General features: G+C 33.6%; 2 protein-coding genes across 4 annotated transcripts; one reads left to right on the top strand and one right to left on the bottom strand.

Moving 5' to 3' along the window:
- Positions 1-29757: 29757 nt before the first annotated feature.
- On the bottom strand, positions 29758-30809 carry LOC105778454 (hypothetical protein). Its single transcript, XM_012602162.2, has one exon. The coding sequence runs from the start codon at positions 30657-30659 to the stop codon at positions 29871-29873; it is 789 nt and encodes a 262-aa protein (XP_012457616.1). The 5' UTR covers positions 30660-30809; the 3' UTR covers positions 29758-29870.
- Positions 30810-53933: 23124 nt separating this feature from the next.
- LOC105775253 (zinc finger BED domain-containing protein RICESLEEPER 2-like) lies at positions 53934-59394 on the top strand. Of its 3 annotated transcripts, XM_052621902.1 has the most exons (4): positions 53934-54074; positions 56199-56330; positions 58613-58751; positions 59056-59394. In XM_052621902.1, exons 2-4 carry the CDS (start codon positions 56200-56202, stop codon positions 59152-59154), a joined length of 369 nt encoding a protein of 122 aa, XP_052477862.1. In that variant the 5' UTR covers positions 53934-54074; position 56199; the 3' UTR covers positions 59155-59394. The 3 variants fall into 3 exon arrangements, with proteins under 3 accessions (XP_052477862.1, XP_012453237.2, XP_052477861.1); XM_012597783.2 differs by lacking the exons at positions 58613-58751; positions 59056-59394 and having other exon boundaries at positions 56199-57579; XM_052621901.1 differs by lacking the exons at positions 58613-58751; positions 59056-59394 and having other exon boundaries at positions 56196-57579.
- The last annotated feature ends 12695 nt before the right edge of the window (positions 59395-72089 follow it).

Below are 72089 nucleotides of genomic sequence, written 5' to 3'. Positions count from 1 at the left end.
GAAAACAAAATTATAAACAAACAGTCCAGAGAGTTCCAAAAATTACAGACTCTCAAAATAATCTAGAATTTAAATAAAACTATTAATTAAACCAGTTCGCGAACTAGTGGTCACCGCTAAGATTTCGTCGTACCGACCCCCCTATGACTGAGGATTACCTGAACATAACAGACAAACAGATTTGAATTTTCATATACACTGTGTGTGACTAAACATAGTCTTACATGCACATACACTCAGATTTTCGAAATACAGAACATATACATATATGGACATAAGTTCTCAACAAAATCTAATCAATAGAATCATACAGATATGCAAAGTCCTACCCCCATCCTCTCCACACCATCTCCCTACCATCCCAACACACCATGTGAGATTTAAAACACCCACCCAACCCTACACGCCACATAGTATCCACACGATACTTATTTGAATAATTTGCAGCTATGCTGCCAGAATATTAGCGAATTATCGCCTCACAGAATACTTCCTCCAATAAACAGATCCCACCCTATATACAGATACAGAATACAAATATAACAGAATTAACAAGACCCACATACTCGTATACAAATATCATACATGCTTATACAAGACAATCGAACATACATATCGATTTTCCTAAACTCAAATAAGTCTATCAGAATAATAGATCTTATACATTAGGGTTTGTTTTACCTTACTGACCCTATAGAAGGTCCACGGTCGATCGGAACATGTGTGAACCTAGGGAAAATTTCAAAATTTTGGGCCCAAATGCCCATGTAGGACCACACTGTAAATTAACCTTACCCGTATGGCCTACGTGGCCTAGCCCACAGCCCACACGGGCGTGTGGCCCAAATTTGGCCTAGCCCGTGTGATCCACAAGGTCACACATACTCCTACGAAATGGCCGTGTGTCGCACACGGCCGGGCACACGCTCGTGTGGCATTGACAGGCCACTTACCCAACTTCCCGAATGATCGAATTACAGGAATTGACTACAGTGAAAATCAAGCATTCATCACTTACCTAACTTCTCGAATGATCCCGTTTCTACGTTTCCACAAGAGGAGAGCTTCGTTCCTCACGATTCGCTGTTGCCAACAACCTAAAAATCAATACAAATGAAAAAGACAACATCGATAAAAAGAATAACCGCTTTAAAAGAATTCTCCCCTAACTCGAGCAAATCCTTTCAGCTACTACTTACCAAGCCATACGAAAAACAGGAAAAATCGAAGCACCGCGATTTGAAAGGGAGATTATGACAGAATCAAGAAGAAAAAAAAAGGAAAATTTTGATAGAGGAGAATAGAATAACGTCAGAAGGGGAGAAGTTTTTTGGGAAAGAGAAAAAATAAATTTAAATTAAATTAGAATTTTAGCACATAATCCCAACATCCTCCACTACTCCACTAACAACTCAACTATCTCAGAATTTCACTACCCTCCAACTTCTATACGACAACCGAATAAAAAATTAACATTCATGATCACACAGTGACTCAAACACGGGACTTCAAAGCAAGCTAAGACCTAACCACCTGAACCAATAGGCTCATTATGATATGAGTTTACCGAAATTATAACATAAACCCACCTAAAAGGGATAAGAATAGGACCAAAATAACAGAATTTTCTAAAAATGAGACTTGAACCCAAAACCTCATACACACCTTCAAATAATGTAACCATTAAAACAGATACATATTTGTAGTAAAATTCACAGAAACAAAGATAATAATTCAGGGCGTTACACCTAGACTATCAACCCTTTAGGGAATGAAGTGTATCGGGTTTGGGTTATTTTCCCTTTTGGTCCCTAAACTTTATTGCACTTTTATCTGACCCTTTGTTTACTGTTTTATTTATTTATGCCCTAAAATTTTGTTATGGTTTCGATTTAATCCCCTATTTATCTAATCCCACCCTTTTACTTTCTGTTATTTAATATTCTAGCATTTTTAATTTCCTTGTTTATATTTTTCCCTTTAATTTGTGTAACTTGCATTTTTATCCTCATGTTTCTTGATCATTTCATTTTAGTTTATTTTTATTTTTAAATGTTGATGTTATTGTTAAATGATTATTAGTGCTTATTATACTCTTTTATTATTTTACTTATTATTTTACTACTATTACCATTATTAAATAGTATTATTAATCGACTAAAAATTATTCCCACTTCTACTTTTTAATTATTTTATTATCTTTATTTTTTACCCACGTAAACTATTTTATTCCATTTTGCCACTACCATACTATACAACACATTTAAATATTTGTTCATTTTATACCAATACTCGAATAAATTAATCGCATATTTCATTAAATGTTATGCTCATTTTCATACGACATATATTTGGTAATTTGAATCGAGGCAATGTTCTTTATTTTGAGGATTTGAGAAATTGTACTCCTAACTTACGGGGTATGATATTCTCCTTTAACCGAAATAATCGAACTTCCCTCCTCTTTTTTAAAATAAATTAATTAAAAACATATAAGATTTTGACAATAATTAAACGGTGAGCGTTCTTATTCGAGATTTTGTGCCCCAACTTACGGGACATGACTTTTCCTCTTGTTCGACCTAAAATGAGAAAACCTCATAAAAAATTCAATTTAGATAGAGACATTTTCAATGCCATCAAATAACATCATATGAAAGGGATCGTATTTTAAATCTTCTTCAAATTCTTAATTTTTGACGCTAAGACACTAAGTAATCAGCTAGGTACCAATTTTGGGTATTATAAAGGTGTTGATCATTCCTCATACGTAACCGACTCCCGAACCTATTTCTCGAATTTTGTAGACCGAAAATCATCGTTTTAGTAAAAGTAATCTTTTATTAAAATAAGTAAATCTCGAGGTGACCCAATCACACTTAATAAAAAAGATTAATGAAGACTCTATTTTTATTTTAAAATAAAAAAATTTAAATTTAGAAAAAAAAAGTTTCGATAGTAACAATTTCAAAAAATTTGAAACAAAATCGATATGCGCATTGAAAAAATAATGAAATGGACAAAGTAAAACAGTAATACTTAATTAACATTAAAATATAGCATAAGTGAGTGGGTGAAAAGACGTTACATAATAAATAAGATGACCCACAACACCATGAAGTCGGAAAATAACAAATGTCACCTTAAAAGGGGATGAAGGCCTAAAGTCGTGATATTTATATCTTTAGGTACTATTGGCACTCTCAAACCAATTTTATAATATAAAAATAAAACGTCATAAATACAAATAGGAAAATCAAATCAAAATTGTAAAATTATGTTGATATTAATAGTATCAGGTATTTATTTAATACGGATTTGAACCGTGTTATCCATCTTCTATTTTAATATTGTATAAAAACTAATTGTTTATCTTTAATTTTTTAGTAAAAATAGCTTGAAATAGGATAAAAAAGTATTAGTCGATTTTTCAATTAAGAAGAGTACAAGTGTAACACCCTAAAATATATAGGGTTAGATAAAATAAATACCCAAAATAACACTCCTAGAAATCCTAAGTTTTATATAAATATTATTTAGAGTAGAAACTTAACAAGAATGGGTAGAAACCCAAATGATTAAGCATTACTTCCTTTCTCCCTTGAATCCCAAATTCAAGTCATGTCATTCACCCCATTTCCCTTCTTATTTTCGGCAAGTTAGGTTAATTATCCAAACAACCCCTAAAATTTTATTTTCTAATTAAAACTGAATTTTTTTCTCTTATTCCCTATTTCTCTTTCCTTTCTTGTTTATCATCTCTTTTACACAATATTTGCTCTCCATTACTGAAATTATTTTCATCCTCTCAAATCAAAATCGATTTCTGTTAGCTCGTTTTTCTATTGATTTAGCGTGTCATCGTCAATTGTATCTCTAAACCTTGCCAAGAATCAGTAAGTGTCTCCGTTTCATCAATTGAATTTCGTAATTTGTAATATCATGGCCTCGACACAAGTCTTTCATCTGATTAATCAAATATTTTATGATTTCTTGCTAAATTCTTGAAAATCTTGACAAATCTTAATTCAATTGTTAATTTGAGTGAACTTTTCTATTGAAGGACCCGATTTAGGTACCCGAAATAGACTTAAACGTGAGGAATGTTGCTCGAGACCTCGTCTGCGTTCTTTTACAAATGAATCGAGACAAATCGTGCCTTGAAATAGGGCTACAAGGCTAGTCACACGGGTGTGTAGACCAACCGTGTGAACCACACGACCCCCTCACACGGTCATGTTCCCCTGAAACTAGAGGTGCTCATGGGCTGGGCGGCCCGGCCCGGCCCGACGGCCCGCCCGAAATATGGGAGGGTTTGGGTAAAAATATAGGCCCGAAATATGGGCTTGGGCAAAAAAACGAGGCCCGTTTAGAAAACGGGCCAGGCCTCGGGCACCACTTTTTCGGCCCGGGCCCGGCCCGATATAATAAATATATTTATTTTTTAAAATTTTAAAATATTTTTTACATACTTTTTTAATTTTTTTTTAATTTTAAAATATTTTTAAAATATATTTTTTACTTTTTTTAATTTTAAAATATTTTTAAAATACTTTTTTTAATTTTTTTAATTTTAAAATATTTTTAAAATACTTTTTTTAATTTTTTAAAATTTTTAAAATAAAAATGGGCTGGGCCGGGCCCGGACTTATGATTTTTTTCCCGGGCCGGGCCTAGGCAAAATCTTAGGCCCATATTTCGGGCCGGGCCCGGGCCGAAATTTTTTTATGGGCCCGGCCCGGCCCATGAGCACCTCTACCTGAAACCATAGGTTTTTTTATTCTCACACGGCCTGCGACACAATCGTGTCTTTCGTGTAGGTTGATTTTATAAATTCCATATGGCCACAGCCTGTCACACGACCTAGCCACATGATCGTGTAACCTTTCCACACGTTCCAGGGCTTCCTACACAGTCCGGTCACACGGTCGTATGTCCCCTACTTCTCTGATTAATTCCCGAACAATTATTAGTATACTATCTTTTTCAATTAAATACTTGATATTATGAATAATGTGGAATCCATGATTTTATTTATTAGATTTGCATGATATGTGTTGAATACGTTCCTTCTATAACTAAATTATTGATAAATTGTTACTGTTACTCGTATCACCGAATTACCGATTGCATAAACAACATGCTTATTGTATTGATAAACCAAATGCATGGCAAACATGTCTACTACTACTGTTGATATAAACACATGTTAAACATGTTATCTGTTTCTATACTGTATTGATGCTCGCATGTCACACTGCATTGCATGGGATGGGACACTTTGAAAGGAGGAAGTACTAGCAGTTTTAACTACAAACACTGGTGGTTTATCCACAAATTACTGGCTACTTTTATCTGCAAACTCGTTGTGAATTCACAACCACTGGTAGTATATTAACCTGCAAACATCAGTGGTTTGTCCACGATTTTTACTGATAGTTATTATCTGCAAACAAGCTGTATATTCACAACCACTAACAACATATTAACCTACAACACTTGTGGTTCAACCACAAATTGGAGTGTCCAGGATATAAGAGTTCTAGGGAACTCTTATTGTGGAGTGTAGTGGTGGGGGAGGGCCTATCTTTACTATTAAACTGAACTTGTATTGTATTGCATCGACACGCATAAGCATGGCTGTTAAACTTTTGAAAATATTGTTATACTAAATGATTGTTACCATACTGGATATTGTTATTATTTTTTGGTTTAATAATTTGCACTGGTTTTCTTGAGGGAACTTACACTAAGTGTCATAGCTCACTCCCCCTTAAATTTTTATCCTTACAGATAAACCACCAGGTTAAGACACGAATGCGACATTTAGAGGGCCTCGTCTCGATTTTTAATTGCAATTTTTTTAGGTTCATTACATGATTTATTTTATTATTCGAGGATTGTAATATTTTATTTTGAATTGTGGCATAAAACTTAAGATTTGGATATTTCCTTATATATATAGCTCACATGACATTAAGTTTTTTTAGGATATTGAAATATGATTATTAATTTCCTATACGCGAACCCTGATTTTTATTTTAAACGCATATAAAATTTCACTTTTTTTCTGCTAAATTATAATTAAAATTTTGGGAATAATAAATTGTTATTTAACTAAGTTTTCTACTTAAATTAAACAAATGTTTTAAAATAATTGTTTTCAAAACTCTGATAGCTTACTAAGCTATTTCGGTGGCTAATGTAATCTTCCAAATTCGGGTCTAACGTCTAGGCTGGATTGGAGAGATTACAACAAAAATAGTAAATATTTTGTAGAAATTAGACCTTTTCTTGGGTTAAGCTATCCGCCCAAGTCCAAAGGACTGTTCGAAATTTGAAAGGGTTTGGGCAAAAATGTTAGAGTAGAAAAGCGGGTTTTGGCAAAAAAAAAAAGCCCTTTTAAAACAATTAGACTTTAAATGTTGAAGCTCAAGTCCAGTTCAATCCAACCTGTTTTCTATGTTTATTACATAATATATTATATAATTTATAAAACATAAAAATTAAATTTATAATAATATATAATACTATAATGTAAACATTAAAAAGAAGTTAAGTTGCCTATATACAAATAAATAAATAAATAATTATAAATTTTAAATATTAAATTAAATTAATATAAATATTTTTCAAAAGAATTTTAAAAATAATATGGACGGATTTAGACAAGGTTAATTTTAAGCTCATATTTCAAATCAAGTTGAGCTTGGACAAACATAATGTGTGTTAATATTGTATTTAAGTCGGACCCAAACCATCAACATCTTTGAATGAATTAATAGAAAAAGCTAATATTTTGAAAAAATGAATGTAATTTAATATGTTCCCAACTTACTTTTATGAGAAACCAATTAAATAATATATAAGGATAAAAAAATTATAAAGTAATTTAGTGTGTGTTTGATAAATCATATAAAAGTTTGAACGTTTAAATAGTATAGAATAAGCTACTTATCAGTAGAGGTGCTCATGGGCTCATGGCGGCTCACCCGACCCGACCCCTCGAAATATGGGAGGGTTTGGGTAAAAATATAGGCCTGAAATATGGGCTTGGGCAAAAAAAGAGGCCCGTTTAGAAAACGGGTCGGGCCTCGGGCACCACTTTTTTGGCCCGGCCTGGCCCAATATAATAAATATATATATTTTTAATTTTTTTTAATTTTAAAATATTTTTAAAATATTTTTTTATTATTTTTTAATTTTAAAATACTTTTAAAATACTTTTTTAATTTTTAAAATAAATTTTTGGTATTTATTAAAAAATTTTGGCCGGGCCGGGCCGGGCCCGGGCTTATGATTTTTTTCCTGGGCCGGGCCTGGGCAAAATTTCAGGCCCATATTTCGGGCTGGGCCAAAATTTTTTTATGGGCCGGGAGTTAACCTAGAAAATATTAAATTTATTTTATTTTAATAAAAATTAAAATAAATTATCTTTTAAAAAAAATGAGATATTCAAATTACCATATGTATCTTTATCCAAACATATCAAACATAATATAAAATATTACATTAATAAGATTAAAATTTAAAAATAATTTTAAAATTAATATTTACTTTTATCAAACAACATAATTATATTGAATTTTATTTATTAGTTTAGCAAACAATTTTAATACAAATTTAGTACTTATAAAATTTAATAATAAAATTTCCGGTTCTTAAATTTTCAATTACCAAACATACCTTTAGTTTTATTTAATATACAAATGATTTCGAAACAGTGAAAGGTGAATTTAATTTATTTAACATTTAAATATATAAAACATCTGTGCCAAAGGAGAATTTCCAATATTATTGGGCCCAAGGTCACTAGCTTTCCTATATAGTTCTCCCTCTTATTGGCTCAACCTAAATTTCATTATAATAATGAAAAATTTCCATTTTATTGAAATTAAATTATAGGGAATAATTCTGTCCCATCTGAAAAGAAAAAGAAAAGTTAAATCATGGGATATAATTGAAATTACAAAAGAAAGCACGAAACATTACCCACCAACCCTCTCTTGTGAGGCTTAGAGCATGAAAAAATTGACAATCACTACATTCCAAGATAACCCAAGATGTAGGTAATGATTGTTATGGTGGAAATTAGTGTGAAAATTGGGAGCTGATTTTGATCTTTAGAAGTGGCCAAAACAATAAAGTATGTCTTCCTTTTCTAGTTGATTAATAATAATGACTTTGTGAAACAAAGCTAGAAAAGGCTTTCACAAATGATGATTTTTCTTTATAACTTTTTAATTAGTCGAACTTGCATGGAAAATGAAGAAAAGTTTTCCGGTTAAATTAAAGCTAATATTCTTCGAATTTTAAAAGTAGAAGTAGGAATGCTTTATTTATCACCATATACATCGAGCACCATTATATGGTAAACACATTAAATAAAAAAGTTTAGAAGCCCTCCTCCTCAAAAATTGGGCTCTCGCCCTACACAGTGGGTGACTCTACGGGTGTAGCCGTACGCAACCTACTTCTATCACGTCTATTTTGGATATTCATTCTATTTTCGAAAGCTTAGAAGTTAAAGTATATCTACAGTGTAACACAAAAGTTCAAGCATTAATCATCCTCCTAGATATTTCACAATCTAAAGTTTACAATTTATCTAAAGTTTTAATAACTGAAGTAGGACCGGCATTAGAGTCTCGGATTTAATTTCCTATAAAAAATTAATTTTTCAAAAACTTGTGGCATGATTTTTCCCAAAATACCCATTTTTAATGCATGCATACAGACTCAAAAATTTCCTCAGTCCGAGTTTAGAAAATCTAGGTTTTGATACCACCAAATGTAACCTCCTCAACCCAGCCTAGACGTTAGATCCAAATTCGGAATATTACATTAGCCACCGAAATGGCTTAGCAAGTTATTGGAGTTTTGAAAATGGTCATTTTAAAATTCGTTAGTTAATTTTAGAAGTAAAACTTGGTCTATTTTAAAAAAAAACTTACCTAAATTGAAAGAAAACAATTTAAATTTACTATCCTAGGTACAAAGTTTACTTTTGAAAACATCGTTTATTACCGGATTCTTATACTTAATCTTTAATTATAATTTAGTAGGAAAAGTGATATATGTTTATGATTTTATTAAAAATCGGGGTTAATGTATAACTATTTAATAATTATAATTAAATAAACTAAAATTGAATTAAATGTCATGCAAGCTGTAAATAAACTAAAACATCAAACTTGAAGTCTCATGCCATAATTAAAAATAAAATAATACAATCTTTAAATTAAAATAAAATATCAAATACTACATCTAAAATATTAAACAAAATCGAGTCGAGAACCTTCGAATGTCGTGTTCGTGTCGTACCTTCGAATGCCGACACCTTTCTGAGGCATTTCATCACGTTTGGAAATGTTTCCAGTTCTCTAACACCAATCACATCTTTTGAAAAATTCGAAAGCACCGTAGATCATTGTTGGCCAATAAAAACCAGATTGCAATATTTTCTAAGTTCTCCTTGTCGAAACCGATTTTTTGAAAAAAAACAAATTTTAAGGTTGTCGACTTTAAAAAATGAAAAATGGGAGTCGCCACCAATCTTTTATTAAGGAGTGATTGAGTCACCTAAAAACGACTTTGGTCTACGAATTTTAGAAGAACGGGTCCGGGAGTCGGTTACGCATGAGGAAGGATTAGCACCCTCATTATGCCCAAAAATTGGTACCTAGTTAATTAATTAATGTCTTAAGGTCGAAAATTTTAAAAATATAATCTTTAAAAACTTAAAACGTTGCATATTAAGACCCTTTTCAATTTAGAGAAGCAAAAATGCCACACCCAATACGTTAGGGCACAACATTCTAATTTCCCCCAAAATGAATTAGGTCAGAATACTTATACAATAAAACTTTAAAAGAACATCCACTCATCCAAGATTTAAGAAATCACACCCAATACGTTAGGGCACGATCCCTTTAGAATCCCAAACTCGGAATATTTCATTTACTTTAAAAGAACATCCACTTATCCAAGATTTAAGAAATCACACCCAATATGTTAGGGCACAATTCCTTTAGAATCTCAAACTCGGAATATTTCCTTCATGATTTTTTTTAAAAAATTTCATTTCGAGAAATCAATGCGTCACATCCAATACGTTAGGACACAACGTGTTGAATTCCCAATAATGAGTTTTTATTTTAATTAAAAGAATATCCATTTTGAAAAAGTTTGATTTTAAAAATCGAGTAAGAAATGTAATGTTATGCTACATTAAATATATAATGCAATAATAAATACTACGATAGCATAGAAATAATACAAATATATGAACAAATAAGTAAAATAATGGCTGCAAAATATCAAATAAATAGACAAGATAATAAAAATATATGTAAACATAAATTAATAGACAAATAACTGAAATAAATAAAAAATATACATACATCCATGAAAATATATAAGTTTAAAATAATTAAGATAATATCAAAATTAATAAAACATGTGTCTAAAATATACGAAAAATATTAGTTTTTTTAAGGTGTAAATACATGCAAAAGAAACATATTTATATATATACATATAATAATAATAATTTCATAAAAAAATTAGAAATCTGATTTTAAGAAAAATATGAGAAAGGACTAAATTGGGTGGAAGTAAAAAATAGGGTAAATCCATAAATAAATAAAAGTAAAGGATTAATTTGAACGCATTTAATTACATAGAGGGGCTGGAAGGAAATTTTCCTTCTCCTCTAAAACGACGCTGCTCAACTTAGACCCAATTGAAATAAAAATAAATAAAAGGGTAAATTAAGAAAAAAACTTAATTACAAAAACATTAAAAGGCGGAGGGGCTAAATAAAATAAATAAATAAAATTCGTAGTGGTATCACCTTCTCCCCCTTTTTAAAATCGTAAATAAGTAAAAAAAAATAATCGAAAGAAAAAAATAGTAAGCCACCTTTAAAAAACTGCCAATCGTTCTCTTTTTTATTCCTCTTCCTCCTTTTTTCTCTCCTCTTCCATTTACAATGAAGGGAGAGGCCTCTATTTATAGTTGAGCCTCCCCAAATCCAACGGTACAGATCAATTACATCAACGGCTGAGATTAAAGGGTATCTCTAAGATTACAAAATCATATCTCCTAAGATTGCATATCATATCAAAGATTATACATCATATCTAAGATTGCATATCATATCTAAGATTGCATATCATATCTAGGATTGCATATCATATATAAGATTGCATATCCTTAAAGATTATGTTTCCATTTGTGAGCCCGGGCTAAAATTGGGTATTACAGCTGCCCCTCTTTGCTCGTTGTCGTGTAACAGGAACGAAGCAAAGACTTTAAAAATGCCCAATTTTGCCTGGTCGTGCTGAACCTTGGTACATCTTCAGAAGTATAGGAATTAGTGCCATCTTCAGTCCGCCTCACTGCAACTTCAGGAGGATAAGACTTGCTTGTTTAGTCTGCTTCACTGCAACTTCAGGGAGATAAGACTAGATGCGATCTGCTCTCTGCAAGTTCAGAGAGATAAGATCTAAGGTTTTAATCCGCTCCACTGCAACTTCAGGGAGATAGGATTATCGGTTTTAATCTGCTCCACTGCAACTTCAGGGAGATAAGACTTGCCATCTTCAGCCTGCCCCACTGCAACTTCAGGAGGATAAGACTTGCTTACTTAGTCTGCTCTACTGCAACTTCAGGAAGATAAGACTACTGGCTTCAATGTACTCTACTGTAACCACAGGGAGGTAAAATCCATTTTCGATCTACTCCACTACTGCTTTGGGAGATAAGACCTGAAATATTCAATCTATTCCACTATTGCCCAAGGAAATAGAATTACTGGCTTCAATGTACTCCACTGTACCTACAGAGAGGTAAAATCTGCCATCTTCGATCTGCTCCACTACTGCTAAGGGAGATAAGATCTGAAATCTTCAATCTATTCATTGTTGTCCGGGAAGTAGAATTATCGGCTTCAATGTACTCCACTATAACTATAGGGAGGTAAATCCGCCATCTTCGATCTGCTCCACTCATCGCTAGGAGATAAGATCTGAAATCTTCAATCTATTCCATCGTTGTCCGAGAAGTAGAATTATCGGCTTCAATGTACTCCACTATAACCACGGGAGGTAAAATCCGCCATCTTGATCTACTCCACTCTCGCTAGGAGATAAGATCTGAAATCTTCAATCTATTCCATCGTTATACGTGGAAGTAGAATTACCGCTTCAATGTACTCCACTATAACCACGGGAGGTAAAATCGCCATCTTCGATCCGCTCCACTATCGCTAGGAGATAAGATCCAAATCTTCAACCTTCTCTCGCTACTACCGAGGGAGACAAGGCTTGGTGGCTTAAATCGCTTCCCACTATCTTGGAAAGATAAGATTCGCCGCTTCGATCCGCTCCACTACGCTTAGGGAGATAAGATTTGAAATCTTCAACCTTCTCCGCCTTTGAGGAGACAAGGCTTGGTGGCTTAAATCGCTTCCCACTATCTTGGAAAGATAAGATTCGCCGTCTTCGATCCGCTCCACTCTCGCTTAGGAGATAAGATCTACAATCTTCAACCTTCTCCACCGCTTTCAGGAGACAAGGCTTGGTGGCTTAAATCGCTTCCCACTATCTTGGAAAGATAAGATTCGCCGTCTTCGATCCGCTCCACTCATCGCTTAGGAGATAAGATCTACAATCTTCAACCTTCTCCACTTTGCTCGGGGAGACAAGGTTTGGTGGCTTAAATCTGCTTCCCACTATCTTGAAAGATAAGATTCGCCGCCTTCGATCCGCTCCATTATCGCTTAGGAGATAAGATCTACAATCTTCAACCTTCTCCGCCGCCGCTCGGGGAGACAAGGCTTGGTGGTTTAAATCGCTTCTCACTATCTTGGAAAGATAAGATTCGCCGTCTTCGATCCGCTCCACTCTCGCTTAGGAGATAAGATCTACAATCTTCAACCTTCTCCGCCGCTCGGGAGACAAGGCTTGGTGGCTTAAATCGCTTCCTACTATCTTGGAAAGATAAGATTCGCCGTCTTCGATCCGCTCCCTTGTCAATGCAGGAAGGCAAGATCTCGCTCTTTCACCGATCCGTTCTCGTGGAACATGACCTGTATAATGAACCTAACTATGCCTAATGATTAGGATGGCATGATCAAAATGCATCAAATGCTCCTAACTAGACATGTGTGAATTTTGCATGAATGTAAAATTTATTTTTCCGAGAATGATCCCGCTCAGGTTGTCATTACTCGAAGTTTATTAAGGCTTTGTGACTGACGTGCTACAATGCCTTCTTGCTTCACTGGCTTTTCTGAAGAAACATTTAGCCAGGCTGCCCCCCACTGTGAACCTGCAAGTTTAATCCATTGGGATGCAAAATTTGTACCCTCTTTCTTCTACTGTGACCCAAGGGTAAAAATATCTGGCCTTTTCTCAATCCTCTGCTATCACAATTCGTAGATACAGAATGTGAAACTCTTTGGTTTCCTACACCATTCCTAGGGTGTCATATCAAATGGTCACGCACAAATGAATGATTCTCTTCTCCAAGGAAACCCCTTCTTATTGTTTGGTGATTTAAACTTTGTCACCCATCTGACATCCTGTCATTTTGTTTGATCAATGTTTTTGACAACAAAATCCAAAGAGATAGTCTTCATTTAGACTCTTCCTTCTCAAATTTCCAACCTTTAAACTTGATGCGTTCTAAACAATAGTCCTGTTTCAGGCTCCTGTATTATTTAAAAACTTCTAGAGTAATATGCAAAACTTCCTTCGTGAAAGTTTTATTAGTCCATTAATCATTATTCTAATGCAACATGCTTGCAAAAAGGGTATAACAATGGATGAGAATACAATTGGTTCTGAGCATAGCTCGAAAGGAATAGATTATCAAAAATAATAAACAAGGATAGCAAAGAAATTAATTGGGAATGTGTATCTTGGAAAAGAATGAAGTATTCCAAGAATAACAAATTCAGTATGAATATTGGGTGCCCCAGATATCGCAGCTTGAACTTCTCTGTACAAACTTTTTAAAGATCCTTCTGAGTTTGACATGTGTTTGGAGATCCACAGCACTCTGCCAATGCCCCAAGATGTTGCCTACCTTTTCCTGATAATTCAGGTATAACAAGATCACCACATGCCTCAATCTGGTTAAACTTTGAGTTGCTCTAATCACCTCGTGCCCTATTCTGATCAATATTTGAGCCGCCCTTTTCGGGTTTTCAACTCAAATCCCCTTTGGTCTCAAAGTGCCCTTTGCGGGTTTTCACTTTGGCCTCTCCATTTTCTTTTCTTTTTTCTTTTAATTTCACTTTCATTTTTTGTTTTTTTTTTTTTGAATCTGAACTCATAGGATTAGACAAGTTCTCGTTATCCCTTTCGATCAGAACCAATGTAAGATCTTCTTTGTGATCAAATTTCTTTCATAGAGCCTTTTGGGGCAAAATTTAACTATGACGAAAACTTTGGATCTTCCTCTTCAATTAGGATGAAATCCAACAACGGAGAAATGGCAACTTGACTTCGATAGGCTAAACCATAATGAGCCAAAGGAGAAGGCATTGCCCCAACAAAGAATTCTAAATGCATCGTTCATGATGTTAATATTGAACATACTGTAAATTCTTGATATCGTATTGTTGTTCCAATTACAATGTCGGTGCTTACTCAAGCATATCCTGATATGACCATATGAAGACATCTTTGAACTCTTTGAAGTAACTCAACAAGGTTATGCTTCATTTCTTCGGTTATGCACGCTATCTTAAGGTCACAATCTCCATTGTCCCCTCATGAAGTAAGATTTCATTCCTGTTCTACCATCCTCAACAAGTTTGAAAATATGCTACAATCTATGTCATCTTTAAAGTCATGAGATCCCTCTAAACACAGATCCCACTCAAAAAGAACTTCTGAATCCGTAACAATATCACTCATGTCGTTGATATCTGGGGACCCATAGTAGGTACCAAAGAATATACAAAAGAATGTATGAATAATCATTTGTACAATTATGAATGAATAGGATAATATGAAAGAAGATCCAAAAGAATGAAAGTATAATTATTTGAAAAGAATGAAAGAATATTGGCTTAAAAAAATGAATGCAAAGATGTATTTTATTAGAATAACAACGTTCAGACATAAGCCTATTTCATAAAGAAATTCTTATTGCCTCTAGGCTGAAGGCAACAAGTGTGTTTTGAACATTACTCTGAGTAATCTTTAAATACTACAGGGGCTTCTTCTGCAGTCTAATTATTTAAAACACTCCCAAGTCTATAAGCGCAAAAATCTGACAAGGTCTCTTCTTCAATTGTTTCATCGTGAACACTTCTCGACACCCCTTCATATATTGCATTCAATCATGACTGGGTACTAGATGAGCCATCTATCTTGACAATACTCATGTTGATGAATTTTTCAACTAGCTTTTTGAAGGTAATGCAATTTTCTATAGAATGCCCCGTAATTCCTGCATGATAATCACATTGTGCACTTGCATCATACCATTTGGGATACGGGGGCTATGGAGGCTTCACATGTAAAGGAGAAACAACATGCGCATTGAATAAGCTTTGATACAGCTCTTTGTACGACATTAAAATTGGCGTGAACTGGGGCTTTTCAGTACCTGGCTTCTCACCTAATTCTTGTCTTGATGAACTCTGTTGATTAGCAATCGATTTGCCGTATGTATTCATGCTGTTCACCTCATTTCCCTTTTCTTTTGAGGCTTGCCTTCTGTTATTTCCTCCAGCATCAATCTTTCCGCTCCTTATGGCACTTTCAATCATTTCACCATTCATGATTATGTCAGAAAATTTTTTTGTCGCACTCCCTAACATATGTGTGATGAACGGAGCTTTCAATGTATTTATGAATAACATTGTCATTTCCCTTTCCAAGAGCGGTGGCTGAACTTGGACGGCGACCTCCCTCCACCTCTGTACATACTGTCTGAAGCTTTCATTTGATTTTTTTTCCAAATTCTGTAAGGTGATTCTATCAGGAACCATATCTGTCACATGACTGTAGTGCTTTATGAATGCCTGTGCCAAATCTCTCCATGAATTAATCTGGGTACGGTTCAATCGATTGTACCACTTGGATGCTGCCCCTGTGAGGCTATCCTGGAAGCAATGAATCAAGAGTTGGTCATTATTGACATAACCGGTCATTCGTCTGCAGAACATGGTAATATGAGCTTCGGGGCTACTGGTTCCATTATATTTCTCAAACTCTGGCATTTTGAATTTGTAAGGGAGCACTAAATCCAGAACCAGACTCAATTCTTTAGCATCCATCCCATAGTAGCCTTCTGCACATTCCATCGCTCTAAATTTCTCTTCCAACCATTTGTACTTTTCCTCTGGCTGTTTTGGCAATTCATCATTCATTTTCTCCTTTCTAACTGCCTCATCGAAATCGTGGATAGCAGGATTAACAAAGTTGGCTCCGGGTTAGAGCCCGATCCTCGCTGGAGATTCAATAGCGTTACGGCGTCACCCGGAGGATTAATGGTAATGTAAACCTCGCGGTATATCTCAACTTGTTGGGGGGTAAAGTCTGGAGGATAAACAGGTCCCTCATTGTCTCCTTCTTCAATATTGAGCACAGAGGCTTTTCCTTTATCAGTTCCTTTGTTGAACCATTGAGTTAACTGAGCCATCATACTCCCTTGAGATTCTATCATTTTGTCTATCATTTTTTGCAGCTTATTCATTTGCTGTTGAAGTTGCTCCTGCATTTCCTTTTGAGTTTGTTCTAATCTTTCCATTCTTTAATCCATATCCTTGGTTTTTGATCGAGTACCGTAGTGGTGCTTGGTAGGTTGATTGGTTTCCAGATTAACTAAGGAGTGATTAGAATCTTTTAGTGGACTTTAATGCATATGATATCATGTAATGTGAATACATGCAATGAATGCATAAAGAGACGAAATGCCATGACATGTAAATAAAACACGAAAAGTCAGTATCATATAAACATATAATATAATAGTAAAATTCCTATTCGGATATCTACTAGGGTTTAGTATAGTTCTACTTAGGGTGGATTCCTAAGGTTCATTATATGAGGTTTGGCTTCTAGAGTAAAGGTACCCGAACCAATAGATTCCTCAATCCTCACCCATTATAGGCTCATATGGACCAAGTTCAGTTTAGGGGAATACATTTCCCTATGGCTGCACGGAGATGAAAAATCTCACGAAGACATAGGTACGGATGTATCCCGAAAGCAATCCACTACCCTACACGGAGGTAAAAACCTCACGAAGGCATAGTTTCTCACTCCCACTTAAAAGGGTAACATTGTTCAACTCATGAAATGTATAATGCAAACAATGTTTAAACAAGAAGACAATGCAAAAGGATGTTATGAGTTTTTTTTAAAAATATTTTCTCGACCATAAGACAAAAATTAATCAACTTTGTGGCTCGACTCTCTTATTTTAAAAAAAGTCCCAGTGGAGTCGCCAAGCTGTCGAAACCGATTTTTTGAAAAAAAACAAATTTTAAGGTTGTCGACTTTAAAAAATGAAAATTGGGAGTCGCCACCAATCTTTTATTAAGGTGTGATTGGGTCACCTAAAAACGACTTTAGTCTACGAATTTTAGAAGAACGGGTCCGGGAGTCGGTTACGCATGAGGAAGGATTAGCACCCTCATTACGCCCAAAAATTGGTACCTAGTTAATTAATTAATGTCTTAAGGTCGAAAATTTTAAAAATATAATCTTTAAAAACTTAAAACGTTGCATATTAAGACCCTTTTCAATTTAGAGAAGCAAAAATGCCACACCCAATACGTTAGGGCACAACATTCTAATTTCCCCCAAAATGAATTAGGTCAGAATACTTATACAATAAAACTTTAAAAGAACATCCACTCATCCAAGATTTAAGAAATCACACCCAATACGTTAGGGCACGATCCCTTTAGAATCCCAAACTCGGAATATTTCCTTTACTTTAAAAGAACATCCACTTATCCAAGATTTAAGAAATCACACCCAATACGTTAGGGCACAATTCCTTTAGAATCTCAAACTCGGAATATTTCCTTCATGATTTTTTAAAAAAATTTTCATTTCGAGAAATCAATGCGTCACATCCAATACGTTAGGACACAACGTGTTGAATTCCCAATAATGAGTTTTTATTTTAATTAAAAGAATATCCATTTTGAAAAAGTTTGATTTTAAAATCGAGTAAGAAATGTAATGTTATGCTACATTAAATATATAATGCAATAATAAATACTACGATAGCATAGAAATAATACAAATATATGAACAAATAAGTAAAATAATGGCCTCAGAAATATCAAATAAATAGACAAGATAATAAAAATATATGTAAACATAAATTAATAGAAAAATAACTGAAATAAATAAAAAAATATACATACATCCATGAAAATATATAAGTTTAAAATAATTAAGATAATATCAAAATTAATAAAACATGTGTCTAAAATATACGAAAAATATTAGTTTTTTTAAGGTGTAAATACATGCAAAAGAAACATATTTATATATATACATATAATAATAATAATTTCATAAAAAAAATTAGAAATACTGATTTTAAGAAAAATATGAGAAAGGACTAAATTGGGTGGGAAGTAAAAAATAGGGTAAATCCAAATAAATAAAAGTAAAGGATTAATTTGAACGCTGAATTACATAGAGGGGTTGGAAGGAAATTTTCCTTCTCCTCTAAAACGACGCCTGCTCAACTTAGACCCAATTGAAATAAAAATAAATAAAAGGGTAAATTAAGAAAAATAAAATTAAAAAAAAACTTAATTACAAAAACATTAAAAGGCGGAGGTGCTAAATAAAATAAATAAATAAAATTCGCAGTGGTATCACCTTCTCCCCCTTTTTAAAATCGTAAATAAGTAAAAAAAAATAATCGAAAGAAAAAAATAGTAAGCCACCTTTAAAAAACTGCCAATCGTTCTCTTTTTTATTCCTCTTCCTCCTTTTTTCTCTCCTCCTCCATTTACAATGAAGGGAGAGGCCTCTATTTATAGTTGAGCCTCCCCAAATCCAACAGATGATCAATTACATCAACTACCGAGATTAAAGGGTATCTCTAAGATTACAAAATCATATCTCCTAAGATTGCATATCATATCAAAGATTATACATCATATCTAAGATTGCATATCATATCTAAGATTGCATATCATATCTAGGATTGCATATCATATATAAGATTGCATATCCTCAAAGATTATGTTTCCATTTGTGAGCCCGGGCTAAAATTGGGTATTACAGTCCTATTTCCATCAAAGTAGCCTCCACATGGAGAAGTATGACACCCTATGAGGATATATTCCATCAATTCCTCGGCTACACACATTCATATTAATTGGTTCGCGCATTGTCGAAAGGCATAAGGTTCCTTCCAAATATAATCTCATGCGTCATGGCCTATTTTCCTCTTCTGTTAACTAGATGCTTCTACTAGACAAATTCATTGCATGAGGTAATTCACTATATCGGCGTACCACGGTGCTGAGGGCATTTTTCTCCCTACAAAGCAACAATCGACGCGAAATAGTTGTTCATCAACGAAGGTGTCATCTATTGCTCTACTTTCCTTTTAGTCAAATTCGTGCTCTAAACGAGATAAATGGTCCGCCACTTGATTTTTTGTCCCCTTTCTGTCCAGTATCCACAAATTGAATTCCTGAAGCAATAATACTCATCTCATTAATCTACCCTTTGTTTCTTTTTTCTTCATCACATATTTGAGAGCTGAATGATCTATATATACATAAACCCTATTTGTCATTAAATATGGGCAAAATTTCTCACATGCGAATACCACGACTAACATTTCTTTTTTAGTGGTGGTGTAGTTGCACTAGGTCAGATTCAAAGTTTTGCTAGCATAATGAATAGCATGGAAAACCTTTTTTTCTTTTGACCCAACACAACCCCAATAGCAAAATCATTAGCATCGCACATGATAACAAATGACTCATTCCAATTAAGGTTACAAATGATGGGGGCAACTACCAATTTTTCCTTCAAGGTAATGAAAGTAATATTACATTCTTCGTCTAACATGAATGGGACATCTTTCTGCAAAAGGTGACTCAATGGTTTGGAGATGTGCAAAAATTCTTTCATGAAACACTGATAAAAGCTGACATTTCCCGGAAAAGTATGGATTCCACACAACGAAGACAGGGGTGGGAGTTTTTCAATAACTTTAATTTTTGCCTAGTCAACTTCTAATCCCTTTTTTGAGATCCAATGCCTCAAGACAATGCCCTCCGTAACTATGAAATGGCACTTTTCCCGATCCAAGACTAAATTCATTTCCTTACATTGCTCAAGGATCTTCTCAATGGTTTCTAAGCATTCAGTAAAGGAATCGCTATATACAGAAAAGACATCAATAAATATGTCCAACCCTTACTTGATCATTTCAATAAAAAATAGATGTCATACACCTCATGAATGTGGCATGGGCATTACATAACCCAAAAGGTATCATTTGGAAGGCATAAGTACCGAATGGGCAAGTGAAGGTGGTTTTTCCTTAATCATCTGGGTAAATTGGAATTTGATGATGTCAAAAATACCTATCTAAGAGACAATAAAACTCTTTCCCCGCTAGTCTATCCAACATCTGATCAATGAATGGCAAAGGGAAGTGGTCCTTTCTTGTAGCATCACTCAACTTCCGAATGCAGACACGCCACTCGGTCACAATTCTAATCTGTATGATTTCGTATTTTTTGTTTAAAACCACAGTTATCCATCCTTTTTTTAAGACACAATGTATGAGACTTACCCAACCACTATGAAAAATAGCGTAGACAATACTGACGTCTAACCACTTTGTGAGTTCCTTCTTCACTAATTCTTTCACTACCGGGTTGAGTTATCGTTGTGCATCAACCACAGGCTTTTTTCCCTCTTCTAAGAATATTTTACGTTGGCAAAGGGATGATCTTATTCCCTTGATGTCAGCAATCGTCTATCCAATCACCTTTTTATGTGCTTTCAACACATGAAGGAATGTAGCTTCTCTTTCCGCCTCTAATCGGGAAAAGATAATAACAGGTAAAGTGTTGTGTTATCCTAAATACCTATGCTTTAGACCTTCAGGAAGAGGTCTCAGATGCATCTTTCAGAAGCCCTAAAGTCTCTTTACAGTGCTTACACCAGTCAAGTCGATGTACATAATCTGGCGCCAGTTGAACATCTAAGTCTTCACACAGTCATTATCCTTTTCTTCAATATTTAGTTCGCCCATGTCTAGCGTAGAGAGCACTTGACATTCTTCTATGTTCTCTGTTTCGGTAGACTCAACACTTTCAGCATGCAAAAATGTTTCCAATTTATAATCTTCCTGTACGAAGACTTCGCATTTTTCTTTGACCAGGGGTTTGGTGGGTCCTTGAACCATTTTCGCATCATGGCTCTCTAATCTTCTGAACATATTATTAGATTTATTATTATCAGAACCACAATCATCCCTAGAAAAGGAATCACTGATGCTAACATTTTCAAACAGGACTGTTATCTCTCTCACTGTTCTAGTCCAAATACTTCCCTCTGAAATTACATCGAATTTTTCCATACTGTCTACATCCAACCTAGCATTAAAACATTGCATTTGTGTTGCTCTCTCTACTCTATTCCCGATGAGGCTTCTCAAAACCTTTTAAAATTTTTCCCATACTTGCCTTAAAGTTTCAGTCTCTTTTTATTGGAACTCAAAGAACTCTTCATAAGCATGGAGTACGGTCACAATGGGCATATTCTTCTTCAGGAATAGCCAAAGAATTTTTTTTCCATGTAGAAATAGTGTCATAAGGCAATATATCCAACCATTTCTTCGCTACATATCTGATGTTGTCCAGATGTACCCCTTCATAACTTACGGTGCTACATATGTTGTCAAACTTGGGCATAAAGTTCACTGGACTTTCATTGCCATTTTCATGAAATTGAAGATTAGCCACAATCCACGAAATAAATTATGGATTAATCTTGAAATGTGAAACCTCAACATTAGGCGTTGTTATCCTAGGTCTTAACCATCTCTAATCACACAACATAGCATCAAGTAAGGAGGCCATGTGTGAGGATACGTTCTGGTTCCGGCTTAAATGGTAAAACATTATTACTGGTTCGAGTAATATAACGTTCCTACAGGCACGAGTGAAGAAAGTTAACTAAAAGTTAAATAACACAAAAATAAATGGAAAATAAAATTGTATTTATAAATCCTACTTTGGTTATTTATCTCAACCTAAAAGTGTACACGAAAAAATACTAAATCTTACACCGTCTTCCTCAAAAACGGTGCCAACAACTTGAGCAACTGTGCACATACGTATTAAAACAATGAATTTATGAAACAATTGTTAAAGTATGGTTTTATTGCAAGCATACAAGTCAGTTGTAATATTTATAGTGTTATAATGAAACACCGAAGTATTCCATGGATCGAATCCAAAGGAAGAGGCGATTGAATAATAACTAGCATACACAATAGAGGCTAAGTGGCTAATAATAAGATTTTATATTACAGCAATTCATAAAAGATAAGTTTGCAAGAAAGTTAAATATTCTACTATAGGGACTAAATTGTAAGAAATGTAAACTAGAAGGATTATCTAGCAAATAACTAATGGGGGTTGGTTGACTTCGATGTGGTTCACCAAATCTCGGACTAGGGACATAAATCGCTAAAGTACCAAGTGGCTCCATTTTATCTTCTGATCTCAATTTTACTGACTTAGACGAATTATATCCGATTTATCTTCCAATCTCGCCAGTTAATCTGGGTCTAACGAACGAGTTTACGATAAGATTACCTTTCAATCTCACTTTATCTTAATATTCCCCTAAGGGTGTCACCAACTAAGTTCTTAGAGAAAACTAAACCTAAAATTAAGTTAAAATGTGTCACTCTCATCCTCAGCAATTTTTGGCTGTTTTGAAGGGTGTTCTGATGACTTTTCGATGACTTATTACCCGAAAAATATAAAAATACGAAAATAACCAAAAACTAAGTTAAAAACTTTATTTTACTCGAGAAAAAACTCCTTAAGTGTGTCGAAAAAGCCTAATCTGCCACATCAATTTATGGAAGATCATTCTCCCTTTCCCTTTCCGTTTCCCTCTCATTCTTTTCTTTTATCTTCTTGCTTTGCTTATACTCTTAATCCTCTTCTATTCTCAAAATGCAATCGTTTTTGCTTTTCACTCTCCCACTCTCATTTTTAAGGCATTTTTTGCTTTGCATTAATATAGTCTACCTGTTTTACTGTGTTGTAGAAAGTTAGATATATTATATAGAAATTAAAATTGCAGAGCTTGCCTGTTTGATTTACACAGAGCGAATGAATGGTATTTCATATAGTAATTGTTGTCATCATGGTAAAAGCTAAAATATTGGATTTAATATCAATTCAAATGATAAAAAGCTTTTAAATACTCAAGGACTTGTTGTCAATAAACCCTAATAGCAAGGTTGACTCAATTACATATTCTTTCTAATGATGAAAAGGTGTGATTTTCATCCATTTTGTTAGTTGTTATGATTTTCTCACATCAAATAGACATGCATTTGAAATACCAAGACATGATGAGAGTGATAATTATAAACGGTACTTAAATGAATCTAGCACTGAGAGTGAAAAGTCACAGTTTTATTTGGAAAAACCAAAGCTTGAGTTGAATAGCCAAATAGATGTTTTGGATTATTGGAGCAAAAGTTCAATTCGATATAATGAGCTTTCATTATTGGCTCTGATCTTGTGGCAACTCCAATATCGACTGTAGCTTTCGAGTCGACTTTTAACATTGGGAAGAAAGTTATCACACCTTTGAGGAGTTCACTTAAGCCCAAAATGGTTTAAGTTATTGTTTGCTTTGATGATTGGATGCGAGCTAGGGGATTTTCAACATGTAATTATTATTCTCGTTTTTATTGTTATAATTTTATAACATTTTATCAATTTGATTATCTGATTATTTATTGTTATTTTATATTAGAAATTGATTGCAAAAAAGATGATGACGATGTTTCTTCGATTGCTTTCTAGGTTATCTTCGTAATTGTTGACAATTTAATTTAGCTTACGATTTATAGCTTGTTATAAAATTAAATATGTTGATTGGTTGATATATAAATATTGTGGTTGGTTGATTACATTTTGCGGTTGTTTTTGTGTTGTTTTGGTTTTTAATTTTTGTGTTGTTTTATTGTGGTTTCACAACTGCTTATTATATTGTTTCGCTACCATTTTTAATATTATTTGGGTATTGTAGGAGTTTTATTTTATTATTAATTTTGCTACCATTTTAGTTGTAACTATCTTAATATAAAGACTTTTTATTGTATTGTCAATTTGTTTGTTGTTTTAAGAATTATTTTAACATCGGTTTTAATTTGTTTGTTGTATTAATATTTGTTTCAATATTTGTAAGTGTATTTGATATATTATTTTAAAAATTATTTATATAATAAAATAATCTTAAAAAAATGAAATAAGGTCGGGCTAGATTGGGCTCGAGTTAACTATTATAATTCGGGTCGGGCTTGAGCAAATTTTCAGGCCATTTTTTGGGTGTGGCCGGGCCTAAGCCTAGAAAACGGGCTTGAAATTTTGTTGAGGCCTGGCCCATGATCACAGGACGTCTAGGGAATGCATTAGCTACTTAATTATTTAGTCTAGATCATTATTTGATTACTTATTTCATCTAACCCTATATGTTTTGAGGTGTTTCAGAATTTGGACTAAATTTACAACTTTATATATTTAACTATTACCGTTTAGGGTAAGATTAAAATTTTAAATTTTCAAAAATATAAAAAATAAAATTAATCAAATTAAAATACGCAAAATATGGAAAGTCAGTGGAGGTGAAGCCGAGTTTGATCTCGACCATAAAACTAATTGATTCGCTACCCAAAATCCATGCAATTTTGCTTTATTTTTAATCAAATTAAAAACAAAACTGAAAAAGTTATCTTTGTTTGTTGAAAAGATTAATTTAATGATAGAATTAGGAAAAGTTATTAAAATTTTAACTACATTACTTTCTTTGCAATGATTAGATATAAGGAAGAAAGTAGGAAGAATACTTTCTTCCTTTCTTTCCTTGTTCACATTTTCTTTGTCTGGAAATTGAACAAATTCGATGATGATCGATTCTTTTCAATTAAATTCAGCAACGGCGGTAATTTTAATTATTATCACACTAATTAATGATGAGATACAAAAATAAATTAGTAAAATGAGATTATGATAAGTTTGTTTGAATGTAATTGTAAAATTAAATGCCAAATGTGAAAGTTACATTTACGGAAGACTTTGCTCCTAAATTATTTAATAATTACATTTTTTAACATATATTGTTTTATTTATATACTTATTAGTTTTTCTTATTCATATATATATTTGACCAAAGTTATTCATAGTTTTAAGATTTATATTTTAAAAATATTTTAGATTCTTTTTTTTGTATAAATCAAGGTAGTCAAGATAGTATCGGTGAGTGCAGTATTTTTTATCGAATCGGTACATATTAGTACTGTCTGTAACGATGTACCATTTCAAATTTATCAATTTTTATTTAAAATAATTTGTATATACTTTGATATTTAAAATATTAAATGAATGATATTAAGTAAATTTTAAGTATAAAATATTCATCAATAAACTTAAAAATAAAAATCTATGATTAAAAGAAAATTTTATCTCATGTAGTAGACAGTAGTATAATCTTGAACGTTAGCCCATTCAATACAAATATGCATATCAAAAGAGTTGTCTAAAACTAAGCATGAGTTTTAGCAATTTAAGCATTCAGCTTCTTTCGCTCAAATAATTGTTCCAACAAAGCAAACATGCCAGTTTTAAATAAAAACATCTGCATTTGGTATTTTTGTATTTTTATTAGGAAGGATGATAAATTGAATCTTTAATGTTTATATTTCTTTTGTTAATTTAATCTATATCCTTTTTGAGTTAAATTTGTCCCTCAATTTTTTAAATTAGTTTATAGTTATATATCCTTTAATTTCGTTGAAATGAAAAAAAAAAAGGAGTAATTTAACATTAAATATATTTAATAAAAAACTAATTTAATTAGGGAAACTAATTTCTTATCCCTTGACTTCGTTGATTAGAAAGAAAAAAAGTTAATAATATATCTAATTATATAAAAAATTATTTTCTTTAATTAGGAAAAATAATTACACACCACTTCTTTTGTACTTTTGGTGCTTTTTAACAATGTGAAAAGTGAAACTCAAGTTGTGACTTATTAGTTGGGTGTTCATCATCTTAAGAATAGCTTGGGTTTGAATGATCGTTGTACCAGAAAAGCAATGTGAAAAGAGTCAGGCTTCTTAGAGCTTCCAGGTTTGTCAGCATTCTAATTTACTTTTACAAAGATTGTTAAGGTCACTTTTTCATCACCTGTGTCCACATATCTAAAGCTCTACGACCATGCTCCCTTTTTGCAATAGCAAAGGTTTCATCCCGCTTCACTTATGGAACCCATCTTCTTTAAAATGGACTAAGCTGCTATCAACTCCTTTACATCTTCATTGAGTTTTGCTCCTTTTTCAACAACAAATTGATCTTGAAAACCTCCCGCTTGCACACATGGTATTGTAGGTATTTTGGAAGTCCTCTATTGATTTAGCATCACTATCACTACAGTTGTCAGAGTCAGTTGCAACTTCAATTGCCACTTGAGATGTGAAGGTAACAAAATTGCTCAAGTGATCATAATCTTTCTCCTTTTCGCTAGCTAAGTTCCCATCACTCCATGTTACACATAGATACTTCTTTTTTTTAGCACACAATGTGGCGATACCCCTCACATTCATAACACTACAGGCCTTTTTTTCCCTCTTGGGGCCTCCTCATTGACTTTTGATTTCCCTTTTCCTTTCTTCAAATTTCAACCTCTTTCGAATACTTTTCTCTTTCTAGAAAATTTCTTGAATTCCTTGTTGGAGTTCTTAGTGAGAAGGGCTAACTACTCTCGTAGATCCCCAATGGTAGTTTCTTTATTAGTTACAACTTGCAAAGCAATATTTTTTGTCTTGACTTTCCCCTTATTGGTTTCATCTAGATTTACTACGAACATGTGTAGTGACCCAATCAACTCATCAATTCTCATTGTGTTAATGTCCTTAGCCTCCTCTATGATTGTCACCTTGTTGGAGAAAAATTCTAGGAGAGATCTAAGTACTTTGCTTACCAACTTGGTATTTGAGTACTCCATTTCAAGAGCAAATGCTTTGTTAGAGATTTCATACATGTTAATATAGAAATAAGATAAATATTCATTTTCTAGCATTCTCATGTTTTAAACTTGGATGTTAGAATTTGGAATTTTGATTGCATCATAGAATAAATCCCTTCATAAGCAACCTTAAGAATGATCCATGTCTCTTGAGCAGTGGTGCACTTGGAAATTCTCCTTAATTCTTAAGGGTCCATACTATTGATGATTGCATTAAGAGCTTTAGAATTATAATTTGATGTTTTATCCTTTTCAATAGCCTATGTAATTTTTGGCGTAGGTGCCTTACTATTAGGATTTGTGCCTTGAGTGTAGTTGATTTTGTCTTTGTCTACTAATACTTTTTCAAATTGGTTGATTCAAACTGGTTGAAAAAAATAAAATTCACCACATGTTTATTAATATCATTTGTATGATTGTCTTTAATGGTTTTTGTACATAAAGTAAAATGAATGAGCAAATATTGGCTTATCAGTTACCTAAGATTTAACTAATATTAAGGTGCATTTGATGGTTGGGTTATAATGCAGAAAAGAACTTATATTAGTAGGTAATCCAAATTGCTTGTAGTTCATGGGGTTAGATTAGGAAAATGACTCATATTAAGACTATTATGTCATCTATAAATTCAATTGGGAAGATAACTTATCTATAAATTCAATTGAGAAGATTAACTCCTAGAAATAGAGACATAGATGCGATTGTCAAGAATGAAAATATGTTCAATTTATCCTAGATTTGTTTATAAATTTATTCACTCGTGATATTTATAGTGTGACTTGCCTAAATCATGAGTAAGTAAATAACCATGTATGTATAAATCATGTGTTTTGATATTAAAAATATATGCTCTCAAGGTAGTGGGCTGAAAGTTGTTATGTTAGATACATGACTTATGCATAGCATGACTTCACTTGCAATAGTGGAAGCATAGCTTGATAAAAAAAATGTAAATTGTATACTATCATTGGCATTTTTACAGTTGTCGAAGACACCAAAATAAAACCTACATGAAGAAAAATAATTAGTAGAAGCAGCAAGTAGGGTCGAACACATGGAGATTGGTAGAAGGGGGATTTGTTTAAATAAAAAAAATTAAAATCAAGAATTTAGAAAAAGCAAAGAGAGCAATAATCAATATTTTGGAAAAAAAAATGAGATGAAGCTTCTAGTCAGAGTAAATTATCCGTTTGATTCAAAGGTTTGATCATTGATGCAAAAATAATTTTCAATGTTCTTTTAATAAATTGGTTATAGTTACTGATGATCGTCAATTAATATTTTATATTTATTTAATCTATTATGTGATATATGTAAATATTTTTTTGTTACATATATCGATGTTTTTAAAAAATAGCAATAAATTTGAAACGGTAAGTTGAAATAGATCAATACCAACATATAGGGGCGAAGCTAAAAGTTTTGTTTAAATGAAGTTGAGATGAGAATATAAAATTTGGAGTAGGGCAAAACTAAAAAAAGAAAAAAGAAATTATATTAAAAAAGCTTAAATTGAAGTATTAATTTTTCAAAAGGACTAAAATTATGATATATTTTTTATTTAATCAAAGGTTAAGAGACCAAAACTAAAATTTTTTAATTTTGGGGAAGACCTAAAAAGCAAATTGACCATTTGACTAAGGGGCCAAGACCCCTGTGGATACCAGTAGAATTATGGTTTACTTTTGCAATGTTTAATCTGAATTTTTAATTTGAATCTGATTATTTCTTCCAATGATTGAATCAGAGTTGAGATTGATTTTGTGTGATTAATTTATAATAAATTAAACCTATTTTAGAATATTTGAAGTTCTCATAGATATCGGTTTCTAGCATGCTAGGACGGAAAGTAGGCTACCCAGTGGTTGAATTATGTAATGAGATGGAGATCGATTTAAAGTTCAAATTTTTGTATTAAAATGTTTTAATCTTTGAAATTATTTAAAACACGAATAAATAAAATTGAAACAGTTCAGGTACCTTGGTTGACAGTAGAAAAAAACAACGTTGATTCGCTATTTTGGTTTCTCCGCGCCTTGTTCTTGCATTTTTAACATACTAAACGTTGTATTAATTTCACGCATTCATCATTATGTTTGCATTAGGAATTGTGTTAAAGTATAATAATTAAAATATTGTCGATTTTTAATTAACAAATATCATATTCATGTCAATCATGAATTATTATATAAAAACATAATTTAATTTATAAAAGAAAATATTTTATTAATTTTATAATTAAATTTTTGTTGATAAGAATGAAAAGACATTACATGATTGGCATGTAGAAAACGGTGTCCAACTTTATGAGTGATTACAAGCCCATAAAGGCTACCAATATTGGTTGCCGTCCATTCCACGAATTAAGAAAAAGAAAACCATAAAATAACACTCTATAATAAAAAATTAATTTTTAAGCTTAGCTTAAAGAATAAATAAAATTAATAAAAGTTCATGCAAAAAAAGTAAATAATAATAATAACAAAACACGTTGATTCATTTTCCTGGCTATTTATAATTATATTTCAATAACTTTTTTTCTTTTACAAATATATAAAAAAGTTTTTTTTACTTAGAAGGTAAATTTCTACCTAAACCGTGAACATTAGCAAAAATTCCAACCAAGTCCTTCCGGTACGGCAAATAGGACCGCCGTTTGTCTCCTTCCTTTAACGCCTTATTTCTCACGTAAAAGATTTCGTGCGCCGACGCTTTCTCAACTCTCTTCATCTTCGTCGCCGTTACTTCACCATCACTTTTCTTCTTCACCGTCTCCGCCGCCGTCGCTGTTTTCTCATTTGCCTTTTCTTCATGCTTTTTCTCTATCGTACTCTTATGATCAAAATTCAAAAACAAAGACGATGAAGCCGAGACTTTGCCGTCGCTGTTGCTTCTTTTAAGAAGATCCTTTATTAATCGCCACCGTTTCGTAGATGATGATCCAGTGGATTTGCTCTTCGTACACCTGTTCGGAGATGATGCTGGTGATTGCTTCGGTTTCCAAACACAATACGTTTCAGTTGGCAGTGCTTCAAGCTCGTCCACCTCCGACGATGACGATGAAGATGGAAGATCTCCATCGCTGATGAACAAATTCCTCAACGGAATCCGAACAGCCTCTTTCACCTCATCATCTTTACCCTCCTCCTCACCGCTCGACAAGAGATCGCGATTGAAGACTGGAAACAACGACGTTTGTGGAGTCTCCCCGAGTTCAATAGAGAACTCGAATTCTTCATCATCCGAAACGCCGGTGCTTTCTCGGCAAACCGTGGCGGCGATGTCACCGAGTTTCTTATCGGAGTAGTAGCTGTTAAAACTAGGGGAAAAGGACAAATCGGAGCTATCGTTCTGCATTTGACGCGTCGAAAAAGAGAGGTGAGCAAAATGAGATTTCAATTTTTGAAGTGTTTCTCAGAAGCCTATGAATCTATTTATACTTCCACGACAAGAAAGCGGAGGTAAACTTTTATCCTTTATTGAAGGGAAAAAATCCCACATCTTTAACTGTGATCATGTGTGAATAAGATTACCAACGCATATTAGATTTTTTGTTTACTTTTATACGTAATATTATATAATTATTTTTATGTATTTAAATTTTAAATAAGTCTGATATTTGTGATTTAAAATACTATTTATGTTAATATATTATATATGTTCCAAGAAATTATTCATTCAACTATAATTCATTAAATACAAACCTTTTAAAATTTAGATCCTTTAATTAACTCATTGGATATTTATGAAGTAATTCTTTGAAATGAAAATTGTACTTATTAATTAAACTGAATCGGAAATAAATAATTTTAAAATATATTAATGTCAAAATCCAGCTTCTCAAATCTTAATGTATTATTAAATATATCAATTGCCAGCAGACCCCAAATCAGGTTTTTGTGACTTCTAGAAGTTTGTATTTTTTTAAAACCAAAATTGCATAATAAACGTTGGCTTTCTAGAAGGAAAATCATTCGCAAAGGAAACCAGCGCATGCATGACGCTGATCCATAATTTAAAAAAAAAAAAAAGCTAGTGTACACTTACTAGATTTTTATTTAAATATTGTATTTATTTAATATTTCTCAACCGATGCCATTGATGTGAGTCTGATTTAAGAAGGTGGCGAATTTAATATTTGGTAGTTTGTACCGCCGGCGTCAGTCCACCCATTTTTATTAGAAGGTAGAGACGTGAATATGGTGACACCTTCAATTTTTCGCCGTCTTTATAACCAAGCAGATCCCGGGCAGCTATTAGGTAAGGGTATGGAGTTTGTTGTTACTAAGGTAAGTGCACACCAAGTTTTAGTTAGTGGACTGTTGGGTTCCACAAATTATATCGCCATGCAATAAGGGATCTCTAGTGTACACCATATCGAATGAGGTTTTTGATGATGTTGTTAACTTTTCTACCGATGGTGCGGGCAGAGTGATGGTTGAGTCAAGTGGAGCTAGAAGGATGATATTTCGTGTTGCTAGGGTGGGTATTGATGTCAATGCCCCATTCTAGCGGTAATCCTCCTACAACGAGCAAGCTAGGTAAAGAAATTAAGTGGGAGCTCACCATTATGTTGATTCATTTTTCTTCCACTTAATTGCTTCTTTTAGTGTTGTAGCCTTGCTGCAACAAGAGAAACTGATAGGAAGGTCTTCATCACTGATGAGAATAGATGTGAATTAGGTTATTTTGAAGGCTTTGTCGAAAAGAAATGGGCCTTCTTCTGTGCCTTTTACTATACGTAAGAGTTCTTCTACTGGAGGGATACGGGGGCAAAGACCTATTATGGTGTAGTTCATAATAAGGTTGCACCTAGATACCACTGGAGTTGTTACACCAAGGGTTGCTAATGTTTTTACTTCTTTCATGGTGGTAAATATGGTGGCACCAATGTTCCTTCATCCACTAAGGTTGCAACAATAAAGGTTACTAATGTTCCACCTTCCCTGCCCTAAGTTTTGGGTGTTGACAAACCCAATACTGCAAAATGTGGTTGGAGCATTCGTTAGCCCAAAGGGCATCACAAGAAACTCATACGAACCATAGCGCGTCACACAAGCTGTCTTTGGCTTGTTCCCTTCAGCTATTCGAACTTGATGGTACCCCGATCTTAAGTCTAACTTGGTGACCCATCTCGCACTACCAAGTTGATCAAACAAATCTACAATAAGAGGAATTGAGTACCTGTTCTTTACAGTGATTTTGTTTAAGGCTCTATAATCAATGCACATCTTCAATGTCCCATCGCACTTCTTTTGGAACAACACTAGCATACTGAACGGAGATTTAGATGGTCTAATGAATCCTGCATCTAAGAGCTCCTTTAACTATTTTCGTAGCTCTTCTAATTCTGGCGGGGACATACGATGTAGGGCCCTCTCTGACGACTCCAAGTTGGGCACTAACTCAATTATGTGATCCACATCCCTCTTTGGTGGTAATTCTTTGGGCAACTTGGCAAGCATCACATCTCTGAAAGACCACAATAACTGGCTCACTTCTTTTGGAATCTCACTAACGGGCTTAAAGACTTCCTCGACCTTCGATGTGGCTATGTAGGAGGCTTCATCTCTACGGACTCCTTTGGCAAATTGGATTGTCGATAATGTTTTTCCTTTCATACCTTATTTCCTTTTCATTTGTACCATAAATCGATGGTTTGGGTCCGATATCACCATATAATTTTCAGAAGGAAAAATACTCGCGTTAATCCAATCAAGAAAGCTTAATCCAACCATAAAGTCAAAGTCATCGAGTGGTATTACCTTAATGTTGTCTTTACCGGTCCATTCGTCAAGTTGGATCTAAACTCTTTTGGCCATGCCTCTATCTCAACACTTTTCGAATTGACAGTCTTAATCCAACCTAATTTCTTCTCTATTTTGAGCCCAAGATCACGAATAGTCTCTTTGGACATAAACAAATCTGACGCACCTGTGTCAACAAGTGCATTCAATCTTTTGCCCGCCACAGTGATGTCTACAAACATCAGCCCACAACAAGTGCATTCAATCTTTCTCATCATTTGCTTCTATGGCAAAAAGAGTAGCCTTTTTCGGACAATCCTTAATCATATGCGGACCATCACAAAGGAAACAAGTTAAATGCTATTTCTCCTTCCTATCCCACAGTCTTTGAGCCTTACTATCACCATCCTTAGCGAACTTGTCTTTGTCTCCCCTACCATTACCCCTTAGTTTGAATTTAGGCTTGGAAGACTCAGACTTGTCTTTCCTCGGGCCCAGCTCGACAAAAGATTCTGCTACAAACATGGTTTTGGTAAGCTCTTGAACTCCTCGGTGTTGCAACTCTTGCTTTGCCCATGGTTTCAATCTATCCATAAAGGAAAAGAATACCTCTTTCTTGCCCATATATGAGATTTGAATAATAAGTTCACTAAATTCCCGTATATACTCTTTCACTGTGCCTTGTTGCGTAAGTCGGCGCAACTTTGCCCGAGTTTCATCATTGGCGTACTCCAAATAAAATTGTGCTTTAAACTCTGAACTCCTCTCAACTCCCAATTTCGGTCCCACCAAGTCTCACGTCTGTGGACCGATAACACCACTATAACAAAGCAACATCAGTGAAATACATAGTAGCAACCCTCTATTGCCCAAAAACAGCTCTATTGATTGTAAGTCCACCCTTGAGCTTCGCAATATCCTCTTTTGAGTTCGTCATCATAGCCTCTAGGGTATCATCCCTATCGGTTAGCTTGTTCTCAATAGAACTGAGAGACTCTGACATATAGTCCCTGAGTTGCTCTTTCATGGATTGCAGCCCATCAATGAGTCCCCCATCGGCTTCATCGAGCCTCTTTTTAGCATCCCTCATAGACTCTTCGAGATTCATTACCCGATCTTTCAAAGCCGACATGTCCCTTAACCAACTAGCTTTTCTAGCCCTCCCACAAGTCTCCATTGACTCAACATGTTCGGCAACTTTTTTCGACATCTTTCAAGGTGCCTTCGAAACCTTAGCTCGGATATCAACTGTCATGGACTTAGATTTTCGCCTCACAATCCATGTGGCTTTATGGGTTTTCTTCCTCCAAAAACACCTAAGTCATCCTAACTCCCAACAATTGAATATTAAACAGAATTCTTCCAATGCACCAACAATGAACAAAGATGAGCGAATTTGAAATATAAGAATAAAGTAACAGAAGAGCTAAAAACCCAAGAGAGAGTTTTGAGAAAATGCTCTCATGAATTCTAGTACTCAATGAATTATTTACAATTAGGGAGAAATGCCTCTATTTATAGTTGAGCCTCTCAAAATCAACGGTACAGATTAATGTACATCAATGACTAGGATTAAAAGTTATCTACAAATTATATATCTAAGATTACAAATTATCTTTAAGATTGCATATCTTTGACTTGATCTTACTTTGTAAATAAGCCTTCAATCTCTTTAAGCAATAGGTCAGTTTAGTTGGGCCAAATAACCTCCCTTGAACATGATGGAGCACCCAATTGTGCCATGGTTGTGGGCTCCCATGCCCAATCCATGATACTAGGGTGTTATTCTATCACCTTACTTAATATTTGCTCACGTGAGGTATTGAGCAAGGTATATTCGTTAAGCTTAGCATAAGGGCCTCCTTTTCCCTTCTTACCCTTAGGTTGACCTTATTAGGGCTTATTTCCCTATACATGAGAATGTTAATGTCGTGGGGAAGAAATGATGTTACTGAGTTGTTGAGGGTGAGTTATTTTAGGCTAGTAGTCCTCATGGTAAGCATAGGTTTGTCTATGGTGTTGGGTTTGAAAGAGCTCATTTGGAGCCTAAGACTCCCAATACCATGAGGTAGGATTTGCATTTCGAGGTATTTTATTTTTCGATGTGGTCAATGATGTAATACCCTGAAAGTTACTACAGTAAGAAAGTGAGATATTGTTCTTGATATAGTAAAATAAGGAAATAAAGTGATAAAAAGGGAAATTTTGAGTTATGTCAAAATTGGGAAGTATATTATGATATATTAATTCAAGAAAGTACTAAATCACAAAAGTGAGAAAAGTTTTGAAGCCCAAGAGTAAATACTCAAAATTTGAAGGGTTAAAGTGTAAATATGAAAAAGTTGAAGGACCAATAGTTCAAATATTTTAAGGGTGAAATGATCTAGAAACTAAGGAAATGGATGAATTAGGACCAAATTGAATAAGTGGAAAAATTATGAGGGGTTAAATCATAATTTTACCAAAATGAGTGATGAGTCAATAGAGGAATTTTGAAGAATCATAATTGGCAAAATGGTCATTTAGCAAGGAAGATAACTTTGAAGAGTAATGATGATGTTGGTGATATTTTAGATTAATTAAATAAATAAATATTAGTTTATTAATATTTTGATTTGGCTTTTAATTATATTTTATTATTATTTTATTTAGTATATAAGGAAAGAAAGATGAAGAGAAGAGAAAAGAAAGAAAGAATTTTTTTTTACAATTTTAAGAAATTTTCACAATCACCAAGAGAGAAAAGTGATAAGGAGACTATGGAGAACAAGAAAATCACATTGGATTCAAGAAAATGGAAGTTGGAGGAGAGATAAAATCAAGTTAAAGATTGAAATCAATAGGACAAGGTAAGAACATCAAGATTTCAATATATTTTTAAGTTTGATATTATTGAAAAAGCATGAAAATGATGTTAAAGTAGAGTTTTCTTATATAAAGTTCTATGTTCTTAATATGTTAGTGAGGGGAAATAAGAGGAAGTGATGAGAAATATTGTAGAGAAAGGAAAGGAGGGTGTTATAAACTTGGTTATCAACATTTTACACTAAAACAGTTTTGGATAGCAGCAGTAGTCTGACTTTGAAAATTCACCAAAAATTGTAGAAATTGAATTAGAGGTTAATTAAAGTATTAAATTAAATCCTATTTATTCTAGTTTTACATAGAAGAAACATTGTAAGCAAAAGAATTTCATATTATGAGATAGATGAATTTTTCTGAGACAATGTTAGATTGATTTCGGGTTACCCTATTCTAACTTTGGAAAATCATCAAAAATTGTAAAAGAATAATTAGGGTTTAAATTTATATGTTTAAATTCTTACTGGGTCTATTTTCAAGAGAAACAAACGGAAACATCATCCAAACTTTGTACTAAGAGATAATTAATTTTTAGTAAAGAAATGTTGAAGCTGTCAAACAGCAGAATAGGGATAAATTTGAAGATTTTACTGTCTAAAATTTTTATGGTAGAAAGATATTTGAGTCTAGTTTCCTAAACATCAAGCGGATCTTAACTTAGAATTCTGTAGCTCAAGATATAAATAATTTAGTGACTATAACTCAAGTGGATAACTTTGATATGAACACATAAGTAAATAGTGAAATTATAGATAATGTTACATATAAGCATGTGATATACTAAAAGCTAAAGATTCTAACAAATATATATACATTAAGGATGTGGAAGGAGAGGAGGGAGGAGAATATATATATGAATATTCAGCTAGCAAGGGTTTACATTAAAATGGCTAATTTGCATGTTTTAGGCTCGTGGACTAAATTGAATAAAAGTAAAATTTTAAAGGGTAATTTTGTAAAAATTCAAAATGACCAAATTGCATGGAATGAATTTTTTATTATCTAAATTAATATATTGAAAGAAATTATTAACATCAAGTGAGTTTAAAGCTTTAATTTTGTTGTATGATGATATTATAAAGTGATTTTGTTAAATATTGATGTTAGGATCAAATTGTAAAATGGTTAAAATATTAGGGTTTTGTATTAAATTTCTATTTTAGTAAGGGCTGTATGATAGCCTAGAATATTTGGATAAATTGTTAATTGAAAAAAATTAGTTGATTTGATGGATTAACTAGTTAAGGGACTAAATTGCAAAAGTTGTAAAAGTTAAGGTAATTGTGTAAATTCAAAAATTGAAAGGTATAAACTGTGAAATGAATTGGAACTGAAATATATGCTAATTAATGAGTAATTTTATATTTTAGATCAAGATTCCGAGATACTGTGAAAAAATAGAAAAATAGCGAATAGTCCCTAAACTCCTGCAATTATTACAATTCAATTCAGGTAAGTTCGTGAAACTAAATTGTGTACATTTATATGTTTGAATTAAATGTTGTATATGTAAATTATGTAATTTCTATGTATATGAAATTAATCACATAATCGACAATACCCTATAAATATTAAACCCCGTTTGAATACATAAAATTTGATTGGATACAGGGTTCCCGTATTAGTTGTGATCTTGCATATGTTGCAGACACACCATAGCTCAAAAGAGCATCCCGTTATTAGCTCTTATGAGCTTCCCGTATGTAGTTTTTGCGAGCTTCCCGTTATAGCTCTTCGGAGCATCCCGATAAGTTGTGATCCTGCATGTGTTGTGGACACACCTTAGCTCTTATGAGCGTCTCGATATTGGCTCACATGAGCTTTCTGTTTATGTACTCGTATGAGCATTCCCGAATATGAATTGATGGATTACAGATTGTACAGTTCGTGTGTACTACCCATGTATCCATCGATATTTAAATGGTTCAATGAGCAAAGTTCTGGTATAAGATAATCTGAATTCGAAACAAATCATTACGGAAATGAATTTGAAATATATAGATATGATTTGTACCTGTTATATTGACATGTAATGTGGAAAGTATATGTATATGGAAATTTGATTATTATTGAGCTCATACATGTTTCTTGATATTTATACTGAAATATATGGAAATGATGGTACATAATATATTGATATAATGAAATGAATGATATATGATTATGAAGAAACGGTAAAAGAATGATATGTATCACGATATGTACATATATGAATAGTTTTTAACGATGATACAAAGAAATTATGTAAGTGAGATGAGTAATAAACTCAAGTGTGACATGTTGAGAAAATAAGATTATCAATGTTGAATTTATATGAAATATGTTCAAATGCACTAACAAGTGTTGTTTGATGCTTAGGCAAATGTTAAGCTATTAGTTAAATGGTAATATATTTATTTATATGATGCATTTAAAGGGTAAGTACTCAAATGAAAATATGCTAGTGCTCATGAAAGAGTGGTAAGGTTTAAGTTTTGCAATTTCTTATGAAATGATTTATCATGTGATTAATTCGAAAAAAAGTCTATGTTTAAATGCACTAGCTTGTAGCTATGGTTGAATGATATGCTTATGACTGGTGTGTTATACATATGGAATGAGTGTGGAAAGTAAAGAAATGCAAATGAAAATAAAGAAATTTTGGAAGAGTTAAAGTTGTTTAAAATCCTACTATGCTAGGAATAATACGTATAAGTGATACTGTAGATTTATTCATTTAGTGAGTTGTTAAATATAACTTCATGAGTATTGTGGTATCAATATTGGTTTATACTTGATATGTATAAATTTCAAATTTGAAAAGAAGTATTATGATTAAAATTTATATGAGCTTACTAAGCATTCATTGCTTATGTATTTGTTTTCCTTTACTTTTCAGATTATCGGAAGCTCGATTGGGTTGGAAGCTTGTCAGAGTTGTATCACACTATCGATCGGTCCTATCGGTACTTTCAAATGTTTTGATTTTGGTTATAATGACATGTATGGGTGTTTTGTTTAATGATGGCCAATATGTAATTTGTTGAGTTTAGCCACTTATTTTGGCTTGTTTTGGATGTCTAATTATGACTTGTTGATATGTGTAATGTTGATTGTAGGTTGACTTAGAATTGAGTGAGAAATATAGCTTGTAAAATGGCTTATTTTTATCCACACGGGAGAGACACGGGTGTGTGTCGCAACCGTGTGTGACACACGGCCAGGTGACACAGTCGTGTGTCCCCTTTATCTTAAATTTGAACAAAACAGAATGCTTACACGGTCTAGCACACGGGTGTGTGACTTGGTCGTGTGACCCAAGTCAGTACATTCACACGGGCTGAGACACGGTCGTGTGTCCCTATTTTGAATGCCCACACGACCTAAGACACGAGCGTGTCTCTATACCGTGTGAGTCACACGGCCTGGCCACACGGCCGTGTGACCCCTCCAGTGTTGAAATTTTTAAATATTTTCGAAAAATTTTATGAGTTTTCGACTTGGTCCCTGTAATACCCGATTTTGGCCCAGGTAGAAGGCCCAAAATATAAACGGTTCTGTAAGACCCAAAATGAGCAGAGACCCGAATACAGTGGCCCAAAACAGATGAAAAAACCCTAGGGTTTCAGGGGAGAACCAGCGCCGCAAGTTGAGCCTCGCACTAGCCAGATCTCTACGCCTTTACCTGCAAGAAATAAACACAAAAGGAAATAAAATCAAAGATCACAGATCAAGAAGATATTGAATATGATTTGCTTCTTTATTTTTATTATGGCTATAAAAAAGCTATTAACACACTGTAAATGGATCCCCGATTCGGAAATCAAATAAAAAAGCTATTACTTTCGTAATCCAGAGAGCAAAAATCGATCAAAGGTTGTTATTTGTAGTTTTTATTTATTTTCTACTGTTATATTTATTTTTTTATCATTTATATACATACGAATAAAATAAATAAGAGAAAAGAGAGAAATAACTTGTGTTTTGAGCCTAAATCACCATGAACGGCCAAGGAAAGATGGTCAGAAACTGAAAGGTTTCCGGGGCTTTTGAAGCTTTTTCTCTTACTGTTTGAGGATTTTAAACCCAGATCTGGGCTTAGAGGGGTCGAAAAAACCAAGTTCGGAATTTTCTCTTTTCCAGCCACCGCAGACGGAGGTGCCGGTGCCAGAGATCTACTGCCGGCGCGGTGGCCGATGATCGGCCGATGACCGAATGAGCAGGGGAGGGGAGAGCTTTTCAGAGGTTTTTTTTTAAAAAGGGGTTTAAAATAATTTTTTGAAGGATTATTTGGCTTAAATAGCCTCTTCAAAACGACATCGTTTTGAACTTGGGTTGACCCGAATCTGACCCGACCCGGCTTATCTCCAACAATGCAATTAAAAAGATTAAAGCCGCAACGTCGAATTTTATTTCCTTGGCGTTGTAGCGGAGCAGATTGAAGCCACGACGGCGAACCTTATCTCCCTGGCGTTAAGGCTTGGACTAGCTGAAGTAGAGCGGATTGAAGCTGTGGGCGACGAATCCTATCTCTTCGGCATTACAGTGGAGTGGATTAAAGCCACAACAGCGAATCTTACTCCCCTGGCGGTGTAGTGGAACGGATTGAAGCTACGACGGTGAATCATGTTCCCTAAACATTGCAATTTAAAAGACTGAAGATGGCAAATCTTATCTCCCTGAAGTTGCAGTGGAGCAGATTAAAACCTATAATCCTATCTCACTGAAGTTGTAGTGGAGCGGATTAAAATCACAGATCTTATCTTTCTGAAGTTGCAGAGAGCAGATCGTATCTGGTCTTATCTCCCTGAAGTTGCAGTGGAGCAGACTGAGTAAGAAAGTCTTATCACCCTAAAATTACAATGGGGCAAGCTGAATGAACAAATCCTATCTCCCTAAAGTTGTAGTGGAGTGGATTAGAATGATAGGTCTTATCTCGCTGAGATTGTGGCAGAGCAGATCACATCAAATTCATCTTTAAGTGACAGCAGATCAATTTGAAGCTATAAGTCGTATCTCCCTGAAGTTGCAGTGGAATAGATTGAAGCACTAGTCCTTATACCTCTAAAGATGCAGTAGGAGGGAACGAGGCTGCTTGAAAAAGAAGAGTATCAAGATCCAGCACAACGGGCAAAATCGGGCATTTTTTTAGTCTTTGCTCTGTCCCTGTTACATGATAACGAGTAAAGAGGGGCAGTTGTAATACCCGATTTTGGCCAGCGTAGAAGACCCAAAATATAAACGGGTCTGTAAGACCCAAAATGAGCAGAGGCCCGAATACAGTGGCCCAAAACAGATGAAGAAACCCTAGGGTTTCAGGGGAGAACCAGCACCGCAAGCCGAGCCTCGTACGAGCCAGATCTCCACGCCTTCACCTGTAAGAAATAAACACAAAAGGAAATAAAACCAAAGATCACAGATCAAGAAGGTATTGAATATGATTTGCTTATTTATTTTTATTATGGCTATAAAAAAGCCATTAACACACTGTAAATGGATCCCCGATTCGGAAATCAAATAAAAAAGCTATTACTTTCGCAATCCAGAGAGCAAAAATCAATCAAAGGTTGTTATTTGCAGTTTTTATTTATTTTCTACTGTTATATTTATTTATTTTATCATTTATATACATACGAATAAAATAAATAAGAGAAAAGAGAGAAATAACCTGTGTTTTGAGCCCAAATCACCGTGAACGGCCGAGGAAGTCGTCTCCGAGGAAAGACGGTCGGAAACCGAAAGGTTTCCGGGGCTTTTGAGGCTTTTTCTCTTACTATTTGAGGATTTTAAACCCAGATCCGGGCTTAGAGGGGTCGAAAAAACCAAGTTGGGAAGTTTCTCATTTTCGGCCACCGCAGATGGCGGTGCCGATGCCGGAGATCGACGGCCGACGCGGTGGTCGATGATCGGCCGATGACTGGATGAGTAGGGGAGGGGAGAGCTTTTCAAAGGTTTTTTTTGTTTTTTTTAAAAGGGGTTTAAAATGATTTTTTAAAGGATTATTTGGCTTAAATAGCCTCTTCAAAACGACGTCGTTTTGAACCTGGGTTGACCCGAATCTGACCCGACTTGGCCCGGCTTAGGATCCGCGTGTTTTTTAGTGGAGGGGTAAATTGCGCTTTTAGCCCCTTCGCCTTATAATGTTTTTGCAATTAAGTTTTTTTATTAATTTACCCTTTAATTTATTATCGTTTTCAATTTCGTCCTAATGTGAATGACGTCGTTTAGAGGAGAAGGGAAAATTTCCCTTCCAGCCCCTCTATGTTATTCGCGCGTTCAATTTCGTCCTCCAGACTTCGATTATTTGCAGATTTACCCCAGATTTTTTTATTTACATTTCAAATTAGTAATTTTTTTATATTTTATATTTTATATTTCTCATATTTTTCGTATTTTCATATTTAATTATTTTTTTAAATCTATGTATTTTTTTACATATTTATATATACATACGCATATTTATTTTTATATATGTATGTATACATATTAATATTTTAACCAATTATATATATATATATATATATATGAATATATTTGTTTTAAAATGCAAATGTATGTATTTTTTATATACTTTATAATTTATATTTTTTCTTTATTTTCATAAGTACATCATGTATTATATATGTATAAGTTTCATAGCTCAAGATTTTATATGTAAATTATGTGTATGTCTTTTAATTTCAATGCATATATTATGTGCCTTTTATTCTTTATATTTTGTTTATTTTCTTCATTGGATTATTAATTCATGTTTTCGATTATATGTTAAAAAGAATGTTTTTTATTTTGACCATTTATTTGATATTTTGTATGTGATTATTTTATTATATATATTAACTTCGCTTATTTATTTATTTATATTATTTCTATACAATTGTTGTATGTATTATTGATATTTGTTAAAGAAGCATTTATTCATACATTCAATATAACATTACATCATTTCTTTACTTGATTTTAAAAATTGAAAATGTTCAAAATAAAGGTAATGCTCGTATTTAGGATTTTCAAGAAAGTTGAACCCTAACGTATTGGGTTCCAAATTTCTTCTTAAAATCTAACAAACGAGGATTGTTTTTTTATCAAACAAAATAAAACTTGTCATCGAGAATTCAATATGTTGTGTCCTAACGTATTGGTTGTGACACGTTGATTTCTCGAGACAAAGATTTTCTTTAAAAAAATAATAAAGGAAATATTGAATGTTTGGGATTTTAAGAAATCGTGCCCTAACGTATTGGGTGGCGTTTTCTTCATAAATTTTAAACAATTAAGTATTTTCTTAAATTTTATCACACGAGTTTTTTTTTTGGATAAACTCATTTTGAAGAAATAAAATATCGTGCCCTAACGTATTGGGTGTGATGTTTTCTGTTTCAAAATGAGGGTGTCTTAATAATTAATTTAATTAAGGATCGTATTTTTTTAACTCTCGACATTAAGACATTTATTAATCAACTTGGTACCAATTTTTTGGGCGTACGGGGGTGCTAATCCTTCCTCGTACGTAACTGACTCCCGAACCTGTTTTTCTAAAACTCGTAGACCAAATTTGTTTTTAGGTGGTCCAATCATACCTTAATAAAAGATTGGTGGCGACTCCAAATTCTCATCGACAACTAATTTTTGTTTTTTTTTCCAAAAATAAAAATGGTTTCGACAGTCCCTATCTGTTTCTAATGCGTAATTTGGGTCTAGAGGGTTTGTTTAAGGGGCAATATGTATGATTTTGATTGGTTTCTAATATGAATGCTAGATGAAATGAAATGTCTGATAATTAATTTGTAAACTCCGGTAATGCTCGTAACCCTGTTTCAGCGACGGATTCGGGGTAGAGGTGTTATAAATGAGGTATTGGCACAATTGGTAAATGGGAGGCTTTGTATTTTAAGTATCCAAGTTCGAAACGCACTATGTGCAATTATGTGTGGATTTTCGAGTTCTATCGTGTCCGGTTTCCATGTGTGGGTTTTAGTTTAGTTAGTTGATTTTAGTTTAGATTAGGCATAATGGCTTATTTGACCCTCTAACTTTACAAAAAAAAAGTCATTTTAGTCCTCCATTTATTTTTTCACCCTTAAATTTGTTTTTTTTTTGTCAAATCACCCGAAAATAGGTGGAAAAGTTATTTTTTTTAACTTTGCTGATGTGGCATATACATGGATCGCCACGAGGTTGACACAATAGCATTTAATTAATCTTTCAAATTTTTAAAAATTCAAAAAAATTATAAAAAGTCATTTTAAAAATAAAAAATCATTAAAATGATTTAAAAGTATAAAAATATAAAAATTAATATTTTAAGTTTTAAAAAATAGTTAAATGATGATGTGTTATCCCCATGACAATCCACAAATATGCCACATCAGCAAAGTTAAAAATGTTAACTTTTTCATCTATCTTGGAGTGATTTAATAAAAAATACAGGTTTAAAGACTAAAAAAGAAAGAAAGAAATTGAGGGCTAAAATGACTTGTGTAAAAATTAAAGGGCCAAAAAAATCATTATTCCTTTATATTATTTAATTTCACGCTGTGTTTCCATCAGCATTGTAATAGTTTAATTTTATATTTCTACTTTAATTATAGTATTAAACTTTAAGAATTTAGAAAAAGAATAAAAAAACATATATTGAGTAATCTAATATAATTAGTCTTTACGGTTTTCTTGAAGGATAAGTCCTCCAAAGAATCTAAATTGGAAGTCTTTCCCTGGATGAGAAATGAAGGCCAGAACTAGAGTTAGCTTAGAATAGCATTGGAAAAAGAAAAATAAACTGTTTAAATTCAGGTGTTTCAGCAATTTAGGGTCAAATTTTCCATGATTAGTTAAAGTCAAACTCAACTTCCAAGTCTCTAATTAGACCTTTCCTCCCAGATGTACATGTATTGGTCTTAAAAAGTTGACATCATGCATGAGTCATGCATAAATTTTGGTGGTTGGCATTGCAATGGTTGGAGTTTTTTCATTTGAAAACTACCCATGACTTTTAGGAATAGTCTGCCTCTGGGACTGATCCTCTATTTTTAAATTATTTCAGTTGATGAAATTAATTCCGAGGTTTAACCATTTTGAGTTTGGATTATTTTATGTTCAGATTATTTTTAAATTTGAGGGCTAGGTTTTTTAGGTCGGATTTTTTCATATTCAAGTCATTTCATGTTTAATCATTGTAGTTTAATTTAATTGGCAAATTACTTTGAATCGGATCATTTTATATTCACGTTGAGTGGCTATTTTGTAACTTTTTCATAGTTAGGTGACGAAAAAAGAAAGTTACAAATACTTGAGTGACCGTTTTGTAATTTTTTATAATTTAGATAACCAAAAAAACTAGGCTTAAATGGTAAATTTGGTCCGTAATATTTACATGTTTTGTCAAAATGGCTCTAATTGTAATTTTTGAGCCTTTTTTGGGCATCAACCTTTATTCTTTTTTTCAAATTTCTTTTTTTAACAAATATGATGAAAGTACCGTTAAAAAAATTAATGGGATGATGTGGAACTTCATACGTGAAATATTTTTAATGAAATATAATTTTTACTTAGATAACCCAATAAAATAATTACATGTGGAAAATAATAAAATAAATAAATAATTATGAAGTTAAAAATAACTCTTAATTTAAAGAAAATAAACGTAATTGTCTAAAAAGGGTTTTAAAATGAATGCACACCTTCAGATTTTCGATTTGATTTATTAATTATCTTTTGAAACATCTCTACAAACAAACGAATGCATTCATTTTGAAACTTCTTTAGATAGTTAAGTTTATTTTCTTTAAATTAAGAGTTATTTTTTTAATTTATTAATTTATTATTTTCACATGTTATTATCTCATTAAAATATTCAACGATGAAATTCCACATCATCCCATTAACTTTTTAATGGTATTTTCATTAAACCTGTAAAAAATAAAGGTTGATGAGTAAAAAGGCTGAAAAAACAATTAGGGTCATTTTGACAAAATATATAAACAATAATCATTAAACCAAAAACTATAATTAGACCACTACTAATATAATTTAATCTAAAACTTGGATATTTCGTTTTAGGGTTTTAAAATCAAGTAGAATAATAATAATAAAAGCTGGAACGAAAATCAAATCGAATGAAAAGGAAAATAATTATTTTGTTAAGATTTTGAAGTCAATCATCAATATTTTGAAATATATAATATTCTTTTATATTTTAAAATCAATCAAAATAAAACTTTGATGATCATCATCCTTCGGCAACTCAAGAAAACTTTGATTATCAAAGAAAATCATTTTATAATCAACATTAATATCTTAGAATTTTAGTTGAGCAAAAACTAGTGAGATTTTTGGATTTCAAACACGTGCAAAACTAAAACAAATAAGCAAAAATCTTTTGAGATTTTGAAATCAACCAAATAAAAATAAAACTTCAATTCTTTGTTTTTTTCCAAATTTCGTAATAAAAACAAAAGCAAAAGTTTTCGAGATTTTGATTTCAACCAGGATGTAGATCAAAATTCAAATTCAATCAAGGCCGAAGTCAGAAAATCTTTTAGGGGTCGAAATTAAATTATATATTTTTACGATAGTAAAAATATGATTTCACCATTTTAATATCTATATCTTTATCATTTTTAAAGGATTAAATCAAATTTTTATTATTTTTAGGGGGCTAATGTGTAATTTTAGGGTTTTTTACCCAAATAATATAAAAATAATTAATTACGAAAAATGTAAAGAAAACAGAATAATTATGAAAATAGGCATTTGCTGCAGTATTGACGGTGCCGTCTGACATATTGGCTGCATCAGACTAAAATGTGATGATCTAAAAACTCCAGGGACCTTATATATAAATTTTCTATTTTAATTAGGTGCTGAAAAAACACTTCAAAGGTGCTGCCTAATAGTACGACGAGAGCAAACTTTAAAAGGATGAATTACACCCTAAAATTTATTATTATTTTTATCCTCTTTTAACACCAAAAATAGATTGGCCTCCTATCAATTAGTCTAAAAAGTTTTTCTACCAAAAAGTATTTTTGTAAATAAGTCGATTCTAACGGGATATAAATTTTATTTATTTTCAAAAATGTTTAATTAAAACCTATTTTCATCTCAACATTTAGACGTAATAAAACGACAACGTAAATGACTAAAATGTAATATGTGACAAACAAAAGTGACTATTTTATACTTTACCCTTAATTTATTTATTCATAACATTGATTTAAAGTCATATTGAAATAGAATGGGGCATGAATTTGATTAATAACAATCCTAAAATTCAAAGTTAAGTTTTAAGTATCAATCTTCACGGACACAATGTGAAAAAAAATTTAAGTCACTAGAGTATTAAGCTTGAAAAGAAAATTTTAGATTGAACCCATATAAATTAGGTTGATATTAATATTCATATATGTAATAATTGAATATAATCATTTGGATTCAACCCATTTAAACCACACAAAACCTTCCAATAAGTTGAAGTTATTAAAATAAAAGATTGACATTGTTGTTAAGACCATAAAGTTGATGAGGGTGAAGGTAAAGAGTTCTAAAAACTCATCACCACCTTTCTTCAATAATTACCTCCAAAAGTTTTCACAAATTTAAATCTAAACCTTATCCTAAAATTACCATTTAACAATAATAATAAAGAAATACTCTTTCATAAGATTATGGGAGCATTGAAAGGAAGAGAACTAACTCATACCAAAAAACGAGATTTTGGTGGCAAAATGAAAACAAAACTTGTTGTTGTAGGACATTCATGAATAACGATTTATTCAGACTCAATGGGGCTTTATTTTTGGAAAAAAAGGAATTTGTTTATTGAAAAAATAAAAATAGAACAAAAAAGTTCTTTGTGAAATTCAAAACAATTGATTTTAAATTTTAACTTTTAATTTAATTGATAAGTTTAAATATATGTAAGAATTTCTTATTTTAAGTATAATGGTTTTATGAGAAAATAAATACTAAACATGTTTTTTAGTTTCAATCTTTATTTTCTTCCGCGGAGCAACTTGTGATTAAAAAGATGATTGGATTTGGATCCGCAAATCCAATTTCATTTTATTGATATCAAAATTTTGAAGGTTATATTGAAATTGAGATTTTACATGTTATATTTCCCATGTTCAACATCACCTCTATTTTTATGCATATATTCCATTAATCTTTATTATACTCTAACTTTTGGCTTAAACTTGAATAATCTATCAATTTGATAGATGTAAAATTTTGAGATTGTGTCACTTCATCACTTAAAAAATAATGAATATAACACTCTAAGATTGTACCACATCATCATCTATTTATTTTTAAGTGTTAATGTGGCACAATCTCAAAGTGTCATATTCAGTGTTTTAATAACGATGGCTGGTAAAAACAATGCAGGTAGCAAACATAAAAAAAAATAGAATTTTCAAGTTCAATGATCAAATTGAACGTAGTTGTCAAGTTCATAAGGCAAAGTTACAGTATCCCTTTTTTTTTCATGGTCATTAATAGAATGGGCTTAAATAGAAAACGATCTTCAAATTTATGGACCAAAATGAATAAAAAACCTTTAAAACTAATATAAATCTATTTACTAAGTTCAAGGGCTAAAATTATATTATCCCTAAAATAACTTTTCTATCATGTCGTGTATCATCAAGTTAGGTATTATATGTTGCATCATAACTATTTTCAAAATAAAAATATTTATATAAATTTGTTTCCACACGTTTATTATCATGCTTTAATTTTGTGTGTGTTTTGAGCACGAAAATGATACCTAAACTATTCTTTAAATTTGTTTCACACGTTTATTATCATAACTATTGAATTTTTTTAAAATCTGCTGATTTAAAAAATTCAACACAATTAACTTTGTTTTTCAAATAATTAATAATTTTCATTTAATGTTCACTAAGAGGTGAGACATATGTTTATATTAAATCAAATAAAAATATTTATATTATTTTTAATTTTTCGATCATAATATTCCTAAAACATTACAAAATTTTCAACATTTTTAAATAAATAAAATATATTTTAATTGACCATAATACAAACTATAAATATTCTAAAAATTAAACATTTATATATTTTTAATTTCTCACTCATATTATTTTTAAAATGCTTTAAATTCTGCAATAAGTTTTAAAAATAAATATAATATATTTTAATTTATACAAACAACCAAACCCATCACACTAGATAAAAACTAGTATAAATATATAATATATTCAAATTTAGTTTAATTCACAAATTGGTACTTAAACTATGTTTTCTCTCATATTAGTACCTTAACTTTTTTTGGTCATAAATGGTACCCAAACTGTTTTTTTTTTCCAAGTTGATATATCCAATAGTCATAATGTTAGTCAAACCATTAAGCCTATTTTTAAAAAGGCTTAACCCACAAATTAGTGCCTAAATAATATTTTTTCTCAAGTTGGTGCCTAAACTTTTTTTTGGTCACAAATGGTACCTAAACTATTCTTCTATTACTCATTCTACACCAAACTGTTATATTTTTTTAAAAAAATTCAACTAATAATATATTTTCATGTCATATAAACTTAAAAGGGTTAAATATAAAATTGATACTCGAACTTGCCCACTTCTCCCAGATTTGTACTTCTGGTTTTTCTTTTGTCCCAGATTGGTACCCGAACTTTTTTTTGGTAAACTAAATCGATACCTAAGTATAACATCGTTAAGTTCAAGACAGGTGGCGAAATGAGATTGGGACACGTGGCATAAATGATATCATGATAATGTCATAATCTAAAAAAATATTTTAAAAACTATTTCTTTTTTTTCTTTCTTCCCAATTTCCTTTTTTCTTTCTTTTTCTCTGTTACCTTTCTTCTTCCCAATTTCCTTTTCTTTTCTTTTTCCCGATGACCTTTCTTCTTCCTAATGTCTTTTTCTCTTCTTTTCTTTGCTAAACACGTTTGCTTTTAATGACTGATTTCAATTCCTCTCCTTCATCTTTTGCTACTGTTGTTGCTTCTTTGTTCGACGTAGAAGGTACTGAGAAAAATAAAGTTTCTAGGGATGGAGGAAGCGGTTTCAAATTTGGGCTATAAAGATCCGGATTACCCAATAGACTCGAAATGAAGAATTCATTATTGAAACCCGACAATTAATAAAGTTTCTGGGTAGTTAGATTTTTTCTATTTGTTTCCCGAGAAAATATGAGAAAGAACAAAAAAATGAGGTTTTTTTTTTTTACATTGCTTTCTTTTTAGCTTCTAGGTTTTGGGTTTTATCTCTATTCTATATTTTGAGTCTTGGGTTCATTCTATTACTCATTCTATTATTAATATTTTATTCATTTAATTTAACTTAAATAAAAAATACTTAGAATGACTACGTTGGTATAGTATAAGTGTGATTTTTTTGTTTTCTCAACCTTTCAGTTTTACTCCTCAATATATAAATTTAAGTTTAAATTATTATGATAATTAATTTATCATATTTTTATAAAAAATTTACCATACAAGATGGGTATCGAGTTTTGAGGCCGCGGTTTCATTTTCCCAAGTATGATCCGAATGAACGGGTCATGCAATACTTACAATTTGCGGGATTTGGAGACGTCGCATTGATCCGAAGGTTTGACCTGAGGGCGAACTTAATATCCGCCTTGGTTGAGCGGTGGTGTACGAAGACCCACACCTTCATTATGCTGTGCGAGGAGTGCACTATCACATTAGAAGATGTCGCTATGCAACTAGGGTTACGAGTTGACGATGCTATGGTCATGGGTCGAAGCAAAGTGTTGGAACCTTCAGTACTATGCTGCAGATTGCTTGAACGGTCCCCTAGTGAAGGGGAATAAAATTTCACATGCTTAACATTGGCATGGTTGAGAGCAAATTTTAAGGAGTTATCAAGCACCGCCACTAAGCACGAGATGATGTGTGCTGCTCGAGCCTATATTATACAACTAATCAGGGGTACTTATGCTGGACAACATGTAGGAATTATAGATATATATGTCATCCCTTCAGTTAAGGGATTCTGAAAATATTCTTTTTATTACAATTCATTATTTTAAGGGATCATATCTCCTAATATTAGTATCTTTCCTAACTTAGAGTTTCCTAGATTAGAGACATAGTTTGTATATATAAAGGTGTAATATATTCTATTGAATAATATAGAAATATAGAGAATTACTCTAATTTCTACATAGTATCAGATTAGGTTCCGATTTCTTTCCAACTTAGACCATGTCCGGGACTTCTTATTCTACATCTCCTTCTTCTACTACAGAGATTACTTCAAATCCAGAAAACTTTTCTGGTTCTGATGTTCAATCAAATTGGTCTGGTTTGACTATCACCTTTCATTGATTGAATGGCAACAATTTTCTAGAATGGTCCTAACCGGTTAAGATTTTTCTCTTGGGCAGAGAAAGATTGGGCTATGTTACTGGTGAAATCAAGAAGCATGTTGTGTCTGACACTGGTTTTGCTAAGTGGATGCGTGACAATGGTCAGGTTATGACTTGGCTCCTTAATTTCATGACCTTGAGTATAAGCAGAAACTTTCTTCTTTACACCACGTACCGCTAACATCCGGAGTGCAATCATGAAACCTACTCTAGCACCGATAACATTGTTGAATTGTATCATGTTGAAAATCGATACCACCCTTAAGCAAGGAACCATGCCCATTACTCTCTACTACAATACCCTTACCGCTCTTTGGCAAGAATTAGATTTGTATGCATTAAGATGATTGGGCAGATCCAAGAGATGTCGCCTTTATCAAGAAATTGTCACTCAATAAGGCTTTTTCAATTTCTACAAGGCTTAAACAAGGACCTGAACGAGGTTCGCGGTAGGGTACTGGCTATTTCTCTTCTTCCCTTCCTTCGAGAGGCCTTCTCTATGGTCAATAAGGAAGAAAGCCGAATGTGTGTGATGCTGCTTGATGAACCATATTCCACTCCTGAAGGATCTGCCTTACTGACACATCACTCATCTCCCTCTTCCAAACAGGTGAGACCTTGGTGTGATCATTGCAAAAAGCCCGGCCACTCCAAGGACGAGTGTTGGAAGTGTTATGGTAAGCCTCAGGACTGGAAGTCCAAGAACTCTCGAGATGATAAATCAAGCCTTGTCGCTGCCACATCTGTCACTAGCTTCACCAAAGAGCAGATTGTTGAACTTCAAAAACTGTTTGGAAAGTTTCAAGGGTCTTGTAAGGGTAATCTGGTCATAAAAGAACCAGAAGGTAACCCTTCTTCTACATCATTTTTCTCCTCCCAGTTGACTCCTAATTAGATCCTCGATTCTGGTGCTATAAATCATATGACTGGTAACAAGACCTTGTTTCGCACTTTTTTCCAAACCTTTGGTAAAGTTGTCAAAACGGCTGATAGTTCCTTGTGGAAAATAAAAGGACATGGCACTTGTTCTCAATGAACAAATCGCACTTAAAAATGTTCTCTTTGTACCAAATCTGGCTTGCAATCTCATTTCCGTAAGTAAAATTTCCACAGACTTGCACTGTTTCGCAATTTTTAATGATCTTGATTGTACTTTGCAGGCACTGAACTCAAAGAAGATGATTGGTAAGGCCAGCTTACAGAATGGCCTCTACATCCCCCCTTCCTCTCCTAAAACTGAGATCTTTAAATCTTTCACCGCTTTAAAAAAAGTTGATACTGTTATGTTCTGGCACTTTCATTTAGGCCATCCTAGTTTCTGATACCTTGCAAAATTGCTTCCTGCTCTATTCATTAATAAAAGGCCAAAATTTTTTTCTTACAAAGTTTGCTCTCATGCCAAACATACTAAATAATCTTATTTTCCTTCTCCATACAAGCCTTCTCACCCCTTTGCTTTGATTCATAATGATATTTAGGGTTATTCTCGGGTGAAGAATGCTGATAATTATAAGTGGTTTATCACTTTCATTAATGATCACGGTAGGATAACTTGGACTTATTTGCTGAAACATAAATCTGAAACTGTTGGTGTTTTTGCACAATTTTATAACATGGTTCTCACTCAATTTTGGTCTAAAATCCAGCTCTTTAAATCTAATAATGGCAATGAATTTTTTGCTAGGTCTTTAGGTGATTTTTTCAGGGAAAAGGGCATAGTTCAGCTTAGTTCTTGTGTTGGAACCCCACAGCAAAATAACATTGTCGAAAGGAAAAATAGGCACCTCCTTGAAGTCACTCGTTCTCTTCTATTTATAACTAATGTTCCCAAATATTTGTGGGGGGAAGCCTTATTAATTGCCACGTATTTAATCAACTGAATGCCTAGTAAGGTTTTAAAATTTCAAACACCTCAATCTACATTTTTGCAGCACTTTCCCCATTTTAAGCCTATCTCCTCCATTCTGCTACTTAAAATCTTTGGTTGCACTGTTTTTATCCAAAATATTGCTTCTAATAAGTCCAAGTTAGACCCTAAGTCTTTAAAATGTATACTGGTTGGGTATTCTTCACTTAAAAAGGGTTATAAATGCTATCATCCTCCTTCTAAATGATTTTTTACCACTATGGATATAACATTTTATGAGCAGGATCGCTATTTCACTCCGGCTGAAATTCAAGGGGAGCCATGGAGTGATTTTTAGCCACATCAGGTATCTCCTTCTATTCTTCATTCTTAACCTTCAGAATTGCCACTATTTTTGCCTTTACTTGCAGATTTGTCACCCGTGACTACTCCCATTGATTCTCCTGTAATACCTATCACTAATTCACTCACACCTACTTTAAACACCCTTCTTGAAAATACACCTACTCTCACTGAAAGTAGGAGTATGTAATATTCGGGTAAAATTGAAAAAATTAGATTAACCGACCGAATTTGATTAATCGGTTGGTTAATCAATTTTTTTTGGTCGGGGGTCGGTTAAGGATTTTTGGATTTTTCAGTTAATGGTTAAATCGGTTTGAAACCGATTGGTTAACCGAATTTTTTCGGTTTAACCAAATTTTGTAGGGTAAATACCATGGGCCTTAAATTAAACCCAACCCAATTTATTTTCTCTCGTTGGACTTGGACTGTCCAAGAACCGAACCTTTTCTAGTTTTCTTAATTCTCAACAGGTAAGTAACAGCATTAGAGCAAGTCAGCAACAATCGACTTTCAATCTTTCATAGTTTCATTCTCCCTTTCGTTTTTTTTCCAATTTCTTCAATACCCAAACGCCAGACGGCCAGACCCAGGTTTGCTTTCTTCTCCCTTTCGTTTTTTCCAATTTCTTCAATGGGTCTTTATTGTATTTCATTTTCTGGTAGATATATTTTAGGGTTTTGTTTTGGGGTGTTTATTGTTTAGTTCGTCTACCTTTTTCTGATTTACCTTCAAGGTTTCTGCTTTTCTCATCTGATTTGTGGTGTAAAAACCATGGTTGCTAACCACCCCACTTTCCAACACTGAAAAGGCAATGTCCCTCCTCTCTTCAAACCCAGTCTTGGCAACATTTGTAGCACCACAAGTCTTGAACTACATCTCAAAAGTTTAAAATCCCCTCGATTATGTTTACCAAGTGAATATCGTTTGTGTTTTGTCTAAATTTAGGGGCTACAATTATCTAATTTCTTTTTTATTCTTGGAATTAAGTGAAGAGACAATTTAAAATTAATAAGCTCAAGGTTTTTTTTTTATTTTTTGAAATGATAAACTCAAGCTTGAAATGGTCTAAATTGTGTACTTGCTAGCATCCTACGAGTTGGAAAATAGGGATCATATATTTTCCCAAACTCAAATGTCATTGCATTCGTGCATATGTTGATTGGTACTAATTTATTTTAATCAATGCCAATAAATTCTTCCATGTTTGTTATTAAGAAAGTAATAAAGAGATGGTGCCCTCCGCCCGAAGGTACTCTAAAATTTGTCTAGTATGAGTGGATATGGAGGTGCCCTACGCAATGATAAAGGAATAATTTTAGCCTTATTCTCTGGACCGATCTATGCTCTTGATCCTAATTTGGTTGAATTGTTGGCAATTAGATGTCTTTGTTCAAACCGATTGGCTGCACAAAGTTAAGCTTATTGTTGAATCAAATTCTTTAAATTCTCTTAATGGATTTCCCATGTATTTGCCAAGAGATTGAGGAGCTATCATTGATTTATCCTTTGTGTTTGTTGTTAGCGAAGCAAACTGTTTAGCTGATACCTTGGCTAAAACAGGCATGGAAAGATCATCTTTATATTTAACTTCTTCGTAATTTGTTGTTGATCTTGCTCAAAACGAAGGGATTTATTGGAGGTGGATTTTTCTGGATGGTCTCATTGCTATGTTTTTGTCCCTCTTTATGAAATGCAGGGATTTTCTCACCCTGTACTGTACTGTTTTACTTTCTTAATAATAATAAAACAAATATGTATGTTGTTGCTACAGAAATAGGCTATTATAAATTATATTTCACAATAAAAACATACTTAATAACACACCGTCACCTAAAATGGTTTTTTTTATAGTTTTTAGATTTTATATAATTTATATAATTTTTTATTTTAAAGTGATGAAATGACACAACCTCAAAATGTCCTATAATCACACCTTAATGGAATCTGGGCTTATTTAGGAATTAATGTGAGCACAAAAGAATTACAGAGTTAAGAGAGTAAATGTTAATTTATCCCTCAATTCTTTTGTTTTATCCGTCGTCATCTTTTAAATCTACAGTGGTCATATGTTTCTTCTTTTATACATATGTGATAGATTTATAAGTTAATTACATTAATATAATCACTTAATCTTATTTTAATTTTTATACTATGTTTGTTATATCAGTTTTAATTAAAGAAGTATTTGTGCAATTGTGCTCATGTTGGTGGGTTCTTTTATAATAAATAATTTTTAATAGTAGAGGAAATTTTTTTATATTTGTAAATTAATATAATGTGTATTTATAAAGATTCACTGGTTGATTTAGGATCCAAGTTCAATCGGCTAGAAAAATATTTAAAATATAATTATTTTTTACATTAATTTATAATTGATATATTTAAATAATTATATAATTAAAAGAAAAATGATTTATAATTAGTTTTTTAAACCTCGAGCATCACCGCCCACCGAGTAAACAAAACCTTCTTCTGTAAAATGGTTGAGTAGTTGAAAGAACACTATCATTTTTCATTTACTTCTATTTTTATGGGTCGACTCTTTATCATCTCATTTGGGGAGGAAAGCGTTTTTTAGTCCTTAAAACTTAAAAACTCTATATTCTCTCTATTCCCTTTATTCCATTTATTCTTTCTATTCCAATTTCAACCTTTGTTTCTCCAAATTGATGACTCGATATTATTTTAATTTATTATATACTTTTTTCTAGCAGAATGTCAACCGAACCAACATCTATTGAGGGTAGTGTTACACCTCCTACTTCGATAGATTCTGAAAATTCGGGAGTTGGAGCTTCAAGCCAAACAAAGAGGACTACCGGGAAAAGAAAAATTGCTCCTCAAAGGTCAGAAGTTTGGTCTCACTTCACTAAGATTATAAATAGTCAGGGTGCAAGTAAGGCTAAATGTAATTATTGTCAAAAGGAATTTTGTTGTGATATGAAAAAAAATGGTACAGGGTTATTGAAATATCATATTGATTCATGTAAGAAAAATCCTAGTAATGTTGTTGAAAATACTCAAGGACAACTAGTTTTACCTAGAAAGGGAGTTGAAGGGGGGGAAGGGAATCTTTCAACTTGGAGATTTGATCAAGAAGTATGTAGGAAAGGAGTAGCACAAATGATTGTGATTGATGAATTACCTTTCAAGTTTGTTGAAAGTGAAGGTTTTAAGAAATTTATGTTTGTGGCATGTCCTAGGTTTCATATTCTTTCACGAACTACTATGACTAGGGATGTTTATCAATTGTATTTAGATGAAAGGATCAAGATAAAACAACTTTTGAAAAGTTCTTGTTCTAGAGTTTGCTTATCTACTAACACATGGACTTCTTTCCAAAGAGTTAATTATTTGTGTATCACTACTCACTTTATTAATAATGATTGGAAATTAAATAAAAAGATTTTAAACTTTTGTCCAATTTCTAGTCATAAGGGTGAGTCCATTGGGATGGTGATTGAGAAATGCTTGTTGAATTGGGGGATTGATAAGTTGTTTACTGTTACTATTGATAATGCAAGTTCAAATGATGTTGCTATTGGTTATTTGAGAAAGAAATTAAACCCTCGAGGGGGTTTAGTTCAAAATGGTAAATATCTTTGTCGAAACCATTTTTCGATAAAACAAAAAAAAACTTTAGTTTTCAACTTAAAAACGAAAATTGGAGCCGCCACCGATCCTTTACTGAAGTGTGATCGGGTCACCTTAAAAAACGATTTTGGTCTGTGAATTTTGAGAAAACAGGTTCGGGAGTCAGTTACGCACGAGAAAGGGTTAGCACCCTCGTAACGCCCAAAATCGGTACCGAATTGATTATTTAATGTCTTGATGTCAAAAGTTTGAAAAGGTTTTTAAAATATGATCATTGTATTTAAAAAACTTGTATAAATCAAATTACACATTAAAATAATCTTATTTAGGGAATATTCGATTGTTTAAGTTAGATGAAGAAATCGAGACTCAATACGTTAGAGTATAATTTCTCAAAATTCTAAAACTTTGAATATTACCCTTTTTATAGGAAAAATTTTATCTCAAGAAAACAATATGTCATACCCAATACATTAGGACACAACATGTTGAATTCCCGAAAATGATTTTTATTTATGCGTTTTGAAAAAAAATTCTCACTTATTTAGGGTTAATTAGGAAAATTGAAACCCAATACGTTAGGGCTCAATCTTCTCGAAAATCTCAAATATCGAATATTACAATATCTTGAAAGCCTTTGAACAAAAATGGTTTTAATGCTTTAACAAAATCAAACATATTTTTTCTTTTAAAAAAACAAAATGTTAATACAACACGAAACAAATACTTTAATAAGAATTATAAATGTATATGTATTTGCAATATATATATATAAGTATAATATATAAGTAAATCTTGAAAATATGTATATGCATACATTAAAATACATATATATAGATATACGTATATTTAAGAAAATGAATGAAATATATAAAACAAAAAAACAAAAAACTTATAATAATTTCTAAGATAAAAGTATGTATATACATATTATAAAAAAATACATGTATATGTGCATGGATTATAAAATAAGGAAAATGTATATGTATTATAAAATATAAATGTATATAAAAACTATGAGAATAAAATAATAATAAAATATATATATAAAATATGCACATGTATTTATAAAAATATATGCATATATATTATAAAAAATACGTGTGTAAATGTATAAAATAATAATAATAATAATAATAATAATGATAAATATAATAAATAATATAATAATAAGCATACAATCAATATCAATAATATTAAAAAAATTTAAAAAAACTAAAATGACAGGTTAAGGATTAAATTGAAAATTAAATGAAGTTTAAAGGCCGAATTTAAAGATAAAAAACGTGAAAAGGGACCAAATCAGAACACGCGCAATAGGAGGAGGACCTAAAGAGAAATTAATCCATTCTCCCAAAACGCAGCGTTTCAATAAGGATTAAAATAAAACAATTTCAATATTTCATAGAAAAATTTAAAAACAAAAAAAAACCATGGTTTTGAAATAATGGGAAAATGAAAAGGATTAAAAATGTAAATAGCCCATTAAGCAAGGCCTACTTCTAACCCTAATCCCATTCTAATCCATTATTAGCCATAGCAGCCGCAAAAAGATGGGAAAAGAGAGGAAAAAAAACTGCTTTATCCTCTCCTTTATTCCTCACGCCGGTACTCTCCCCCCTTTTCAACTCCGATTGAAGCACAGCAAGGGCACCGACGGCGCGCCACCACTGGTAAGAACCTCTTCCTTCTCTTTACTTTCGTTTATATATTTTTTTAAAAACAGTAGAAAAAAATGAAAACAAAAAAAATAGTTACAAGAAAAATGGAACAAATAGATCACCTTCAAAAATTATTTTCTGATTTTCTGTTCTTCTTTCTTTAAATCTCTTTCAAATACAATTTTTACTAACCCCTTTTGCAGATTTTATTTAGCTTTATATAGCCGAAAATAAAAAAAATAACTCCCCCCTTTTTACATTTTATTGTTATTTTCTCATTTATTGCCTCTTGTTTGCTGTTCGTGGCTTATTGCAGGTACCATTGGCGAGAGGTCGTGTGCAGAAGCTGCTGAACGTGGGCGGTTGTCGTGATGTGGGTGGTTGCTGCGGCGCTAGTTCACTGCCAACTGATTAGGGTTTCTGCTGTTTTTTTTTGTGTTGGGCCACATTGTATTTGGGTTGATGTAATTTGGACCTTGTTTGGGCTTCACATTTTTATTTGGTATTATTATTATTTATGTACGGGCCCGGGTAAAAATTGGGCATGACAGCTGCCCTTCTTTGCTTGTTGACGTGCAACGAGAACATAGCAAAGACTTTAGAAATGACCAATTTTGCCTGGTCGTGCTGGATCTTAGTGCTCTTCTTCTTCAAGTAGCCCCATTTCAACCTACTGTATCTTCAGAGGTATAAGAATTGGTGCTTCAGTCCATTCTGCTGTAACTTCAGATAAGACTGGATGCAATCTACTCTCTGCAACATCAGAGAGATAAGATCTACTCGTAATCTGCTCTCTGTAACCTCAGAGAGATAAGATCTATGGTTTTAATCCGCTCCATTGCAACTTCAGAAAAATAGGATTGGATGCAATCTACTCTACTGCAACTTCAGAGAAATAAGATCTGTGGTTTTAATCCGCTCCACTGTAACTTCAGGGAGATAGGATTGGTACCTTCAATCTGTTTAACTGCAATTTTGGGGAAACAAGATTCGCCGTCGTAGCTTCAATCTATTCCACTGCACAGCTAGGAAAGTAAGATTCGCCGTTGTGGCCTTTATCTATTTAATTGAAATGTCAGGGAAACAAGATTCAACATCGTGACTTCAATCTGTTCCCCTACACCGCCAGGGAAGTAAGATTCGCTGTTGTGGCTTCAATCCGTTCCACTGTAATGCCAAAGAGATAGGATTCGCTGCCCATGGCTTTAATCTGCTCCACTTCAGCCAATCCAAGTCTTAATGCTAGGAAGATAAGATTCACCATCGTGGCTTCAATCTGCTCTGCTGCAATGCCAGGGAAGTAAGATTCGCCGTTGTGGCTTCAATCCGTTCCACCGTAAAGCCAAAGAGATAGGATTTGCTATCCACAGCTTTAATTCGCTTCACTTCATCCAATCCAAGTCTTAACACCAGGGAGATAAGATTTGTCGTCATGGTTTCAATCTACTCCACTGCAACGCTAGGGAAGTAAGATTCACCATTACGACTTCAATCCGTTCCACTGTAATGCCAAAGAGATAGGATTCGCTGCCCACGGCTTTAATCCTTTCCACTTCAGCCAATCTAAGTCTTAACGCCAGGGAGATAAGATTCGCCGTCGTGGCTTCAATCTGTTTAACTGCAATGTTGGGGAAACAAGATTTGTCATTGTGGCTTCAATCTTTTTAATTGCAACGTCAAGGCGATAAGACTGGTGTCTTCGATCTGCTTCCCTGCCAGTACAGGAAGGCAAGATCTGCCATTTTCAACCTACTCCCCTGCTACTCAGAGAGACAAGGCTGGTATCTTCGATCTACTTCGCTGCCAATACAGGAAGACAAGATCTGCTATTTTCAGCCTACTCCACTACTGCTCAGGAAGATAAGGCTGAAGTTTCACCGGTTTTTTCTTTGGGGAACATGACCTGTATAATTCAATTTATGAACCTAATTATGCCTAGTGATTAAGATGTCATGATCAAAATAAATCAAATGCCCCTAACTAGACGTGTATGAATGACATTTGAATGAATGCAGAAATGTCATTCTCTCCGAGAATGATCCTTCTTTATCACTTAGGTTGTCATTACTCAAAGTTATTAAAGCCGTATCACAGACGCACTACAACGTCCTCTTGCTCAGCTAGCATCTCCAAAAAACACTTAATCCAATTGCCCCACACTGTAAACTTTAAAGTTCAATCCATTGGGACGCGAAATTTGTACCATCTTTCTCCCGCTATAATCGAAGGGTAGAAAAATTTGGCCTTTTCTAAATCCTCTCCTATCTCAATTCAAGGATACAGAATGTAAAGCTCTTTGGGATTTTATACCAATCTCAGGGTGTCATACCAAATGCCTATTCACGAATGAAAGATTCTCTTCTCCAAGGAAACCCCTTTTTATTGCTTGGTGATTATTGCTTACTTGTTCATCTAAGCCTTGCCACCAACCTGTCATCTTGTCATTTTGTTCAATTAATGTTTTTGACAACAAAATCCAAAAAAGAGAGTCCTAATTTAGACTCTTCATTTTCAGATTTCCAACCTTTAAACTTGGTGTGTTCTAAATAATAGTCCTGTTTCAGGTTCCCGTATTATTTAGAAACTTCTAGAGTAATATACAAAACTTCCTTTGTGAAAGTTTTATTAGTCCATTAATCATTATTCTAATGCAACACGCTTGCAAAAAGAACAAAACGTTGGATAACATAGAATTGATTTGAAAGCATAGCTTGAAATGAATATATTATCAAGAATATTGAGAATAAAAGAAGAATTGACACGTATCTTGAAAAAGAATGAAGTATTCCAAGAACAAGCAATTCAATATAAATAGTATGAAAACCAGGTGCCCCAGATAACGCAGCTTGAACTTCTCTATACAAAATTTCTGAAGACCATTCTGAGTTTGGCATGTGTTTAGAAGATCTACAGTGCTCTGTCGATGCCCCAAGATGTTGCCTACCCTTTCCTGTTGATTCAGGTATAAAACGATCACTACATGTCCCAATCCGGTCAAAATCTGAGCTACTCTGATCACTTTCTACCCTATTCTGATCAAAATTTGAGTCGCCCTTTTCGGGTTTTCAACTCAAATCCTCTTTAGTCTAAAGCGCCTTTTGCAGGTTTTCACCTTAGCCTCTCTATTTTTACTTTTCTATTTTTTATTTTTCATTTTCATTTTTTCATTTTTTTCATTTTTTTTACAACTCAAAGTGCCCTTTGCGGGTTTTTACCTTGGTCCATTCTCCTTCCTTAAGCAAAGTATTTCTTGACTGAATCTGAGTTTATAGGACTAGGCAAGTTTTTTACCATCCATCTCACTCAAGATTAATGTTCCTCCAGAAAAGGCCTTTTTTACAATGAAAAGTCCTTCCTAATTTAGCATCCATTTCCCTCTGAAATCCTTCTAAAGAGGAAGAATCTTTTCAACACTAGGTCCCCCTCGCGAAATTCTCTAGGACGAACCTTTTTTGTTGTAAGCTTGCATCGTCCGTTTCTAGTAAATCTGACTGTGATGAATAGCTTTTAGCCCTTTTTCTTTTATCAGGTTTGACTGATCATATCGAGATTGGGTCTATTCTGCTTCATCCAACTTCAGGTCAGCCAATACTCGGAGAGAAAGAATTTTGACTTCAAATGGAATGAACCGTGATAAACTAAAGAGAAATGTGTTGCCCCGGTAGAGTTTTTTCATTCTTTTTTTTATTCTTTTTTTTTAGATATTTTTTTATTAGATCTGAACTCATAGGATTAGGCAAGTCTTTGTTCTCCCTTTTGATCAGAATCAATGCTTTTCTAGATAAAGTCTTCCACATAAGATTTTCCACTTTTATTTTGTATGCAAAATATCTTCTTTGGTATCAAGTTTCTCTCATAGAGCCATTTGGGGTGAAATTTAACTATGACGAAAAAAATTTGGATCTTCTTCTTCAATTAGGATGAAATCCAACAAAAATACGGAGAAATGGCAACTTGACTTCAACGGGCAAAACTATGATGAGCCAAAGAAGAAGGCATTGCCCCGACAAAGAATTCTAACTGCATCGTTCATGATGTTAATCTTGAATATACTAAAAATTTTTGACATCGTGCTATTACTCAGATTACAATATCAGTGCTTAACCCGGGCATATCCTGGTATGACCATGCGAAGACATCTTTGAACCCTTAAGGTAACTCAACAAGGTCTTACCTTGTTTCTCCGGTTATGTACGTTCCCTTAAGGCCACAATCTCCATTGTCTCCTCATGAGGTAAAATTTGTTTCTCTTCCTGTTCTACCATCCTCAACAAGTCCGGAGATAGGTCACGATCTATGTCATCTTCAAAGTCATGAGATCCCTCTAAACACATATCTCACTCAAAAGGAGATTCTAAATCTGTAGTAGTGTTACTCATGACATTGATATCTAGGGACCTATTATAGGTACAAAAGAATATACAAAGAATGTATGAATTTATAAATAGTTATTTGTACAGTATGATTATGAATGAATGAATGAATGATTTGGAAGAAAATCCAAAAGAATGAAAGAATCTAGAATTATTCGTAAAGAATGAAAATATTGGCTCAAAATAATCACAAAGATGTATTTCATTAAAATAATAACGTTCAAACATGAGCATATTTCACAAAGGTGTTCTTATCACTTTTAGGCTAAAAGCAATAAGAGTGTTCTGAACATTACTCTGAGTAAGCTTTAAAAACTACAAGAATTTCCTCCGCTGTCCAATTATTTAGAACATCTCCAAGTTGATAAGGGCAAATATCTACAAGGACCCTTTTAAATTGTGTCTTCATATATGGTATTGATGTGAACATTTCCCAACACTTCTTCATACATTGCATTCACTCCATTATCAATCATGATTGGGTAGCAGATTTTCTGCACTAGATGAATCATTAAATTTGACAACGTCTATATTAATGAGTCTTTCAACTATCTTTTTGAATGCGGTGCAATTTTCTATCGAATGCCCCGCAATTCCTGCATGGTATTCACACTGAGCATTTGCATTATACCATTTAGGAAATGGGGGCAACATTGGTTTTAAATAAAATGGGGACACCACATGTGCATAAAATAGGCTTTGATATAGCTCGCTATATGACATCGGTATAGGCGTGAGCTGAGGCCCTTCTGTATTTGTCTTCGTGTAAGATCCTCGCTTTAAAGGGCTCTGATGGCTAGTAGTAACCGTCTTTGGCTGGCTTGTTGTAATCGACTTTGAATAACCCTTGTTATACCCACTCGCATTATTCACCTTATTTTTCATTTTCCTTGGGGACTTTAAAGTATTGATTTGGGAGTTCCACTCTCGCCCTTTCCGTTTGTAACGATCTTCAAATTGTTTTGGGAAATTCACCATCGCCTGTTCTGTTTCTGCTAGATCATCAAGGACAATAGGATTATTTAAATTTCCCCTCGGGTTGGAACCTGAGCCAGTCTGGAAATTCGCCGGTGTCGAGGTGCTGGTCTGATATTGGGGTCGGATGTTAACCATTACCCTTTGTGGATATGCATTTGGTTGTACTTGGGTATTTGTTGGGGTGAAGCCTGGAGGATATGTAGGGTCCTCATTATCATCCCCAAAGTGGACCACTGGGCTCTTCCTCTAACCCTCTAGCCAATAACTGGGTTAACTGGCACATCATATTTCTTTGGAATTCTAACAACTGATCCCTCATATCTTGTTGAAATTTGGTCAATTGCTCATGCATCTGTATTTGTATTTGCTCTAGTTTCTCTAACCTTTGGTCTATTTCTCTAGTCTTTGCTTGGGTGCCGTAAGGGTGTTGGTTTTCCAAATTAACTGAAATAATTTTACTCAATTAGGCTCTTTTAATATATTTTAATGCATATGATGTCATGTAATGCAAATGCATGAAATAAATGCATAAGGAGATGTTGATTCTTATTCAATTACATTTAGAAAACTTTACTAAAAGACAAATTTCTTTACATAAAGCGGTATATATATGACTTTGCCCTCATACTCCAGGCGAGGACATCTTCTCTTTCTTCATCCGGATGCTAAGATAAACCTTGCGAATTCTTCAAAATGGTGTTTCCTCTATCTCCTTTTTGCTTGATCCTGGTTATGATCCATCGTCTGCCCATCCCCGTAATGCTCCTCATCTTCTTTAAGCAAGTTGGAATGTCGAAAACTCTTGAATAATCAGCTTAAATCCTTGAGCCACGAAGTAAAGTCATGTATCCATCACCCTTCTTGTGTTTCTCGGAATATATTCAGGCAGCAGTATTATCCTCCACTTTATCAAGAAATTTATTTTTCATGACAAGCTCTCTAGTTTAGTAATCAAACTTAAATCAACACCTCTTTTCTAATATGCAAATACAATGCAATCATAATAAAAACACAACAAAAACAAGTTAGTACAGAGTAAAAACAAACAAGAGAATAAATAGAGTACCTATTCGGGTGACCTCTAGGGGTTTGGCATAGACCTATCTAGGGCAAGTTCTTAAGGTTCACTATATGTGGTTTGGCTTTTAAGGCAAAGGTACCCGAACCAGTAGATTCCTTGATCCTCACCCATTATAGGCTTATACGGACCAAGTTCAGTTCAGGGGAATACATTTCCCTACGGCTGCACAGAGATGAAGTTCTCACGAAGATATAGGTACAGATGTATCCCGAAAGCGATCCACTATCCTGCACGGAGGTGAAAACCTCACGAAGGAATAGTTTCTCACTCCCACTTAGAGGGGTAAAATCGTCCATGGAATGCAAAATGCAATTAAACTAACAGACTTAGACCAATTAAGCAAGCATATCATGATGAAAACCAATGAATGCAAAAGAGGAAATCGTTTAAAACAAATTTTAAATTTTTCCGACAAAAAGACAAAAACTAATCAATTTATGGCTCGACTCTCTAAAGTCCCCAGCGGAGTTGCCAAGCTGTTGAAACCATTTTTTGATAAAACAAAAAACTTTAGTTTTCAACTTAAAAACAAAAATTAGAGTCGCCATCGATCATTTACTGAAGTGTGATCGACTCACATTAAAAATGATTTTGGTCTACGAATTTTGAGAAAACAGGTTCGGGAGTCAGTTATGCACGAGGAAGGGTTAGCACCCTCGTAACGCCCAAAATCGGTACTGAATTGATTATTTAATGTCTTGATGTCAAAAGTTTGAAAAGGTTTTAAAATATGATCCTTGTATTTAAAAAACTTGTATAAATCAAATTACACATTAAAATACTCTTATTTAGGGAATATTCGATTGTTTAAGTCTGTTCTTCTTTCTTTAAATTATTTTCTGTTCTTCTTTCTTTAAATCTGTTTCAAATACAATTTTTACTAACCCCTTTCTACAGATTTTATTTGGCTTTATATAGCCGAAAATAAAAAACTAACTCCCCCCTTTTTACATTTTGTTGTTATTTTCTCGTTTATTGCCTCTTGTTTGCTGTTCGTGGCTTATTGCAGGTACCACTGGCGAGAGGTCGTGTGCAGAAGCTGCTGAACGTGGGCGGTTGTCGTGACGTGGGTGGTTGCTGTGGCGCTAGTTCACTGCCAACTGATTAGGGTTTCTGCTATTTTTTTGTGTTGGGCCATATTGCATTTGGGCTGATGTAATTTGGACCGTGTTTGGGCTTCACACTTTTATTTGGTATTATTATTTATGTACGGGCCCGGGTAAAAATTGGGCATGAAAATCTTCATATGAGATGCATGGCACACATTTTGAATTTGATTGTTGTTGAAGGCTTAAAGGAAATGAATAAATCTGTTGAACATGTTAGGGGGTTGTTAGATATGTGAGACAATCTCCAGCTAGAATACAAAAGTCTAAGGAGTGTGTTGTGGTGGAAAAGATAAAGTGCAAGAAGATGTTGTGTCTTGATGTTTGTACTAGGTGGAACTCGACCTACTGAATGTTAGACACTGCTCAGAACTTTGAGAGAGCTTTTGAGAGATTTGAGGAGCAAGATACAAACTTTAGGGCTGAACTTGAAAGGGGAGAGGGTTGGCCTAGTGTGGATGATTGGGATAATGTTAGAAACTTGAGGGATTTCTTGGAATACTTTTATGAAGTCACTTTGCGTATAACTGACACTTCATATGTCACGTCCAATAATTTTTTGATGAGCTTTCTGAAATTGATATTCTTTTACGAGATGCTCAGTTAAAAAGTAATATTGATTTCAGTGTTATGGCTATCAAGATGAAAGAGAAGTATGATAAGTTTTGGGGTGATATTGATAAGATGAATTTGCTTATGTTTGTTGCTTATATTTTAGATCCTAGACAAAAACTAAAGTATCTTGAATTTGCACTTAGTGAAATGTCTAGTTCTGAAACAGCTTGTAAAATGATGCAAAAATTGAAGGAATCTTTGTATGAATTGTTTGATGAGTATAACCCTCCACTTCATAGTACTTGTAGCCAATTGAGTGTGCCAACACATGTTTCTCTCGGTGAACCACAACAAAAAATGAAAAGGCGAATGCAAGCTTTGTATAAAAAGCGTGAGCTGGAAATTTGTGGTGAGGATAAAATATCTGAGTTGGATAAATATCTAGCTGAGGCTAATGAGGAATTTGTTGAAGATTTTGATATTTTATTGTGGTGGAAAGTGAACAGCCCTAGATTTCCCACTCTTTCAAAAATGGCCAGAGATGTGCTAGCTATACCGGTTTCTACGGTTGCTTCAGAGTCTACATTTAGCACCAGGGGACGTGTACTTGATCAATATAGGAGTTCTTTAACTCCTAAAATTGTACAAGCTCTTGTGTGTACTCAAGATTGGATTCAAAAATCATCATCATAAGAAGACATCAAAAACTAAAATCTTCCAAAAATGACACCACCCAAACAGCTTCGTATCTATACAAGAAAAAGAAAACATATCCCTGAGACTGTTTTGCAATTTGATTCTTGCCGAGAATTGGATTTGGGTCTAGCTGCCGAAATGGAAGAAGAAATCAGTAAGTCTACTACTCTAGATGACTTACCTGTTTCTATTAGAAAAGGATTTAGACAGTGCACCAAGCATCCTATTGAAAAATTTGCTGGTTATAATTTATTGATGCATTCTTTTCAAGCATTTACAGTAACCTTGGATAAAGAACAGGTTCCCACAAGCATAGCTGAAGCTCTAAAGGATCCAAAATAGAGAAGGGTTGTTGAAGAGAAAATTTGTGCACTAGAGAAAAATGCTACTTGGACCGTTACAGACCTTCCTCAAGGAAAAAATGTTGTTGGCTGTAAATGGATCTTTGCTGTAAGGTATAACTCCAATGGCAGTATCCAACGATACAAAGCTAGACTAGTGGCTAAAGGCTGTACGCAAACATATGGGATAGATTTCACAGAAACTTTTACACCTGTGGCAAAGCTTAACACTGTTCGAGTACTCCTATGTTTGGCTGTAAATTGCGATTGGCAATTACACCAACTTGATGTAAAAAACACATTTCTTAATGGCAAGCTAAAGGAAGAAGTCTATATGAAATTACCACCTGGCTTAAAGTCTTTTAAGGTAGCAACAAGATTTGCAAGCTCAACAAGTCTCTATACGGGTTAAATCAATCACCCAGAGCTTGGTTTGAGAGGTTCACTAAAGTCATTCTTAAAAATGGCTATAAGCAGTCCCTTGCCGATTATACACTTTTCATCAAGGTAACTTCTATAAATAAGAAAGCTATCCTAATTATGTACGTGGATGACATAATTCTTACTGGAGATGATGAGGAAGAGATTAGCAATTTGAAGAAGTTGTTAAATAGGGAATTTGAAACCAATGACTTAGGAAAGCTAAGGTATTTCCTAGGAATGGAGGTGGCAAGATCAACAGAAGGACTTGTGATCAATCAAAGAAAGTATGTACTTGATTTACTCAAAGAAACTAGTTTTCTTGGTTGTAAGCCAGTTGATACACCAATGGAGGCAAACTTGAGATTCAACAAAGAAGATGGGTCTTTAATAGGAAGAGAGAAATTTCAAAGATTAGTTAGAAAACTAATTTACTTATCCTTGACGAGGCCAAATATAGCATTTCCCGTAAATATGATAAGTCAACACTTGACTAATCCTACTGAATAGCATATGGCAGCAGCAAATAGAATTCTCAAGTACTTTAAAAAAACTCCAGGACACGACTTAATGTTTAAGAAGACACAAGACAGAACTGTTAAGATTTTTACAGACTCTAGTTGGGCCGGAGATCTCACTGAAAGAAAATCCAATAGTGGCTACTGTACTTTTGTTTGGGGGTAACCTTACAACTTGGAGAAGTAAAAAACAATCTGTCATTTCAAGAAGTAGTGCTGAAGCTGAATTTAGAGCACTAGCTTTGGGAATATGTGAAAGAATTTGGCTACTTAAATTATTAAAAGAAATTGGCGCTAATCAAGAGGATCACTTTGAAGTTTTGTGTGATAATCAATCTGTCATTCAAATTGCCAAAAACCCAGTTCAACATGACCGAACAAAGCATGTTGAGATTTATAGGCATTTTATTGCTGACCAAGTCAACAAAAAGACAGCCACTCTTTCATACATTCCTTCAGAAGGACAGATTGCATACATTCTTACTAAGGCTTTGCCAAAGCCTGTTTTCAATAAATTCCTATTCAAGCTGGGATTATATAATGTATATCCTCCAACTTCAAGGGGAGTGTAGGAACTATAGATATATATGTCATTCCTTCAGTTAAGGGATTCTGAAAATATTCTTTTTATTACAATTCCTTATTTTAAGGGATCATATCTCCTAATATTAGTATCTTTCATAACTTAGAGTTTCCTAGATTGGAGACATAGTTTGTATATATAAAGGTGTAATATGTTCTATTGAATAATATAGAAATACAGAGAATTACTCTAATTTCTACACAACACGTTTAATAAGGTCCACTTAAAGTACTTGCCTCTATTGGAGGATTTCTCTCGTGCCGATACTTACAGCTAGGAATCAGCAGTGTTGGCCATATTGTATCGTGAGCTTTGCCAAGCAACAAAATATAGGATTAGTAACATGGTTGGTTGTTTGGATCTACTACAATCCTGGGCTCTATACAAGATACTGTTTCTAGCCGCTGTTAGGCACCAACCATATTCGTGGCCACTTGTAAATAGGTAAAAACAAAATTATACTTAACATATAAGGACTCATAAGTGTGGATAATATTTTCCCAAGTTTAACTGCAAACGTGTTTTTTTCAGTTTTAGATAGGCCACGTCTTCGGGAATTGGTACAAGCCAAACATTAATCATTTACTGCTAAATAATAGAGGCATCCGCCGTAAAGAAAGTTACTTGTTTGTTTCAACCCTATTTTTGGCATTAAGGTTGCTAGCCTGTAAAATGTGGCTAAAAAAACCATTGAAATTGGCAAGTGACGCGTACGCCTCAAGACAGAGTTAACGACCTCAACGAGGTTGGTCGTCATATGACCATATCAGTACCCCTCGTCAAAACATTGAGCCCATTGTCACGGCTCCATGCTACCCAACCACTGTCTGAGAGAAGTTTTGGACCCTGCCATACCAGTCTCTAACCTCGCCAACTTATGTCTGAATCGATATGCTTCCAACTCGTATCCTACGTATGTATTCCGATAAAACACGTTACTATCCCAATTAAGAAATAGACTCTAAATATTTACAAATAAGAATTTAAATACGATATTACCCATGTTCACGATTCGTGTACGCCAATCTTTGTTCTTGTACTCATTGTGGAAGTTGACAGCAATGTGACAGATACAGTAGATGAACCTCAGATTGTCGAATCGAAGTAACAAGGCCCTTCGATCTGTCAGGGATAATGCAAATGTTGTCTTTCCTGACAACATGCCTCCGCAAGCTCCGTATGAAATATGCCCACGATTCGGAGTTCTCCAACTCCAAGATGGCGAAAACGATCGGTAGTACATTTCTGTTACCGTCTTGCCCAATTGCAATCAGAAGTATTTGCATGTATTTTTCATAAAGTCACGTTTTATCAACTTGCACTAGCAGTTTGCAATGGGAAAAGGCCCTAACATATGGATCGAAAGTCCAAAACAGTCGATGGAAAACTCTTCTCCCCAGTTCCAATTGTCCATTCGGGCCTCTATAAGGCAACGTTTGCAAGTCCACGACAGTTCCTGGGATGAACTCCAACATCACTGAAATCCAACCCTGAAGTTCATTGTATGACTCATCCCAGTCGCCGTACAACTATTGCATGGCCATTTGTTTTGCCCACCACGCTTTCTTGTACGATACTCTGTACTAGAATCTGGCTTGCATGTCTGCAATCAATGTCAACATAAAAATGATTGGGCTATCTTTCACTAGTGGCATGATGCAGTTGCAAATACTTTTGGCATCCAATTTCCAGTGGTCTTGAGACATACATGTGACAGTTTATGTATGACTCACTTCTAATGTTCGTATTTGTCACTATTGAGTCCTTTATATAAATACAACTCGAACCCGCCAACCACACCCATCACCGACTCTTTAACATTCCCCAACATATAATGTCGGTGTAGACTTGGCAACCTTGTAATCAATCGACAACTTCATGTTGTACTGTTTGATGACACACAGTCCGTCTTGTTCTCGAACTGTTGCCCAACGAACAACTCCACCAATTGCAAATATGACGCCAATATATGAGCAGGTACTATATTGACGTACTCAGGGAACTCGGATGCATACATTGCATTTGGATCTACGTTCAACATGTCACCCCCAAGTTCAATTCGTAAAAACAATGCGACGACTCAGGTTACTAAATGAAGGGTCGTGAACATCTTTAACCTCCTCCGGGCCTTTACCATCGATATCGTCCAAAATTTCATCAACATCAGGGTCACTAAAATCTTCAACGTCTTGATTAGAATCTTCACCATTATTGGTCCTTTCTTCGACGTCTGCCTTTGTGCTTATTATCATCTCCGGATGTATTTGTAGACGGGGACTGGGGGTAGGGTTGTTATACGAACTCCCACCATAATTTGGATTTTTGGGTATCTGTGATGTCCTTCCACATTCTAACTGGTCTGTCCATCCGACATTAAGATCAAAGCCAACTTTGCGGCTTATTAGACTAACATTCTCAATAGGCTCTAAATCTGGTAACTCAGCAAATAACTCAACTGGTTAGGAGTTCTCACTCCCAGTCGACCACCACATTTCCATCATAGTGCCCAAGTCATCATCATCTAACGGTTGCATCTCACAAAATTTCAACGGATCTGTAGAAATTGGAAACTTGTAAAATAATCTCAACATCACCCTTCCACAACGGATAGCTATTTTCGCATTGATCTTCCTTTTCATTTCTGCCAGCTTCACATTTTTTTTAAATCGCTATCCTACTCTTTGTTGACCTTGAAATGC

Source organism: Gossypium raimondii, chromosome 10, assembly GCF_025698545.1.
Source record: "Gossypium raimondii isolate GPD5lz chromosome 10, ASM2569854v1, whole genome shotgun sequence".
Taxonomy (NCBI): Eukaryota; Viridiplantae; Streptophyta; class Magnoliopsida; order Malvales; family Malvaceae; genus Gossypium; species Gossypium raimondii.
This window is presented reverse-complemented; position numbering and strand designations above follow the sequence as displayed.

Bases quoted from the DNA above. Each gene is read 5' to 3' on its own strand.
- LOC105775253 (XM_012597783.2), top strand. From the start codon at position 56,200: ATGTCAACCGAACCAACATCTATTGAGGGTAGTGTTACACCTCCTACT.
- LOC105778454 (XM_012602162.2), bottom strand. From the start codon at position 30,659: ATGCAGAACGATAGCTCCGATTTGTCCTTTTCCCCTAGTTTTAACAGC.